Below are 70,863 nucleotides of genomic sequence, written 5' to 3' on the forward strand. Positions count from 1 at the left end.
ATTTAGAAACCTTACGTGAAATTCTATCTTTGGAAATCTTGTGTTCTTATAACCATTCTTTCATCGTAATCGTTGTAAAATACGGAACTTGCTTCGTAAATAAAACTTGTACATTACACTTTTTACCTAGTTAAATCATGTTTTATTTCATATTTCACCTTGTTACAAGTTAGGGGAAACATTGTTGCATATTATTACACAACTTAATTAACAAAATTACTCATTATAATGTTTTAAAAAATAAAAAAATAAAGAAATATGACAGCCCAATTCAGCAAAATTCAGCCCCATATAGTTGGGTTTTGTGGGCTAGTTTCAAGGTGTAACCCCTTCTAAACACTTCCAAAGCCCAACCCATTGAAACCCTAATCCTTCCCCCTATAAATACCATTTATAACCAGCCTCCCTACCACTTTTGCAACCCTAAAAACTCACAAAACATCCACCAAACCGTAGCTGAAAGCAAGGGTTCGAGTAGATTGACACCCCTTCACGAAAATGAGCATAACTCACTCAATTCTTATCCGATTCACTCGATTCTTTTTCCTATTGCTTGTATAATCATGGGGTTCGATTCCTACACTTCTCCTTGGAGAAATCAGACCTGGAAATGCCCCGAAATAGTCCATAAACTTTCTGTTTGTTTTTATGTTCATCAAAAACTTGTTTAAACCTATGCAACTTGTGTCTAACACATCTCATACCTATGTCCTAATGCTTACAACTTATCCCATGGTTGGTTAAGCTTAAAAACAAGGATGAGACATTTAAAATCAGAGGATTAAACCTCATAAACTTGGTGTTTTGTTTAGGGTTTTTAACCCACAAGTCATGTCAAACTTTGTCTTTGATACATGAGTGATTATGGAACAACTTGGGTTGTCCAAACATACAATCCTCACATGATTTGATGATTTCTCTTAGTTAGTGTGTAAATTTCTTTTCTTCATTGTATGTTCATGACCCTCCGTTGTTTTTTTACATCAAGTTGAGTTGAACACATAGAGGTGCCTAAATGGAAGACTGATCTTCCTACCTCCTACATGACTTCTATGACATTTAGAGGTACCAAAATGAAGATTTTAATCTCTACCTCATGCTTGAACTATTGGACATATATTATATAACCTAAATATATTATTCGAATAATCGAATCTTTGATGATGAACTAGTGTTCATATGTCGGGGTACTAGATTACATCATCCTAGACTATGATAACTTGTCACGATTCTAATGGAACCTTGTTCCATGAAAACATCTAAACTCCTTCGAGTTTCCTATGTCAAGAACAAGCATCATATGTACTAAATGATTATTTTCCATGTTATTCTCATATCTTATTTTTATGTTGTTTTAAACACCGAATCTCGACTCTAAACATACTTTGAACCTAACCCTTATACATTCGGACTCTAAATCTCTACTCGTCAACAATTGGATAATCCGGAACATATGCAAACTTTGTGAGTATACTCGTACTTTTCCCCTTTTATTTTACCACTTTTGGGGTGTAACTTTACCTATTGAAACTTACACATGAACTTTTGTCTAACACACGAACATTCCTATAACAATGCTTGTATATGTGATGGCTTGATACTTTAAATTTGGGTGATTCTTATGTGTTGAACTTATCATTAACTTCGTACGAGCCAAACCTTGACATATGTAGCGCTATAGGATTAACGACCCGCCTCTACTGAAACTTTGGTTATGTCATGAGCAAGTTGCGTTTTCTTGGTTTGATATGTTAGACACATGCCATGTTTAAATGTTTATCTTGAATCACATGCTTGCTATGAGGAATTGTTCAAACTTATCTTTGCTATGTACGTATCAAACTTGTATACTCGCCTTTGCTTTTGCATTGAATTATTTTAAACATGTTACAGGTTGATGAGGACGATGCTAAGAAAAGAGATAGCGTTGATGCCTAGATACACATATAGACGTTAGGGTTTAAAATGTTGTATCAAAATTTTGTTATGTTATCATGTTGTTTTGTTAAACTTGTCGTATTTGAATTTCTTGTAATGTTGACTATTTGAAGTTATGAAATGAAATGAAATTTGGATTTCTAAATATTGTCACAAATAGCGTTATGATGTCTCTAGCAATCTTCACACTTCGTCTCATCCCGATGTTTCCGCCATTGGTTGGGGTGTGACAGATTGGTATCAGAGCCATAACTATAGGGAATTAGGAAAAGTACGAATGCTTTAGCCTAGTCTATAGTTTTAGAACCTTATTCGTATGCTTTGCTTGGACTACTACATGATACTTTATTTGTTACTTATTTATGCTCTTTTAAACATGTATGTTACTCATGTGTAATATTCGACATGTTATTCTTACGCATTAATGCTTGTATATTATGTGTTAACACTTGTTTCGTTGTTCGATTCTTTATGTGTTATTCTTGACATATTTCTCTATGTGTAATACTTGTTTTATTTCATTATTTAAGTATCATCCTTGATATGCTTTCTTATGTGTTTATACTTGTTTGTGTATCTCCTTCGACATACACTTCCCTCATGCATTTTACTCGATTATTCTAAATCCGACAACACTCATATTGTACAAATGAGACGAATTCACCAAAATAGGCGTGAAACCCACAATTTGGTGAACGACTCTCAATCTACCTATTCTTTTTTTTTTTACACGAGATATCGCGATTAAGCTAGGAGTGAAATGTAGGTCCAGGTTTCGGGACCGAAACTGTGATTTTATGTTTATGTTCAAAGATGGAAGAGATAAGAGAGATGATAACAAACAAACTTTGTATTAATCCGGTAGTAACATTACAAGTCGGCCCGGTTACATGACAACCGAACTAATACCAAAGAAGTATACATCCGGGGAGAAACCAAGTGGTGATTTCTCCCGGTGAGGTCCCAGACCTCCTCACACTCTCTTGCACACACTTGTGCTCTCACTCTTATGTTGCAAATGACAAAGTGTTGGTATTTATACCAAAACACAGGCTGCAGGTCGAAGGATCAGACTGACTGGTCGAAACATCATCCTTCGATCAGACAGTCTTCGAAAGATACACACATACCTCGAATGATATCCTTCGAGGTCCATCCTTCGATGGGTTATCTTTCGAGCTCATCGAAGGATATTCATAATCCTTCGATGCCTTATCCTTCGACACCAATAACAACACAGCAACTTTGTCTAGCAACACACACACACAGTCAAACCAACAACCCTCTCGTTTGACCACTTCAACGAGCGGGTCTATACACGTTCGTTTGACCGTTTCACTAACTATTACAAATTCAGCATAAAATAAAACTAATCTATTCGACAAGCATCGGACACAAAATCTGCATCAACAAATTCCCCCTTGTCCGTTGCTGTCGAATGCTGAAAATGCAATTGCAATCAATCTTCAGCCAAGTATTCATCTTCTCTGTGTAGACAAATTCCCCCTTGACCGATGATCCAGGTAAGTAGTATCCTGATGCTCATTGTATAAGATTTCCCCCTCAAAGTACGCGTATCCGTGTTGAGTGTTGTGCAATTTCCTCAAAAGGATCAATTGACCGATCTTCGCTGATCTTCCAATACTCCAACCGGCATATGATAAAGGTTCCATTCATAAACAACTGCATCAAGTCTTGATCTTCAAGCGTCTGTGCAAAACATTCCACGCAGAACCGTTTGTAACACCAGAAAATCACAAACTCTACCACCTGTGATTGCGTTTAGAATTTTACCGAAGAAATTCAACAAATGAAAATTTTTATCCCCCCATTTCTTGGCAAAATCTCTAAACCTTAACAGATTCTTTCCACTTCAAAGAAACTGTCGTCAAATATTCACCAATTCCCTCCACCAAGCGGAACTGTTGTGTTTGGCCCATAATAGTCACGTTACCATTTTTCCCATTGCATTGGTAACCGTGACTACCCCACAATTTTTCAAACATCAAGTTTTCATCATCTCTTGTGTTCATCATGCTGCATCACCCCGCGTGTTCCCAAAGCCCGTACGAATTTTGATGTTGAAACTTTGAAGCCCGGTTTGAATAATCCTTGCGAAACACCCGACCGACTCCAAGTGAATTAAATGATTAACCCCAACACACTGTCTGAGCTCATAAAATTCCACAACATCTGGATCCTTCGAAACATCTGCATCAAATGAAAGATAAACACCAAGACAGCTTCGAAAGATGATCTTTCGTAAGTCTTTCGAGCGCATGTCACATATCTTTCGAGCATCTTTCGAGCACATGTCACAGATCTTTCGAGCATCTTTCGAGCACATGTCAGATCTTTCGAACACCTTTCGAAGTTGGACATGGCTGATCCTTCGTACACTTCAGAGTTGATCCTTCGAAGTCTTTTTGATCCTTCGAAGAACTGATGATCTTTCGAGCACTCCTGTTCATCTTTCGAATCTACTTGATCGAAGGGATGATCTTTCGAGATCGAAAGTTATCTTTCGATGGTTCTGACACAAGGACAGAAAGTACGACAGGTTGGTGAAAAGTTGATGTGGTAGGTGACCAACTTTCGCAAATTTCGAAGCATGAAAATTTGAACTTTGAATTTTGTTTGATCCTTCGAAAGCTGCTCAATCTTTCGATGGACAAACAGCATCTTTCGAAATTTGAAGCTGTCAAGAACATCAAGAACACGGAGGACTGTTCATCTGCAGATCTGACGAAAACACTTTGTATACAGTTTTTGATGATGGAAACTTGAAGATTTAGGAGAAAACATAAACCCAACACCCGTTTAGCACATGATCTGGATTTCCCCGGGTCCAGATCTGGGTTTTTCTCATTTCACCTTTTTACATCTTGAACAAAAACCCACAAAAATCACAGATCTAGAGCACATGTGACTTAGTAAACGTTAGTTTTTACTAAATCGGGCACCATGGCTCTGATACCAATTGTAGGTCCAGGTTTCGGACCGAAACTGTGATTTTATGTTTATGTTCAAAGATGGAAGAGATAAGAGAGATGATAACAAACAAACTTTGTATTAAATCCGGTAGTAAACATTACAAGTCGGCCCGTTACATGACAAACCGAACTAATACAAAGAAGTATACATCCGGGGAGAAACCAAGTGGTGATTTCTCCCGGTGAGGTCCCAGACTCCTCAGCACTCTCTTAGCACAACTTGTGCTCTCACTCTTATGTTGCAAATGACAAAGTGTTGGTATTTATACCAAAACACAGGCTGCCAGGTCGAAGGATCAGACTGACTGGTCGAAACATCATCCTTCGATCAGACAGTCTTCGAAAGAATACACACATACCTCGAATGATATCCTTCGAGGTCCATCCTTCGATGGGTATCTTTCGAGCTCAATCGAAGGATAATTCATAACCTTCGATGCCTTATCCTTCGACACCAATAACAACACAGCAACTTTGTCTAGCAACACACACACACAGTCAAACCAACAACCCTCTCGTTTGACCACTTCAAACGAGCGGGTCTATACACGTTCGTTTGACCGTTTCACTAACTATTACAAATTCAGCATAAAATAAAACTAATCTATTCGACAAGCATCGGACACAAAATCTGCATCAACATGAAATCCACATCTTAATGGTAAATCTCAATTTCAAGTTCTATGGACCCTCGTCAACACGTCGAAATTAAATTTTGACCCAACGAGTACCAACCACACTTAGATACGAAATCGTCAAGTAGGGGTGAAACCCGCACCTTGTCGACTAGTTCCACTCCTTGGCATTTTTTTCATAAATCCCGCCAAGTCTCGAAATTTCGATTGATTTGGGACATGTAGTAACCGGAAGGGTAAATACCGTTAACCGACTTGTCGGCGAGAGTATTTTACCTATTAGGCCAAAACATGCTCCTCAAATTCAAAAGACTTTTCGACCACTTTGGTTAGTCAAAGTTCCGTTTTGGAACACTCCAAACTTTGGTCAAACATGTGTTTCTATTGTTCATTTTATACGATGCAATCTTTCAACCTCGAGTTTACCTTTGATTTCTCTTTTCACACGCACAACATATCGAACCTTTTCGATACACTTATATACGCATGATTTTCATATAATTTAAATTCATATTCCTTGTAACAACTAGTGGAGATGTATCATCGAGATTGGAGTGACTTCCTTACCTTGACGATTGACTCCACCCCTCTTCCCTTAAAACGACTTCACCAACGAGTTAGGGGTGATTCCCTTACTTAGGTGACCGTTACCCAAAACTTATCTTTCAAAATATTTTATTATGCAAACCCGATCATGTTTTATACCTAAATCATTTATCATTATTCAAAATACCTACTTATACCGATTTCAAAATACATTGTTTATCAAACGTACTTCTTATTCTACCATCCATTTTCACTCAAATCATATACACGAGATTCTTAATCATGTCTTACCGTTTTACTACACGAATTTCCAAACCTTACGAAATGCTACCTATCAATTTAATCGGTCTAATGAATCTCTTGCCCATGAACTTCACATCTGATTTATTAACTGAAACACGTTCACATTATATCATCATACTAGAGACTTCCACTCTTAATCGAAATCAAACTAACCTTTCTCAATTACTTATAAGACCTCATAGATGTTATATGACCGTTTACCAAATACTCTTTCCAACATCAATAAATCCTTTGTTAAAATTATTTTTAAACAATCACTAAGTTCTTTTACTAAATTTCTTTTCTAAGGGTCGACGTTTTCACAAGAACTTTCAAAGTCCAAAATTTTCATGTTTTGATGCAAATGAAACAAACCCGTTATTTAAAAAAAAAAAAAAAACCTTCTCTACAACGCTTAACTCGTCATCCAAATTTCAAAACACGTGGGCTAGAAGACTTCATGGGGACCGACAATTTTCAACATACGTGAACTCCTTTTTTTTAAACAAAAGTAGCATTTCAATCATTACAAAATACGTTAAGCATGACCAATGAGTACTTTATGTTCCTTTACATATACAAACTATATTCTACCTTTCAAACCAAGCTCAATCTAATTTTGATTCGACAAACTCAACGTTTTGTTTAAACAACTATACATGCACATCATCATACACATTTTAGTCGATATCTCGCGATAACATCATTTATATCGTTCGTATCTACATACTTAACCTTTTTTTTTCTACAATGTCTCAACGTACGCAATATTTATTTTTCATACCTACACCTATGTTCATACGTTTTATGCTTGTACTCATACACATACTACTTATACGTTTTACGCTTCTGCTTGTACACATACTACTTACACGTTTTATGTTTATGCTCATACATACATGCGTATTCATACTTAAACTTATGCTCATACTTTCATCCTTACTCATGATTCGTACATTCGTACCTATACGCGAGCGTAATCCGAGGGATTCGCTTACGTGGGTCCCATACATGCTTAAACATAAACATGCTTACATACGACATTCTTCTACGTACACATTCTTATTTTCAAATTCATGTATACCTTGATTCATACATAACTAGTACAAGCTATGTGGATCATGCGACAATCAGTATAATCGCGGGTGCACACGGGATTATAGTGATAGGCGTATGAGAACCATAGAGTGTACTACTGTGTATGGTAAGACACGGAACGTAACATGACCCCAAGTAACGAAACGGACGTAATGTGGTTAAACATGGTGGATACGCCGCTGGTACTTCCTATATATAAGTGTTTTCACCATGTTACCAAACTTTCGTAAAACGTGCCATGAGAAATTCAGTGTGTTGCAGACCTTTTGGACCTAATACAACTTCACGCAACTCACAAACGCATTATATCCGATTATTCATGACGAGACTTCATCCTTAACACACTACGTTCATCTATCCAACACTTATGCTATTCACATACTTGTACTCTTTAAGAGTCATTCGTTCATTCTATACTCGTATTATTTTATACAAAACTCGTTCGCAATCCAGCTTGTTTAAACATTTGAGTCCTAACTTACCTCGTTACCTATAAAATAGCCTCCCTATTCTTGATTCTTGTGAAACTATACTTAGTATACCTCTATTGCTTTATTTAAAGTAACAAACCTTTTCGTTCCTCTCAATAAACAGGTTTTACGAAAGTATGATTTTTTTATACTATCCTTAAAAACTTCCCCTTGCAAATCTACCTTGACGTTCTCCAAAATTTGGTACTTTTCAAAACTTTCAAACTTCCCAAGTTTCAATTCTTAATGATCACCTTTATGCCAAAAACTCTTTCAAGCCTTCCTCTTGAATAAATTTCGGGACGAAATTTCCTAAAGGAGGGGAGACTGTAACGCCCTGCGTTTTCAAACATCCTACATTTAGAAACCTTACGTGAAATTCTATCTTTGGAAATCTTGTGTTCTTATAACCATTCTTTCATCGTAATCGTTGTAAAATACGGAACTTGCTTCGTAAATAAAACTTGTACATTACACTTTTTACCTAGTTAAATCATGTTTTATTTCATATTTCACCTTGTTACAAGTTAGGGGAAACATTGTTGCATATTATTACACAACTTAATTAACAAAATTACTCATTATAATGTTTTAAAAAATAAAAAAAATAAAGAAATATGGCAGCCCAATTCAGCAAAATTCAGCCCCATATAGTTGGGTTTTGTGGGCTAGTTTCAAGGTGTAACCCCTTCTAAACACTTCCAAAGCCCAACCCATTGAAACCCTAATCCTTCCCCCTATAAATACCACTTATAACCAGCCTCCCTACCACTTTTGCAACCCTAAAAACTCACAAAACATCCACCAAACCGTAGCTGAAAGCAAGGGTTCGAGTAGATTGACACCCCTTCACGAAAATGAGCATAACTCACTCAATTCTTATCCGATTCACTCGATTCTTTTTCCTACTTGCTTGTATAATCATGGGGTTCGATTCCTAGACTTCTCCTTGGAGAAATCAGACCTGGAAATGCCCCGAAATAGTCCATAAACTTTCTGTTTGTTTTTATGTTCATCAAAAACTTGTTTAAACCTATGCAACTTGTGTCTAACACATCTCATACCTATGTCCTAATGCTTACAACTTATCCCATGGTTGGTTAAGCTTAAAAACAAGGTTGAGACATTTAAAATCAGAGGATTAAACCTCATAAACTTGGTGTTTTGTTTAGGGTTTTTAACCCACAAGTCATGTCAAACTTTGTCTTTGATACATGAGTGATTATGGAACAACTTGGGTTGTCCAAACATACAATCCTCACATGATTTGATGATTTCTCTTAGTTAGTGTGTATATTTCTTATTCTTTATTGTATGTTCATGACCCTCCTTGGTTGTTTTTTTTACATCAAGTGTAGTGGTGAACACATAGAGGTGCCTAAATGGAAGACTTGATCTTCCTACCTCCTACATGACTTCTATGACATTTAGAGGTACCAAAATGAAGATTTTAATCTTCTACCTCATGCTTGAACTATTGGACATATATTATATAACCTAAATATATTATTCGAATAATCGAATCTTTGATGATGAACTAGTGTTCATATGTCGGGGTACTAGATTACATCATCCTAGACTATGATAACTTGTCACGATTCTAATGGAACCTTGTTCCATGAAAACATCTAAACTCCTTCGAGTTTCCTAGTGTCAAGAACAAGCATCATATGTACTAAATGATTATTTTCCATGTTATTTCATATCTTTTTTATGTTGTTTTAAACCAGAATCTCGACTCTAAACATACTTGAACCTTAACCCTTATACATTCGGACTCTAAATCTCTACTCGTCAACAATTGGATAATCGGGAAACATATGCAACTTTGTGAGTATACTCGTACTTTTCCCCTTTTTACTTTTACCACTTTTGGGGTGTAACATGTGTTACCTATTGAAACTTAACATGAACTTTGTCTAAAACACGAACATTCCTAACAATGCTTGTATATGTGATGGCTTGATACTTTAAATTTGGGTGATTCTTATGTGTTGAACTTATCATTAACTTCGTACGAGCCAAACCTTGACATATGTAGCGCTATAGGATTAACGACCCGCCTCTACTGAAACTTTGGTTATGTCATGAGCAAGTTGCGTTTTCTTGGTTTGATATGTTAGACACATGCCATGTTTAAAGTTTTATCTTGAATCACATGCTTGCTATGAGGAATTGTTCAAACTTATCTTTTGCTATGTACGTATCAAACTTGTATACTCGCCTTTGCTTTTGCATTGAATTATTTTAAACATGTTACAGGTTGATGAGGACGATGCTAAGAAAAGAGATAGCGTTGATGCCTAGATACACATATAGACGTTAGGGTTTAAAATGTTGTATCAAAATTTTGTTATGTTATCATGTTGTTTTGTTAAACTTGTCGTATTTGAATTTCTTGTAATGTTGACTATTTGAAGTTATGAAATGAAATGAAATTTGGATTTTCTAAATATTGTCACAAATAGCGTTATGATGTCTCTAGCAATCTTCACACTTCGTCTCATCCCGATGTTTCCGCCATTGGTTGGGTGTGACATTATGTGACACGGAAAAATGTAACATGCATTTTTTTCTTGAACAAACTTTACACAAAAATTTGATAAATCAAGAAATTAAAAACATTCATCTTCTTGATAAAAACAAAAAAAAAAACAACATATCCCAGAAAAAAGTTGCATGTAACAACACACTTTATTTTTACAATAATCTAAAAAAGTGTAACAATGCACTTTATTTTATGTAACGTACATTATTTATGTGACACGGAAAAATGTAACATACATTTTTTCTTGAACAAATTTTACACAAAAAATTGATAAATCAAGAAATTAAAAACATTCATGTTCTTGAACAGAAAACAAAAAATAAAAAACAACATATCATAAAAAAGTTGCAAAATCTACAAAATACACAAAAAATGAAGAACTACAAACGCAAAAAAAAATTGAGCAAAATCTGAAAAAAAAAACTGAAACAAACATACTTATGGACCTGGAGGATTTTCTAGATCTGGAACATCATGTTTAAACATCGGAACATCTTTTGGGTCATCTTCAACATCGAACCACCATCACATCATCTTCAACATCGGTCATCTTCAACCGGATCTGGAGGAGGATCTTCTAGATTTGTAATATCATGTTCAAACATCGAACATCTGGATGATGATCTTCTAGATCTGGAGCATCTGGATGATGATCTTTTCAAACTGGATCATCTTTTGGATTCAGATCACTTTTAGATCTTGATAAAAGATCTTTAAGAACTGGAAAATGAATTAGAAGATAAAGATATAAAGAGAGAGAGAGAGAGAGAGAGAACAGTCATAAATAACACATTTTACCACATTTTATACCGTTAAATGCCTGATTCAACTAAAACACTTACAAAACATGTGTAATTTGTAGATTAAAAAAAAACATAAAGAGAATTTAAAAAAAGTAACAAGATCCATATCTGATTCATCGTCATCTTCATATCTTATTCATCATCATCATCTTTATATTTATATTCATATGCGGTTTTCTTCAAGATGTTGAATCTGGATCTTGTGAAGAGAGAGAGAGAGAGAGAGAGAGAAAGAGAGAGAGAGAAAGACATCGTGGATCTGATCTTTCTCTAATTTCTGGTTGGAATAAAATGATATGTGAGATATGAAGATGGATATGTAATAAAGAAGATATGTGAAAGAGGAGAGAGATTATACAAGTACAAGTATTAAATGGGAGAAAGTTGAAAAGAAGAAAAAGTCTGCACATGCAGACTTACACATCTCATCCTCTAAAAAGTTTAAAACAAATGGACGATTATGCCCTTCTCTCTTCTCAAACAAATATCAAACGTGGATCAATCCTAGCCACATGTGAGAGTTTTCTGGGTTTTCTCAACTGGAATGGGTTTTCTCATTATAATTAGCCTATATATAATATATATATATATATATATATATATTATATATATATAGTGTTATAATACACTTCTCACACTTTGAGCACTTTTTACAGGATCCTCTACCGATATATATATATATATATATATATATATATATATATATATATATATATATATATATATATATATATATATATAATATATATATATATTATGGGAATGTTCAAATGAAAAACCACTAGTTATTGGTGAAAACTAGAAAACTAACTAAAAACCCACTAAAAAGGAGGGGGGGGGGGGGAAGACTTTAATGAAGGAGGGGTAAAATTGGAACAAAAAAATATATAACTTTTCAAACATTTTCCATTTCTCCATACGTATCATTTTAAAAACAAAAAATGGCACCATAAAGATCACAAATTTTCTTATCTTTCATTCAAGTATATTTCGAGCATATTTTTTATGACATAAAAAAAGATTATGGTGTCGTCTTGTTTTCAATACTATTATTATAGTAGTGCACATGTGCAATATAACATGTACTATAATGTGCATTACATGCTTAAAATTAGTTTTTTGAGTCTAGTTTAGCTTTTAGGGTTAGTTTTTTTGGAGGTTTAGGATTAGGATTAGGTTTTTTGGGTGTGGGGGGGGGGGGAGGGGGGTTTAGGTTTTTGGGGGTGGGGCGGGGGGTTAGGTTTTTTCGGATTATGTTTAGGGTTTAGTTTAGGTTTTCGGGAGGGTGGGGGGTGGGGGGGTTTAGTTTTGGGGGGGGGTAGGCTTTTGGTGGGAGGTGAATTTAGGTTTTTGGGGGTGGGGTTTAGGTTTTTGGGGGGGTGTCGGGTGGGGGTGGGTTAAGGTTTAGGCTTTCCGTATTAGTGCACATGTGCAGTACAACCAAAATTTTTTTTTTTTTGAAATTTTTTTCCATATATAAAAAGTAGCGATTTTTCTAAAAAAATTGTAAAAAAAAAAAAATTTGTATGTTTTTTAGGTTTTTTAGGCTTTTTTAGTTAGTTTTCGAGTTTTCACAATAAAAGTGGTTTTTCATTTGAACCATCCCCTATATATATATATATATATATATATATAGGGTGGAGTTATTGTAAAAAAGACCAAAAGTGTGAGAAAGGTAAGAAAGAATCTCAACCATTAGATCTAAATTAATTGAAAGGGTATGATTGTAAATGCACTAACAAATTCAAATATGGTAATCCTTGATTTAAGGATTTGGAGAGAGAAAATCCTTGATTTAAGGAATTATAAGTTTATAACCGTCCATAACATCATTCATTTTAATTCTTTTTGCATCATTCACAGAATCAGAGCATGTTCATGACATGGTGTTTTAAAAAAATTCATAGTTCAATTCATGGTGTTTACAAAAATAATATAACACCATTCAGTAAACAAAAAACACCATTCAGAAATAAAATAACACCATTCAGAAAAAAAAACACCATCCAGTAAACAAAAAATAACATCATTCATTAAACAAAATAACACCATTCAGTAAATAATATAACACCATTCAGTACAAGAATATAACACCATTCAGTAAATAAATATAATACCATTCAAAAAAAAAAGAAAAAAACACCATTCAGAAACAAAATAACACCATTCAGAAAAGAATAACACCATTCAGTAAAAAATAACACCATTCAGTAAAAAATAATACCATTCAGTAAAAAATAACACCATTCAGTAAAAAATAACACCATTCAATAATCCTTACATCTCTGTATCATCTTCTTCTCCGATTCCGGCACCACCACTGCCGGTTCGCCACCGCCGTCGTCGAACACAACCACCCGACAGTAAAATCTCATGGTTCCCAACCGCCGCCATCGTCTAACCCAACCACCCGCCGTCGAACCAACCAACCTGCGGTCCGCCATCGCCGTCGTCGACCACCACTGCCGGTCCGCTTCCGATTGATGTTGATCTTCCCGATTGATGTTTGATCTTCGTATTGATGTTTGATCTTCAGATTCGTGATGTTTGCAGGGATTATGTTCTGAATATGGAAAAGAAAGAGAGAGAAAGAGAGAAATTAGGAACATGATAGAGAGAGAACGAAATTGTAGGGATTTGGATTGAATTGATTTACAAAATGAAGATAAAAAGACACAATTGTCCCTAGATATTCAATTCAATCCAAATTAATATAAAATTTTACATTTGGTCCCATTGATCTGAACCATTAGATCAAAAGATCTAATGGCTGATATTTCTTTCTTACATTCTCCACATTTAGGCCTTTTTATGGGATCTAACTCTAATATAATATATATATATAATATATTAATATAAATATATATATTATATATATTATAAGGGAGGCCGCAGAATGAGAACCACCCTCGAGTTGTAAGAACGCGAGAACTACCACCCCACGGAGCGCCGTTCGCCGCGATTTTTTTTTACAAGTAGATGTGTGCATTATAAACACGGCCGTAAAAAATCACGGCGAACGGCGCTCCGTGGGTGTACTTTTTTACACCTCAAGTTGTGGTGAAAAAAAAAGAAAAAAGAAAAAAAATTAAAAAACACCAAACTTGAGGTGTAAAAAAAGTACACCCACGGAGCGCCGTTCGCCGTGATTTTTTACGCCGTGTTTATAATGCACACATCTACTTGTAAAAAAAAATTGCGGCGAACGGCGCTCCGTGGGGTGTAGTTCTCGCGGTTTTACAACTCGGGTGGTTCTCATTCTAGCAGCCCCCTATATTATATATATATATATATATATATATATATAATATATATATATATATATATATATAGGGAGCCGCTAGAATGAAAACCACCTCGAGTTGTAAGAACCGCGAGAACTACCCCACGGAGCGCCATTCGCCATGATTTTTTTACAAGTAGATGTGTATATTATAAACACAGCCGTAAAAAAATCATGGCGAATGGCGCTCCGTGGGGTGTAGTTTTATACACCACAAGTTGGTGAAAAAAAGAAAAAGAAAAAAAATTAAAAAACACCAAACTTGTGGTGTAAAAAACTACACCTCACGGAGCGCCGTTCGCCATGATTTTTTACGGATGTGTTTATAATACACACATCTACTTTTAAAAAAAAATCATGGCGAACGCGCTCCGTGGGGTGTAGTTTCTCGCGGTTCTTACAACTCGGGGTGGTTTTCATTCTAGCAGCCCCTATATATATATATATATATATATATATATATATATATATATATTATATATATATATATATATATACATGTAAATATTTACATGTAAGAATTAGAGTCGGGGAGAGCATGTTTTGAGCTAGGTTTTAGAAAGCGTGAGGCCCTGAACTCCCAAATGTCTAGATGTGAGGCGAGATCATGATCACATACGTGTGGCGTCATGTATTTATATAACTAGCCTAAGATCCGCGAGTTTCGCGGGTGGCTTACCACAAACATATAATATCTACTGGCATTTTCCAACAAAGAGGTCATTTTCAACAAAATACAGCAGTTCTCAGAGGTATGATAAAACGAAGCTCGGATTCAATTGAGTCGCCAGTTTTCCCTTCAAAATAGCATTGTCATTAGCCATTACTTTACATTATCCGGGTTGTAATGCATCGGGACGTGTTATGAAAACATCCAATCTAGAGAGAGCCTCTGTAAAATGGCAAAAGAATGCTATATTAATGTTTCAAAATAGCGCAAAAAATGCACCATTAATGTAAAAATCTTTCGCTTAATGTTCAAAATAGTGAAAAAAACCCTACCACCAACATATGCAGCGGCGGAGCTTGGCCAAAAATGTTCAAAATAGTGAAAAAAAACCCTACCACCAGTAATGACATTTGACCCCTTAAATGTAGATGGTTGGTATTACCCTTCTCATTATCAAAACACATGGCCGTCAAAAGAACTCTGCAAACTCGATAACATCCTCTGGTCGTTAAAGTCGATGTAGGCTCGGAATAGGACTGACACTTCAGACTGCAAAACATGTTCAATTGAATTTGTTAGAAGAATATGCATAAAAGAGACGCTTTCAAGAAACAATGGCACATTTGGAAAGAGTTCCACATTCTGAAGCAGGTAGAACTGTTACAATGGTAGCAAGATTTTAAGTGACAAAAGATTCTTCCCTGATACAGGATTCGAGTTGATTATTTATTCTAATAGATGTTGTGGTCCTTTGGGCTCCAAAACAAATCCGATATATATACTAAATGTCTGGGTCAAGATACACCCATAAATATAGTCCATGATGTTTTATGTTGTTTTCTGCATATATTCTAAGACCACTTTATGATATAAGGGTGTGTTTGGTTTAGGAATTTAGAATGAAAGTGATAGTATTTGTTTGCTTTGCTTGCTGTGATAAGTTATACAATTCGATTTCAAAACCATAAAGTATGGGTATTTTGGTCACTTTAGATGAATTATTAGACCACCTCTCATCCTCCTCTCTTTTTGCCTCCTGATCTTCATTTTGAATAATAATCAGTTAAATTTTTAATTCGAGTTTGCCAGTTTTGACCAAGTCTTGTTTTGACCCACTTCCAGTTTTGCATAACTCAACTGAAGTGTTGTTTCTGAATCGGTGTCATCGGATCCATAGTAGCATACGGTATCCGGCAAAACCCGTCATGCTTCGAGTGGGCAGCACTGCTATTGGAACAACAACATGAGTGTATTCTAGGAAACCAAGTTGACCAGGTTGTCGAGTCAACTGTATGAAGCACTTTAAGTTTTCCATCTGCAGCATACACTTCAGATTGTTAAAGATTAAATAAACATTTAGCAAAAAAAAAACTTAATAGAATTTGATGCTGTAACGCGATTACCTCTCCTTGAAGAACATCGTTTCATAAGCAAGTTCTCGTTCCTTTGCGATTTGAATGTTCAATCTCCTCAAACAGCATAGCATCATGAACACAAGATTCACAAACTAAAAATTTATTAAATTCCCATTAATTTAAAGATAGATCAAAACCTTATTTTCTTTGATTAAAACTAAGCCATCAGTTAGTTGTTTCTCTAGTTGGTGCAGTTGCTGAACGCTTGCACCGCCAAGGTTGTGGCCCATAAGCCGCCTACACCATAAACACAAAAACTATAAGAAAAATCACATATATACCCAAAGACTGCATTACATAACATAACGAATAAAAACAAAGATGAAATTTGTGAAAAAGACTAACGCAACAGCAAAAATTAAGGCTGACAACAATGAGCTGCTGTTGATCTGATGCGGCCGATGATGATTGACCAAACAACAGCCTGGAAGCTACTGTTGTTGATCGACTATTGCTGTTGCTGCTCTTACATGTAATGGATATCTAACAGTATCAACAACTATGCATAAAGAGTATTTTTTAAGATGCGATTCTAGGCATACCCTTATTGTTTAACATAGATATATAATATGAAAAGTTATTTGGCTTAAAGAAACTCAGATAACCGTAATATCTATGATATTCGTAACTTTTTCTTTTCATAATCGACACTAAATAAGAATTCCTATGGTTTAAGATATTATTACTGTTAGATATCCATTACAAACAGCTGATACTGGTTTGAAAAGTAGATGTGTATGCCCTTACGCCACTATCACTTTCCAGTTTGTATAATAGAATGTCCGTGTAAATATTGAAGTTGTGTATGCTGACGTACCTGATGCTCTATTGACTGAGGCGAAAAGCCAACATTCGCAACAAACCAAACCAAAAAATCAAAGAAATAGGAGAAGAGCATCGCGCATACCCGACAACCTCTGATCACCACCATTATCGGGTTCGCAGCAGAACCCTAGCCGCCGCAGGACCAACGTTTCTCCGTCATCAGGTGAACCGAACGCTAAACCGCTGTAGAAAATCAAACTGTATTGGTTAAAGATTGCAATAATTAAAATCCACTGAGCTTTACGTAAACCCTATGTTAGAAACGATAAACCCAACTCCGATTGATAAAAATAGGTTGAACAATAAAGAACAAACCCAAGAAGGGTAAATCAAGAAAGCTCACATGGATATAATAATCTTCTTGGCGTCCTTTGTGACGGACCATTGGAACTCCATAACACCCATTAAGGGTACTTCAAACAAAAATATTAAGAAATTAATTACCATTTGAGAATGCATTATATGTTTTATAAAACAAATTAGAAAAACGCTAAAATGTAGACTTGCCACTTATATGGAGAACAATAACCACATCCCTTGCCATTTCTATGCTCCAATTTCAAAGCAACCTGCATCCCAATATGTTGATAAAATAAACCCTTGAAATACATATACAATAATAACTGTTAAACTGTTGTACCTCAACAGGGCCTGTGTTTCCCAAACTACCAATCACCTTTCTTCCTACATAAACTTGACCAAAGCCTCCTTTACCAAGTTTTCTTTCTAACCTGTATGTATGTAGGAGAATTGCCAACTTTAACCTGAAACAATAAACCAAAATCTTGAAAATCATGAAAAATCTGAATTTCGTAATTAAAAAAATATAAATACTTTCAGCGTTTATGATACTAACAAAAAAAAAAACAAAATATATCGTGATTTCCAGTTGATTAACAAAGGTATCGGATCCTACCATTACACATAAACATACATATGGGTAGGGTTCAATATATTAACAAAATAAGCTGAAACAAAAACACTTTTATTAATATGTATAGATACAGATATTGTCTCACCAGCATATGCATAAACGTTGTCTTCCCAATGCCATTATCACCAACATTTACTACGATTCAGACTTGGTCCCCACCGTAATACAATTCAACTTTTGTGAGCAAATCAATAGGCCAACCGCGAGTTTCGACAATCGCGGCTGCTTCCAAACTTGGCATTAACGGTCGCATAGACATTAATGGCTTGCAACATCAGAAACTTGACCACTTGACCTGCTATAGACATGATGATGCTAGTTAAACTCAAACTCATGTAAAATAATTCAAAATCAAAAGTTTACACATACTGTGCTATGTACCATTGCTGATAACTCATGTTGATTCAACAACTTTTAAGAAACAGAATTCACACTCCCAGCAAGTCATTGGAGCGGCAATCACCAGCATATTACCAACTCCGTTGCCGAAGAATACTCTATGCATATCTATAAAATCACCCAAAAATCATTTAAAAATATTTGAAATGAAAAAATAATATGCATTGTCAGTAAGAGACTAACTCACATCGTCAAATGTTCTAAGAGATCAGCGTCAGCGTTGATTATTAGCGATTGGTGTCAGACATTTACATGCTTCTTTTGTTCTTTTTGCAACTCGGGTGTCTCCAAAAAATTAAGAATACGTGGTTAGTGCCACCCTTGCTTCTATTAACACGATGCAGTATCAGCAATAAGATGAATTGGCTCTGAATGATCTGAATCGTTGCGAGAAACGTGAATGCATTGGTGGCATCAAGCGGAATTCCAATGTAAATAACATGTATAAGATGTCACAACACGCTACAATCGTAGGAGACAACCCAAAACAACATCAAGTAGACTCCTCTTTGCGATATAATTGCCGATAACCACACTTGAGGCTTCGCGTCTTTGTCCTTGCATATCTATAAAATCACCCAAAATCATTTAAAAATATTTGAAATAAAAAAAAATAATATGCGTAATCAGTAAGAGCCTAACTCGCATCCGCCGAATGTTCTAAGAACCAGCGTCAGCGTTGATTATTAGGGATTGGTGTCCGACAAACTGATAACTATTGTTATAGTCAATAAAAAAGAAAACACAAACATGTTTCAAAGTAAGAGAAGCAAAGAGGACAGTGAGTTAAGCTAAAGGGTCAATACGGTCTTTTCAAAAAGCATCAATTTGGTATGGGTCAAAGTAGGTTCCGAAAAAATAGGCAACGACCACATTGACAAAAGTGATGACTTGTAGGTGGTGGCATTGGGATGGTGCTAGCCCATATGGATCTATTCTAAATAGGCATATGCCATGATAGCACACCTCTGGAATTGTGCTAAAAAAACTAAAGCAACCATCAACCAAATGAATAATAAAAACCCACACGCTTTAAGTAATAGCATATTTATATAATTATAAATAGATACAATCAGTACCAAAACAACAATCCAAACATCCTAACAGTAGAAGCAACTGACAAATCCAACTGACAAATCTTCGTATGAGATGTTTAAGGTTACAATAGACCTTCAAATTGCAACGTATTCTCTTATGAGATGATTGTACCTGATGCTTGAATGTTTAGATTTAAGAGGCTTCAACCAGAAGTAAGATGCATGCGATATCTAGGGCTTCAAAAACAACCCTACACAGTTCATACAAAGGAAAAAAACATCAAACTAATATAATTGTAAATAATAAATTGTCATCAATGATGGATGATTGTGTACCGCAAAACCCTAATCGCACCCTAAATTAATCAAATTAAAAACATTACAATGAAGAATCATAATACAATGAAAGTATAAATTTCACAAAGGAAAACAACAAAATGTAGGCAAAGATAGATTACAAAGAAATTACCTGATTAATTAACATTCTAGAAAAGAAAGGGACCGTTCTTGGACCATACCAAACCCTAGCCACCAGTGAAAAGCTTTTTAGACATCAAAACGGCTGAAATAAAAGAGAACACATAAAGATATCTTCAGATTGCATAGGGTTTATGAGATTTGAAATGGGATTGCGATGAGGAAATGGAAACCCTATCTAACATATTCACAAACACAGAAATACCAATCACCAGCAACGGGATGTGAGGTCTAGCGAGAAAAGGAAACGGCTGTAATGGAATTGGCGCTCAATCTCTTTGAGGGAGTGGTTTTTGATACCAATCCTCCTTGCAGCAACCGACTCAAGAGAGAAGTAAAACCCTAATCGTCAGGACATCAATGAGTAGGATTACGCATTACATATATCAAAATAAGGAAAAAAATCGATGAAGAAACAGAGGAATACATAATTATTAATAGATCTATGGTTCTTGATACCAATCCTCCTTCATCGATTTGATTGCTAGTATTCAATTGAAGATGGTGATGGATTGGAGGATGGAGCATTGTTTTGAAAACGGATGTACAATAAAGCCAATAAAAGCCAATAAAGCCAAAGGCGGTACAATCAAAGAGAATCATGGGAAGTGATCGATGTATATTGCCGCCCAAAGAAGAATTCTGTGGAATATTAAGTTGACAGGTTGGCAAAAAGAGGTTTAAGCAAATGCCAGTGCCAAAATTGTTTTGTTTTAATATAAGTAATAGATATTTATAGATTATTTCAGTAATGTTCACATTGAACTTTAATCACGACTTTCACGAAAGTAGGATAAGAAACTTTTTAATAACTCTCTATATACTACAAAAACAGGTTCAATATACAAGCAGTAAAGCTGTATGTACAATTAATTAAATAACTTAATAAAGAAAAAGAATAATAAACAAATTAGAAAAATAGAAAAAAACAGTAAAAAAGCAAAGAAAAAAAAACAAAAAAGTTCAGCCCCAACGTGACAACGTGTATATAGTGGAAAAGATTCTAAACATAACTCAATTAAAAAAGAAAAAAAATACAAAAATATAAAGAGCGCTATGCATGTAGCCCAATCGAGCCGCTGTTCATACACTAGTAAAAAAAAGTCAGTTGCTATTCACCAAGACAAAGGCTAACGACCAAATATCAATAGGCCCATTCTATTCATAACATGCTAGTACGCTACTTCGACCACTTCATAGAACAATTACGCCTCACTCATATGAGGCATTTTCCCAAACTTGCTTGACCACCTCACCGCCTGAGATGTGCCTCATGAAAATGGGGAGGGGGGGGGGGGGGTATATATGAGATCTAGAAAGAAAATAATTAGGTTAAAGTATTAGAGAGTTTGATTGAGTTGGTTCCATGAAGAAAATCAATAATCAGTTGGGGGATTGGGACCCTTAACTTGTACGGGTGAAACCTCTTTTAGAAAGGCCAGCTGGGCCAAAAATCTAATGGGTTTGTCTAATGTGGGTTGATTTGGGTGCAACGAGCCAACACGTGATTTCGGAAAAAAAAAAAAAAAAAAAGAAAATTCAAGGTTAGCATCTTCTTCTTTCATCTATAAGTAGATTGTTGCCATGGCCGCAGTGGTGAAGTTTGAGATTTCCGACCGGGAGATCGAAAACCTATATACCAAAATATTTCTATAAAACAAGGGCGGACCTAAGGCTATATCAGGGTGGGCGGGCGCACCCCCGGGAAAAAAAAATTTTTAGTGCTAAGTTCCGTCGAAAATCCCGTTCGCACCCCTTGGAATTTTTCATCCGCACCCCATGGAATTTTCTGTCCGCACCTCTTGGACTTTTTCGTCCGCACCCCTTAGGTAAAAAGCGTTTTCAATTTATATTTTAAAAATATTCTTTAGTAAACTCCTATTTTATAAAACATGCTACCTAAATTATTTTACTTTTAATACCTAAATAACTAAACCTAAATACCCAATACATTTAACTAGCTCACTACTAAGTCTTAGCCCAATAAACAAACCCAACAAATCATCAATATTTCAAACTAAAATAAAATAAACAAGCCCAAAACCGTTACATATTCTATCCTGCTCTCTTTATCGTCCTTGCACGCCAGCGATCAGAACATCAACAGCGACAACAGTGAACAGTCAGCAGCCGCATACCACCGTAATCAGCCACGGGTAAGTTTCTTTGTTAGTTTTGATGATTTTTGGCTGGTTTTTGGTTGATATCATCCACCTCCAGCGGCCTATTATAGCCGCATACTAACCATAGTAGACATGTGCTTCGTTTTGTTTTCATTATGTTATGGTGGGTTATATAAATTAAGTTCTTTTGTTTTACATGACCCGACTTGACCCGAACCGACCCGATACGAACCGATTTTTTTTTATATACCTTGGGGCCTAAAATTTTTAAAAATGTTACGCACCCCCATGGAAAAATTTCTGGGTCCGCCACTGCTATAAAACCAGGGGTCAAAAACGTATATACCCAAAATTTCTATATGAAAACTGCATACTCCCCACTACTGAATGAAAAGTTCGAGGGGTCGGCCGCCCTCCGCCCCTATTATCCTACGCCCATGCATGGTCGCGCGTTGCGGTAAAGACACATTAATTGTTCAAGGTTGGTGCCTTGGAGGCATGTTATGTGAAGCGTTAATCATATAAAAACGTGTGTTTCAACCTATTCGATCTAAAGCATTGTTGTTACAAAAGAAACGGAATCGAACCCGAGTTGTTTTGTTTAGTGAGTGTTTCACGTAAACTACTACACCACCCTTATCTTTGAATCAAGACTTAGCAACGTCAGAACGTACAACTCGAATTTATATCGTTGAAGGAAAATGCATTATATTTGACCCGACTCGTTTTCGAACATTGTTTACGTCAAAACATAGACTACCCGAAAATGTATGCAAAAATAAGTATGAAAACATATTCTATTTGACCAGACTTTTTTCGAAAAAAAAAAACTATGTCGAAACGTGAATTTATATTGATTATGTTGAAACATGAGTATATATTGACACGTACACTAAAACATCAAGACGCAGGCCAACTGAAAATGTGCATAAAAATAAGCCATGAAACATGAATTTACACGACCCGTACATAAAAATAATTACGTGCAAAAATTGTACATAAAAATAAGCCATGAAACGTGAATCTACACCGACACGCATATAAAAATAATTACGTGCAAAAATAGTTTTTTTTTTCTTTTAAGCTAAAGAATGAAAATACGTGGGAAAATTTAAAATCTTAGAATTCAAGGGGTGAAAATGTCAATTTCAAAAGTTTAAGTGTTGTTTTGTGAAGTTCTAAAGTTTATTGGTTGTTTTGTCTTTTTGAAAGGGACTTCTTATGACAAGTTGCAAACTTGAGGATGTTAGTTTGTCGTTGGGGAAACCCCAGCGACCTTTGTTTCTAAGTTATAGATAAAAATAAGCCATGAAACGTGGATTTACACCGACATGTACATAAAAATAATTATGTGCGAAAATAGTTTTTTTTTTCTTTTAAGCTAAAGAATGAAAATACGTGGGTAAATTTAAAAAGTTAGAATTCAAGAGGTGAAAACGTCAATTTCAAAAGTTTAAGTGTTGTTTTGTGAAGTTCTAAAGTTTATTGGTTGTTTTGTCTTTTTGAAAAAGACTTCTTATGTCAAGTTCCAAACTTCAGGGTGTTAGTTTGTCGGTGGGAACCCCACCGACTTTTGTTTTTAAGTTATAGATAAAAATAAGCCATTAAATGTGAATTTACACCGACACGTATGAAAATAATTACGTGCGGAAATTGTATATAAAAATAAGCCATGAAACGTGAATTTACACCGGCATGTACATGAAAATAATTACGTGCGAAAATAGTTTTTTTTTCTTTTAAGTTAAAGAATGAAAAATACGTGGGTAAATTTAAAAGTTAGAATTCGAGGGTAAAAATGTCATTTCAAAAGTTTAAGTGTTGTTTTGTGAAGTTCTAAAGTTTATTGGTTATTTTGTCTTTTTGAAAGGGATTTATTATGCCAAGTTCTAAATCTGAGGGTGTTAGTTTGTCGGTGAGGAAACCCCACCGACGTTTGTTTTTAAGTTATAGATAATAGGTTTAGAAGAGATGTTTTGACTTTTGAGCATTCCCACAACCACTATACTTGTGATACCCAAAAACCCTTCAAGTCACTTTCATTGAATTTGCGAGTCACACACAACACACAGAGAAGACATTATAAAACCACTAAATACTAAATCTAACCGTCTAACAAGAGAGCGGCATAAACAAAGAAATTAAATGGGCAAAGGGAATTTTTTGGTTACTCACATCTAAATAGAATAGAATGAATCATTCCTTTATACAGTTTGACATATAAAAATAGACAAAGTAACGAAACACAATTTATTAAAAAAAGTAAGAATATAATTGTCTCGATAATAATAATACTAACAACAACAACAATAATATATTAATGGTAAAAAATAATATAATAATAATAATAATATATTTCATTTTATTTCCTTGAATGAATGAAAAAAAAACATCTCCTTATAAAGGAATGATTTATATTCTTTGTTGAATGCTCCATTCCATTACTACATGATAACCAAACATGTTTTTTTTTCAATTCATCTGAATGATCAATTCCATTCCATCTTCTGTTCAATCATATCAAACGCTACCTAAAACTTTATTAAATACAACATTAATAAAAAGTTCTATGCCAATATGGGTAGTTCACTTGGTAGAGACTCGTTTCTTTTTAGAAAGGAGATCCTAGGTTCAAACCTAGAAAATGAGAGTTTATTTTAGAGTTAAATGCCATTTTAGTTCCTGTGGTTTGGGTCATTTTCCAGTTTAGTCCAAAGGTTTCATTTTTAACCTGTGGGTCCAAAAAGGTTTCACAGTTGCCATTTTAGTCCACTAGGTTAACTTTATCCATTTTTTCTGTTAACGAGAAGGCCAATTGGTCATTTTATATGGCTGAATTGCCCTTTTAGTTAACAGAATTACATACAAAATGATTAAATTTGCCTTCTCGTTAACAGAAAAAATGGATGAAGTTAACCAAGTGGACTAAAATGGCAACTATGAAACCTTTTTGGACCCACAAGTTAAGAATGAAACATTTGAACTAAACTAGCAAAATGACCCAAACCACAGGGACTAAAATGGAATTTAACTCTTTATTTTATTAATAGGTATAATATCAGATACGAGTAAGATTTGTCATAAAAAAGAAAAACAAATAAAAAGTTCTATTGATAGGGTGTCTATTTTCCTTGTCAAATATCCCTAATTGCCACACCACCAATCACTAAGACATTTTGAAAGATGTACTAAAAACAGGCTCGCTTACGCAAATGAATCCATATAAAGATCTTTACAACAATTTCCATGAGCAATGTAAGACTTATAATTGTTTCCAAATCTATTATATATAATAAATCAAAGTTATTTGGGCCACGTGCCACTTAATTAGGGCATCCTCAGTTCTTTTTTTCCGCCCAACAGTATCACTGCCCTTTTCCTTATATAATCTCTCTTCTCACTTCTCCTCTTTCTTTACAAATGCGTAGGGTTCCTTCTCTCTCTCTACTCCGGCGATTCAAATTCAAATTTCACAAACCCTGCAAACCTTAATCTGCTTGCAGACGCCACCATAAAATCTTCTTTTGTTCATCGATTACTTCATCAAAAGGTTTGTTCTTCTTTTTTTTTAGTTGAAATAGTTTTATGATTTCCTCTTATTTATACTAATCCTTTGTGTTTTGTGTCTTTTCATGTAATCATTGCTAGGGTTATGATATAGAGTACAACATCTGTTGATTATTGATCTGTGAATGTGTTCACTGCTTATTCTTTTTGAAATTAGGGTTTCGTTTGCTTGAGATTTGAATCTTCCGATTTTTTGGTTAATTTTTGTTGATATGTGGTTTTCCATAATCATTGTATGTGTTTTTGTTTTTGATTTTTACTAAAGTTTTGTTATCAGAGTTGTGACTAAATGATGATTGTCAATGATCTGTTACAGATGATAATGATGATGATTGTTCTACTGTTGTTTTCCAGTATCATTGTTTCCAACATCGTTTAAAGTAAGTGTTTTTTTTGGCTACTCCGATTTTCAAATTTTGAGTTTTTAATTATGAACTGATATACTCTAATTCTCGCTTTATATTTCAGTCTAATGACAGTTGTTTGAAGTTTCATACAATATGTTGCGGGTTATTATAGGTTTGTATTCAAAGAAGTATAAAGTTTAATTAAACACAAAGAAAGATTATTAATTTACAGTTAAAATAGTTTTTTCTTATGAGTAAATGATGATTATAATTGACTTGTGCAGAAGATGATGATGACTTGTCCAAGAAAGGATCTCTACTGTTGTAAGATAAGATTTTATCTTACTAGAGTAATGGTCTTTCCTGCCTTTTTGTATTAAAAGAAGCATAAAGTTTGGTTTTAAAGCAGCTCTTTATAAACAAAGTTAAGGATTAAGTATATGAGGACAGGGCTACTCTTCAGCAGCTGAAGAAGTGTTTTCATGCTGCATCTTCGTCTGTTCACTAGAGATCAGCTTTCTATAAATCCTGATGTTTATGCATTGAGTCCTTCCATGGAGTTCATGGCGATTGTTGGAGATATAAATTGATTGACTTATGTAACTAGAGTTTGATTAACCAAAGGAAAACGACTGTTTAGTATCAGCAGTGGTTCGGCATCTACAACGGATTCAAATTTAGTATTTAATTATCAGTGGTTCTTGTGTAACTTTAGTATTTGATGTAGTACAACAGTTGTTTGATCTGTATTATTAAATACAACAGTTCTTTGATCTTTATACTACTAAATAAAAATGTAGTACACTTGGATGTTAAATAAGTTCCTCATTATGATTATTTGGATATAATGTTTTTGAAATTCGTTTTTTTTTTTTTTTTTTTTTTGCAAATAGATGTTTATGGACAACTTCTCTTTAAGGTCAAACATTTGTTTAACCTCAAATATGTTTTTATGTTAAAACATCTGTTTAAGGTGAAATATCTGTTTAACTCCAAACAACTGATATTGAAGGTCAAATATCTGTTTAAGGTCAAAGATATTTTTCATTAATCCTTAAAAGTCTGTTGGAACTACTGTTTTGGTTCAAACATCTAATTGTTAAATGTTATCCACTGCTGAGAGACAACCTCTTCTTCATTCTTTATGTTGACCACTGACTGTCCAAACGTCAGTGTTTCAATCACTGTTAGCTATCTACTGATATTTAAAAATTAAAGTTAACATAAAAAATCCAAATAACTGTTGATGAGATTATGTTCCATATAAAATTAGTAATTAATGGTAATTTTTTGAGCTTTGGACATCTTAAATATGGAAAATGGAAATTTCAAATTGACAGATATTTTTTTCTTAATTAAAGTTAAAATAAAAATTAGAAATGTCATGATGACAATGGATTTTCAAATTAAATCAGTAATTATTGACAATACGTTAACTTTTCAAATTCAAAATATGCAAAATGGTAATTTAAATCACTGTTGGTTATCCGCTGATAGTTAAAAAATTGTCACTGGTCACATTTTTATTCTTCATATCCACTGATATTGACCTTTATTACATTTACTAAAAAATATCCACTGCTCACATTTTTATAATTGATGCGGTTAATTAATTATAAAATGAAATTATCAAATGAAAACTAAAATTGCAATAAAATTACCGTTTAACCTAATTGTTACATTCCAATAAGATAAGAGTTCCTCCAATATTGTTTTGATGATAAAAATTAAAGTTAACATAAAATATCAAAATAACTGTTTTTGAATTTCGTTTTTTTTTGGCAAATAGATGTTTATGGGTAAACTTCTCTTAAGGTCAAACATTTGTTTAACCTCAAATATGTTTTTATGTTCAAATATCTGTTTAAGGTCAAATATCTGTTTAATTCCAAACAACTGATATTGAAGGTCAAATATCTGTTTAAGGTCAAAGATATTTAAAATAGTAAAAAATGAAAGTTTTCATTAATCCTTAAAAGTCTGTTGGAACCACTGTTTTGGTTGAAACATCTGATTGTTAAATGTTATCCACCGCTGAGAGACAACCTCTTCTTCATTCTTTATGTTGACCACTGAATGTCCAAACATCGTGTTTCAATCACTGTTAGCTATCTACTGATATTTAAAAATTAAAGTTAACATAAAAAATCCAAATAACTGTTGATGAAATTATGTTCCATATAAAATTAAAAGTTAGTTGTAATTTTTTGAGCTTTGGACATCTTAAATATGGAAAATTGGAATTTCAAATTGACCTTAAACAGATATTTTTTCTTAATTAAAGTTAAAATAAAAATTAGAAATGTCATGATGACAATGGCTTTCAAATCAAATCAGTAATTATTGACAATATCGTTATCTTTTCAAATTCAAAATATGTAAAATGGTAACTTAAATCACTGTTGGCAATACACTAATAGTTAAAAAATTGTCACTGCTCACATTTTTATTGTTGATATCCACTGATATTGACCATCATTGGTTTTCCTAAAAAACATCCACTGCTCATATTTTTATAATTGATGTGGTTAATTAATTAAAGAATGAAATTATCTAATGAAGAATTACAATGAAATTACAGTTTAACCTAATCGTTACATTCCAATGAGATAAGAGTTCCTCCAGTATTGTTTTCTTGATAAAAGTTAAAGTTAACATAAAAAATAAAAAACTGTCAATTACATTTTGTTGCATATCAAATCAGTAATTAATGTTAATTTCTTGAGCTTTGGACATTGAAAATATGCAAACTAGGAATTTGAAATTGACGGTGTTTTTCTTTTAATAAAAGTTAAAATAAAAATTAGAAATGTCATCATGGTTGCTTTCAAATCAAATCAGTAATTACTGACAATATCCATAACTTTTAAAATTCAAAATATTCAAAATGGTAATTTAAAATTGACATTCTCTCTCTCTTTTTTTTTCCTAGAAGCGCAACATAGATTCATAGGATTAAAATTTATTCATTTATTTATGACCTTGAAAGTCCAATTATTACATAAAGAACATACTGAACCAATAAACTTTTAAATCTAACAATAACCGTGAGAATTAAGAAATGACAGCTTCAACTCCATCGATTTCTGAACTTCTTGATGAATGTCCTTCAGCATCGCCATGAACTCAACGTCTCTATTACCGCACTCTATATTGCTGGCAACACAAAGGTCACGAACTGCAGTTGAAGGCATTCGCATAAGATTTCTGGAAACCTGCTCTCTCGTGAACAGGCCAACTTGCAATCCATCAAAACATCTCTTTAGCTCTTGAAGAGTTGTCCTATCTTCATACACCTGTTCCTCTATATGCTTGACAAAACGCTGCTTACATCATCTGATTTACAGTAGTGAATGACGTCATATCAACAATAAACTATATTAGTCCACTTTTATGAAAATATGAATCTTGTTAGGAATTTGTGATGAAAAAACAGGTGAAGTGGTCATGAGTTTATATACTTAATCAATCTAAACGTGTAGATTTAATATAAACCGATTAATGTATATTTCAAAACAACAGTCTTTTAATGCAAAATCCTTTCCAAACCCCAATTTTTGTGGGAAAATTTTAAAATTAAATATCAAGAAACCCAAGGGACAAATTTCGAAGTTCAAAGAACAAAAAGCATATTATCATAATTACCATTACCATTACTATTCATTTACCATGTACACACACGTGTTTTTAAACTCTATAAAAGATCGATAATTACTTTTCATTCAAAATATCAACAAACTGTGTTACTAATCATTGTCTGTGAAAGATTTTCCACATCAGAAAATTCAACAATAATCTACATGGCAAACTTCAGCTTCTACCACTGGTCAGACACCAGCGATGTTAAAACCCAATTCTTGATGTGGTCACTTAAAGAAAAAAGAACAGACGAAGAACTAAACATGAAAGTCGACATAATCAATGACACAAATTACAAGAAAACCTGGAACAACATAGCATTGCTTGATGAACTCCTCCACTCTCCTCCATCAGATTTCCAGAAAAATGCAGAAGAGTTTGTTACCTAACTTCTAAAAACAGGATCAGATAATCTGCAACATGTTAACTGATCTGAAAAACAAAAGAGGGCATGAAATGACATGGAGAAAGGCCAGAGTTTATGAAATCCTAACAAGTGTTAACTCTAGCGTGTAATAGTTTATAAATATTTCATTAAATTTTATTTTTCTGTGTAATACTTTATTTTAACAATCTCAATGTGAATAAAAATTCTCAACATGATTCAAACGTCTCCTATCAACTGTTGTATCATGTTGAGAGTTTCACGATTTTCATTCAAAGTTTTATGATACTTCAGTGTTTATTCGTTCATAGTGTTTAATCTATCATGGGTTTCCAAACATCTGTTGACCAAACGTCAAACATCTGTTCATTAAAAGTTAAATTGAGGTTCACCAATAGTCAAATACATCTTGACCTTAAACAGATGTTTGGTTTAAGACCATTTGTTTAAGGCTAAACATCTATTTATGGCCAAATATCTGTTTATTGCAAATATTTGTTTAAGGTTAAACATTTATTTAACTCCAAATATCAGTGTTTCAATTACCATTGGCTATCCACTGTTAGATAAAAAACAACTACTGCTCACATTTTGTTAGTTGACATCCACTGAATAAAAATGAACTACACTTGGATTATTATTAAGCTCCTCATTTTGATTGTTTGGGTATGTATTCTTGAAATTGGTCTTTTCTTGCAAACAGTTGTTTATGGGCCAACTTCTTTTTAATGTCAAACATTTGTTTAAGCGCAAACATGTGATTGTTAAATGTTATCCACTGCTGAAGGCCAGCCTCTGTTTCTTCGTTCTTCATGTTGACCACTGACTAACCAAACATCTGTGTTACATTTTGTTGGGTATCCACTGATAGTTAAAAAATAGTCACTGCTCCCCTTTTTATTGTTGACATGCACTGAAATTTACAATCACTGGGTTTTTTCATCAGCGGTTGACACGTGGTCAGTTTTTAGCCTTCAGATCTTTGTAACCGCTGCCACATCAGCACTTACTTTTTCCCTAAATAAAAGCCTGATTAAAACCCTCAAACAGTGTTTCACACTGTCGAATTGAATTCTAAAAATTCTCTTCTCAAAGCAGTTTCCAGCCTTCCATTTCGAACCATTCTTCGTCTTCTTCATCAAAATGACGAAATCTAAATCAAAGTCAAAATCATCATCATCTTCCAAAGAGGTCGCTCAAACGGCAGCTGAACCCATTGAAATCCCTTACAAATCCCGTCACAATTACTTGGGTCTACTCACAAAACCCACCATCAATGTCACACCCCAACCAATGGCGGAAACATCGGATGAGACGAAGTGTGAAGATTGCTAGAGACATCATAACGCTATTTGTGACAATATTTAGAAAATCCCAATTTCATTTCATAACTTCAAATAGTCAACAATACAAGAAATTCAAATACAACAAGTTTAACAAAAATAACATGATAACATAACAAAATTGATACAACATATTAAACCCTAACGTCTATATGTGTATCTAGGCATCAACGCTACTTCTTTTCTTAGCATCTTCCTCATCAACCTGTAACATGTTTAAAATAATTCAATGCAAATGCAAAGGCGAGTATACAAGTTTGATACGTACATAGCAAAAGATAAGTCTTGAACAATTCCTCATAGCAAGCATGTGATTCAAGATAAACATTTAAACATGGCATGTGTCTAACATATCAAACCAAGGAAACGCAATATGCTCATGACATTACCGATGATAAAGGGCGGGTCGTTAATCCTATAGCGCTACATATGTCACGGTTTGGCTCGTACGAAGTTAATGATAAATTCAACACATAAGTTTCACCCAAGTTTAAAGTATCAAGCCATCATGTATACAAGCATGTTATAGGAATGTTCATGTGTTTAAGCAAAATGTTCATGTGTAAGTTTGTTGATAGATAAACATGTTACACCCCAAAAGTGGTAAAAGTAAAAAGGGGGAATACGAGTATACTCACAAAGTTTGCATATGTTTTCCGACTATCCAATGTGACAAAGTTGACGAGGTTGGAAGGTTGAATGCGTAAAGGTTTAAGTTCAAGCATGTTTAGAGTCGAGATTCGGAATGAAAGTGACATGAAAATATTATATCAAAATATTCATCTTCACACATAACACTTGTATGACACTTGGTAACCACAAGGGTTATAATGATTTCATGAGTTGAACACCCATAAGAATCATAACAAGGTTTAGGTCCTTAGATGATAACCTACTACTTTGACAAATGAATATGATTTCAACATCAATGATTCGAGTGTACATAGATAGTATTTAGGTTGTATAATATACACATATTATTAAGTCCAAATGTTCAAGTATTCAAGTAAGAGGTAGAAGATTACATCTTCATTTAGGTACCTCAAGTTGAGTCATGGGTGTCATGGATGGGGTAGGAAGACAAGGCTTCCATTTAGGTACCCCTTTGATGTTCACCACTACACTTGATGTAAAAACAACCAAGGAGGGTCATGAACTAAGGTCATTACAAGTATGTAAAGTAAACTAACTAGTAGAAATCATCAAATCACGTGAGGATTGTAGGTCTGGGACAACCCAAGTTGTTCCATAATCACTCATGTATCAAAGGCTATGTTTAACATTGATTTGTGGGTTGAAACCCTAGACAAAACACCAAGTTTATGAGGTTTAATCCTCTGATTTCAAATGTCTCAACCTTGTTTTTAAGCTTAACCAACCATGGGATAAGTTGTAAGCATTAGGACATAGGCATGAGATGTGTTAGACACAAGTTGCATAGGTTTAAACAAGTTTTGAAGAACATAAAAATCAAACAGAAAGTTTATGGACTATTTCGGGGCATTTCCAGGTCTGATTTCTCCAAGGAGAAGTCTAGGAATCGAACCCATGATTATCCAAGCAAGTAGGAAAAAGAATCAAGTGAATCGGATAAGAATTGAGTGAGTTATGCTCATTTTCGTGAAGGGTGTCAATCTGCTCGAACCCTTGCTTTCAGCTACGGTTTGGAGGATGTTTTGAGAGTTTTTAGTGTTGCAAAAGTGGTAGGGAGGCTGGTTATAAGTGGTATTTATAGGGGGAAGGATTAGGGTTTCAATGGGTTGGGCTTTGGAAGTGTTTAGAAGGGGTTACACCTTGAAACTAGCCCACAAAACCCAACTATATGGGGCTGAATTTTGCTGAATTGGGGCTGCCATATTTCTTTATTTTTTTTATTTTTTTAAAACATTATAATGAGTAATTTTGTTAATTAAGTTGTGTAATAATATGCAACAATGTTTCCCCTAACTTGTAACAAGGTGAAATATGAAATAAACCATGATTTAACTAGGTAAAAGTGTAATGTACAAGTATGTAACATGTTTGTAAGTGACAAGTATATGTCACATATTAGATGATTAACCGTTGTATAAATAAGCATATTATTAGGGGTTTTTAGGTATCAACAATTTAAGGACAAGCATGGACATGCATCGTGAATAAGTATCGTATAAGTATGAATTACAAATAAGGATTCGTGTACAATGAATCGAACGTATGAACATGTATGAATATGTAGATGGTGAATTTAAAGAAATACGAATTTTATTTATGATCCAAGTCTCGGATTTTACAACGAGAAGACGACTATAATAATACAAGATTTCCAAAAATAACATTACAAGGCGAGCTTTCTAATTATGGAAAGTACGTAGAAGCAGGGCGTTACAATCAACCACACCTTTGATTCCATCATCGACACCATATCTGCATCAAAGTACAAAAACTTTGCTTACAACAGATTCTCCCATTTTCCAACAAACTCAAAGAGAGTTCTGGAAAAATGCTACCCTTGAAAAACAAGGAGACATCGTCATAGCCATCAATTCTTCTATACAGGGAAAAGCAATTCAGATTACTCCACAATCAATCTCAGAAGTCTTTAAACTCGATGATCAGAAAGGTAAAACTTCTTTTTCTAAAACCAAGTTGAAAACTGATTTCTTGCAAAGAGGGTATTTAGAATAACCAAAAAGGGATACCTTAGAAAAGGGTTTCTTCCCTTCTGCAGATAGGTTTTTATTCCACACACTTTTGATGTGTGTTTCAAACAAAACAACTGCTTTTAACGAAATACCATTGAAGATCCAATGTCTGGGTTATGCTATTTTAAATAATGAAAATTATAACTATTCCCAGGAGATCTTTAATGACTTAGTAAAGAATGTTGATACCAAATCATTTTTACTCTTTCCAAGGTTTCTAAGCTACTATTTCAAAGAAAAATTTGGAAAAGAAAATGAAAATTTACTCAAACAAGGTGCATCTTTTAAAATAAGTGGTTTGACAACTGAAACATTTTCTAGAATGATGGCACCTATAAAAACAAAAGCAGAGGTGCCTGAGGAAAATTTAGCAGCTACCACTGCTCCTCAGGCATCTACTGTTGAGCCCACTGCTTCAGGTGATCATAGCAGCACAACCACTGCTTTGAAACCCACACCTGCCATTACCAAAAGGACCAAAAAGAAAATATCCAGAAACCCCTCCAAACCCAAAACAAAGGCAACTCTGGAAGATGAGATCCCAGAGCAACTGCCAGTAACAACACAAATGTCACCAAAAACCACTCCTGCTACTTCCTCACAGCAGATGGTAGAAAGATCTCCACCTTTACCTCAAACTCCTCCTGCATCCTCACAAAAGGATCGGGTTGTAAACACAGGGACTCCACATTATGAAGCTCTGGATCCACTCGGATCCATCTTCCACAGTCCTGATCTCAAGGACATGTCTCTTTCAACACCCTTATCCTCACCCCTGATATTACCCCAATGCATGATACCTCTGTTGCATGCAGTTGATATAGCTCAGACACAAACCAATTCCTCTCAATCACCTATCACTGAGAGCATACTCCTACAAGTGACTGGGTCTGATGATTATACCTCTGCTATCCCAGCAACAACTGAGGAGGTTACACCCTTGAGTTACAAGTAAGTCAAGTAACTCTTGGTGGTAGTTCAAGTGGAGCAGCAACTACAAGTGATGGATCAATAGGTCTACATTTGGACAGTTGTTTCATTAGTAAGACTCCCTTGAAGGCAATTTCTTCTATAGCACCTCTGGTAACCACCAGTGAGTTTGTTTTAACCACTGGTACCATCGAAAGGTTATCAAGTTCTGAAGAAAGAAGTCCCCAGTACCAAGAACAAGGGGCATCAATGGATGATTTCTGGGCTTCATGTCCTAAGTCACACATTGGTACAACCACTCCTGGTGGGAAACAGATGATTCCATTAAATTGGATGATGATTCAAAATATCAGGAATTAACGGGCAGAGTTGAAAAACTTGAAACATCAGTTGCTGAAATAAAGGATATGGTGCAACAGCTATTAAAAGCTCAAATAGCACAATCCACTGTTGTTCCAGCTCAAGCACCTGCACAACCTGCACTTGCTGCAAATGAGCTATGGAGTGTATTCCAACCCCTGCTCCAAAAACAAAAATAAGCGACTGATCACCAGCATGCAATACATGTACAAATGCTGACAAACATGGTGGAGTCTAGGTTCAAAGATACTCAAGCAGACATCAAGGCTATAAAGGCCAGTATCCAAAACACCACTAGCAAAGCTCGTTCCACTCTACTATTCTTTGATAACCCCTGCAGATAATGCCAAAAAGGGGGAGATACTGAAGCAGTTGAAGAAGATTGGAATAGAACATGGCCTGTGTGTTGAACCTGAGCAAGAAAAACAGACATCTAAACCACCTCCCAAAGGCTCCAAACCTCAAACCACAAAACTCAAACTTCCATTCAAACTGTTGATATGTCAGTAGTTTCAAAAACTGCTAACCAAACAGCTGCCATCTCTTCAACACACACCACTACAACACACACTACAACCACTGCCCTACCAGAACCTAAAACTACAACACCATCCACCAAATTACCACCTGCTCAAAATCAGAAGACATCTACTGACACGTCAGTAGTTGTAATGACAACAGAGGTTGAAACACCAGTTGTTTCCACAGCTGTTTGCCAGTCATCCACCACTGCTCTCATCAATGTCACATCACCACCATCACCTACTGCGAAAAAGCAGAAGACATCAGATGTTACAACATCTGTTGTAATGGCAACAGTAGTTGAAACACCAGTTGTTTCAACAACTGTTAGTCAGACACCATTCACCACTACCCTCACTTCACTTCAAACCATCTTCACTCCACTCAACAAATTACCCAAAAGCACTCCTTCAGTGAATAAAATTTACTCCAGAAAAAGAAAAATAACTCAGGAAGATGAAGACAAACATGATCCTAATGCTGCAAAATATCCACTGGAACTGGAAGCTGTAAAAAATGAGATGAGACAATTCTACATCAAGGATGATCCTTCAACAAGAAGATTCCCTTCTCTCATCGGCTTCATAGTCCCAGAAGATATGGATGAATATCTCAAGCTCAAAGCAAGACAGGCTAAAATAAGAGCAAAAGTTGAATGTGAAGGTCAAAGTGTCGAAGCCATCTCTGAAAAATTGGAATTTTTGCTCACTAAGGTCAAGCAGATGGAAGACTATGCAGAAGATCTAAACAAAGAAAAGACAGATCAACGAAATAAAATGAGAAAAGAATATCTTGTGTATATCATGAAAGAAAAATTCTATCCCGCTGAAGAAAAACAATTTGAAGGATGGCCAATAGTTGCTTTAAAGCATGAGGCAAACAGGATTGAAAGAATTAAAAACGATTCAAAAAAGAAGAAGACAGCTCTAAATTGGAACAAATTCAAAAAGCTCATTGCTGACCTTACATTTGAGTATAAAAGAAAGAAGCAAGAGCTGGTAGATGCTAAGGTGGATACTGCTGAAGCCATAGCAAAATGGACAAAGCAGGTATACCGACGAGGCTTATGAAAGGCTTAAGAAAAGAAGGATAACAGTCTCAGACACTTCTAAGAAGCCTGATTACAAAAAGCTAGAACAGTAGATTGATGCTCTTAAAACACGGATCACATCAGCGGATAACCCTATGATTGTTGAAAACAAAGAAAAAGGAAAACTGCTGACCAGTGAAGAAGAAAAAGAAAAGGAAGCTGAGTATTTCACAGAAGCCATCAAGAAAATGGATCTAAAAGAAGACAAATCAGAAAAGCTTCAAGACCTTGCCAAAAAGATATTAACCAAACCTGCATCACCAAACACTTCAGACATGACAGACATTGAACTAGATCAAAAGAAGAGGCAAGAGCAGATTGAAAGAGAGACTGCAGAAGATATAGCTGCATCAAATAATGTCATCGAAATGGCCTTCAAACAAATGTCTGAAAGTTTACAACTTTTCACAAGACCAATTTCTTCAAACTCATCAGAAAATAAATCTCTCCCAAGAAACCCATTGGGTTCAAAAGTACTAAAGTGGATGTCTGATCAAAAGACCCACGTATTGACCTTGGTCAGATCCAATGGGGAAGTGAAGTACATATCAAGGAAAGAAGCACTAAGTCTTGGTGTTGAAGATTTGCAGGATCTCCTTGAACTTTCACTGTGCAGGGATGAGGGTGACTCAAGTTCCAAAGACTTTGAAGAAGAATTTAAAAGACAAGCTAGGGAACTTCTGATGAGAAATAAAAATCCAGAATAATGAAGGGTTTTGGCATTATCTGTTCCAGGGGGAAATTGTTGGGATTGAACCCTAACAGAGGAACATATAATGAAAGCCAAAACTGGTGGCTCTCTATCCACTGTCCGTATACAACTGCTGCTACCCTTTAAGCTTCTGACAAAGCCCTGAAGAAGTAAACACTGCTGGTTCTATCTACTGATGACAAAGCACTGCCCACTCAAGGACTCATCAACTTTGAGGAACGCACTGATGGAAGAGGATAGCAGTACTTTAGTATATTACTTGTTTTATGTAGAATCAGTGGTTAATAAATGCAGTATTTATATAAGAACGGTTGTTACAGGTTGTTAGGCTGTTAGACGTCGCTTTCATGGTGACTTCAGCTGAGATGCCTCAGTTGTTTGGATTGTCTATAAATGCAGCAGTACTCTCAGTTGTGCAACCAACCATGGAGTAACAGGCTGAGGGGGAGTTTAGTTTGTAAGCATACTTGTAAAGTTTTGCTTTGATTTGTAATCTTTCAACTTAATGAAAAGCAAATGTTTATCAAAACTATCTCCCTCTTTGATTGTGTTTACAAATTCATTTCCGCTACACTTAAACTCTGTTCATTTCTATTTGATTTGTTCAAATTATACAAACAAACACAATCACGAAACCCTCCGATCCTAACAAGGTTAGCTAACGGACTAACTACCGGTGTTTCTGTTAGTGTGTTTTTCGTGTTCCGCAGCATCGCGCGGGTTTCCTTACTATAATAACATGGTAACTAATAACATTAATAAGGATTGACGGAGTGGTCCTTTGGACAACCCTTAAGTATGTTAAAACATGAAATAATCCTCCATTTAGCCGTGTAATTATCTTGGAATTAGATAACTACGATGCTTATGTTTCAGGTGCGAATTAGGAGATAAGAGATGGATAAAAGGCAGCTTATGGATGCTTTGGTGGAAAACGGGTCGAGAGAAGAACACAAGACAAAACAAAGGAGACAGGCTGCTGAGTACCGTAAATTACGGTCTACCGTAATTTACGGTAGACATGATTTTTTTTCTTGCACCGTAAATCAGGCTTGACTCACCGTAACACTTTGATGACCACCGTAAATTACGGTGGAGCCGTAATTTACGGTGGTGCCTGAACGTGAAAAGTGTAACTGCCACAATATACTCGTTTTTTGTGTCTTTTGGTATTATCTCATCATTGACGGTTCTTGGAGACTTTGGGAGCGAATTTGGAGTATTGCTTGCTTTGTGAACATTCTAAACATTCGGTTTGTGTTTTTAATTCGTATGAACACTAGATTATGTTGATGATGATTCACCGAGCCATGTCCGGCTAAACTCTTCGGTGATCATCCTAGGTGAATGTTTCTAAGACTTTTGTGTGTTAATTTCTGCATTTCTAGAATGATATTTGCGTTGCTTGAATGTCATGGTGTATGTTTGATTGTTTGTAGCGTGTTAATCTATATTACAATTTCTAGTCTTGATCGTACGTTCTTGGTGCCGTTGGCAACCGAGATATCACGGGAAGGGTTAGGGTTGGTTATTGGTTAATAGGTCATCGGGAAACAACCTCGCATTATCTAATCCGAGTACTTTGTTCCCTTTTATCACTTCAATCACACATACACGAGTTATGTCTATGTAACTCTTTCTAGTGAAATTGCACACAACTGTTTAAGAAACTGAAACCTAGGGTGATCATTGTTCTCTCCTAATTGTTTACAACCTACTTTGATTTGAATTAGTTCTTAATTTAGTTTTCAAAACAACAATCCACAATCTTGAATTTTAATTTTCTGCAATTTAGTTTAATTTTAGTATAAATACAAAGCTACACAATCAACACATTTTCCACATACTCCCTGAGTTCGATACCCTACTACCGCTAACTACAGTTGTTTAGGGATTAAATTTGCGTGACCCACGACATCACGTCAAATTTTGGCGCCGTTGCCGGGGAGTAGTGCGCAACGTGTGTTAGTTTAATAGTTTTGTTTGTTATTTTCGGGTTTACGCTGGTTGTGTTTAGTGTGCAGGTACTTCAGGTGTATGCATACTAGAGGCTCTCACAGGTCATCACCGCTATCGTTTGATCCGGAAATTGAAAGAACGCTACGACAAAACCGAGTTTTAGTGCGAGAAAACAAAATCATTGGTTCACCTACTTCACCCATTACACCGAGAAACATCATGGCTGATTCTCAGATACCACTACAACCAGTCAAACAACCTCATCCTTTATACCTACTTCCACCCAACCATCACCAAACACTACATTACCTAATACCACCGCTGGATTTACACCAACCAATTCCACTCAACCAATCACCACTCAAAATGAGCCTACCATCACTTACGATCCATCCACCACAATCCCACCATTATCTCACTTCTTTCCCCCAACTACGGGTCAATCATCATCTACCTTCACAATTGCACCCAATTCAACTATTGTGCATACTACCCATCCTTTAGACCACAACAATCGGGTTTTCAGTATTCAAACATTCCATTTGGGCAAACTCGGGAATGCAAGGGGGTGATTATGATGAGGGATTTGAAGACTTTGAGGGGTATGAAGATGATGGGTATGGTTATGGAGATTATGGTGATCAAGGGATTTTGGGTATGTTCAGTCAATCTCAAGGGATGGCGAGTGTTGGTGGAATGCAACATCAACAACTTATACCACAACATATTCGGCCAAGACCACAAGGGCCACCAATGCCACAACACGATTCCATTGCAACAGGTCCGGCCACAACATGTACACCAACAACCATTTCAAAGACCGCCTCAGCGCCCACCGATGCGACCACAACAGTTTCAACAACCGATCGCACCACAAGGGCAAGTACCAAGACCGAATGGGCCGATTATTCCGAGAGGTAGGTATGGTGTGCCACGAAGACATCTTAGAGAACAAGCAAGGGGAATAGAGGCACATTTCAGGCCAATCATTACTCAAAACCCTCACCGGTGGTTATCCCTCACAACAACCAAGGGAGAACTTTTGAAGTAAGAACAACTCGTTGCAAAGTTTACCGAAGTATAAAGGGTTAGCAACGGAGGAGCCGTATTTCCATCTAGAGGCCTATGACTCAATTTGCAACACTTTTGGGAGTCAAGGTTTTTCGGCCGATGAAGTCAAGTTAGTCTTATTTCAGTTTTTTGGAGAAAGCAAAGAAATGGTTCTACATTACCTTCGCATCAATATACATGGGGGGAGATGCAACAAACCTTTTTGGATGAATTCTACACCGCCCAAAAGACTAATGATGCGCGGAAGGGGTTGAGAAGCTTTCAACAACAACACGGTGAGATGTTCCATGAGGCGTTTGAGCGTTTTAACATGATGATTAAAAACTGCCCTCATCATGGGATTGAGTTATGGGAGTTAATGAACGCTTTTCATGAGGGGTTAAGTGCCGAAGATGCACGGGATTTAATGTCTATCACCGGAGGGACATTTGGAACGAATTATGAGAATGAAGATTGGGAGTTTTTGGAGAGTATGGCAACTACATCAAAAAGGAAAGCCCAAGCTTCGAGGAGAGCCCGACCGACAACTAACCGACCACAAGTGCATGCCATAGATGAAGGTAATGTTCAAACTACTAATCAAATTTATGATGTGTGTGCTTTGTGTAATGAAATAGGTCACGCGGCTGAAAATTGCCAAGGAATGTTGGAAGGGCAATATGAGGAAGTTCATGCGGTCCAAGGTCAAGGCCAAGGAGGAGGTGGTAGGAACTACAACAACATGAATTCTAATACCTACCACCCCGGGTTGAGGAATCACCCGAACTTTAGATATGGGAACCCGTCAAATCAAGCGAACCCAAATTTTCAAGGTAGCCAAGGTAATTTTGGTTCACGGCCATCTTATAATAACCAAGGTGGGTACCGGGCGGAAATAACCAAGGGTATCAAAAACAATACCAAACGGGTCAAGATCAAAGGGGATCTTCGGGTGGAAATGAGGTGATGGAGATGCTTAAAAGCATGCAATTGGAAATGCAAAAGCGAAATCAACTTGATGAAGTGCGGATGCAAAAAGATGAGGTTCGCGATAAAAGCATCCAGTCACTAACGACTCAAATGGGGCAATTAGCAACCGATGTGGCGGAACTAAAGAAAGGTAAGGGTCAACTTCCAAGCGACACAAAGGTAACCCTTCACATGGTTCGTTCACGAGGTAATGTTAATATTAACCATGTTAGTGTGTTAAGAAGTTGGTAAAGAGTTTAAGGCCAATTTGTCACCCGAATTGGTCGAGGGGGTGGTGAGGACATCACGGGAATGGAAAGTGATGATGAACTTGCACCGGTTAAACCAAAAGAAACAACTATTAAAAAACCGGGTTGGGTGAAAGTGAAAAAAGTAAAAATGAAAGAATGAAAAATAGGAGGGTGAACCGAGTCAAGTTCCATTCCCATCGCTTTACTTGACCCGGGAAAGAAAAATGTTATTGTACAAGGGGTCATCAAAAGAGGAAATGTGGGATAGTTCAAACAAGTTAAATAAATCTCCCACTTCTTGATGCAATAAAACAAGTTCCCGCTTATGCAAAATTTTTTAAAAGAATTATGCACACAAAAGAGGCAAAACAAGAAAAAATGCCTAAGCGGGTAGATTTGACCGGGCAGTGGAGTGCGGTGTTGAATGGGGAGCTTCCTCCTAAGCTCAAGATCCAGGCACGCCATTGATTAATGTACAAGTTGGTAATTTCAAATGGCTAAGGCATTGCTAGATCTTGGAGCCGGAGTTAGCATTTTACCGGGGGGATTATACGACCAATATGACTTTGGTCCATTAGCAAGGGTGGAGACGACGGTTGTTTTGGCCGATTTGTCTCATAAGTTGCCCCGGGGTATGGTTCAAAATGTTATTGTTAAATTGATGAGTTTTACTACCCGGTGGACTTCTTAGGTTTTGGACTACTCATCGGCGGACCCTAAACAACAACAAAACATTAATTTTGGGTCGGCCATTTTTAAGCACCGCACATGCTATTATCGATTGTAGATTTGGTACGGTTGATATGGCATTCGGAAATCGAAAAATGCGTTTGAATGTTTTCACTAACAATTCTAATGCTAACGGTGTTGATGAGTGTTTTATGGCAGACATAGTAGATGGATGCAACCCGCATGAGTATGAGGAGGATGGTTTGGATATTTGCTGTGTGATTTTCTGAACAGGTACATGCTTATGCATTACGGGTTGAAGAGGAGCACAAGATGTGATGGCGATGAAAGAAGGTAGACACCATGGACCATCAATTCGAGGGTCTACCGGTGGAAAATCGATTCGGGTACAAAAACCATCGTGGAGGAACCACCAAAGTTTAGAGCTCAGGACTTGCCGGGCCACTTGAAGTATGTATTTTTAGGGGATATGACACTTTGCCGGTCATTATTGCCTCTATTTGGAAGTGGCACAAGAGCAAGCCTTGATGGAGGTGTTAAAAGCGAACAAGGGTGCTATTGGAATGGACGATTGCCGATCCTAAAGAATTAGTCCATCATCGTCATGCACAAATTATCACAACCGAAGATGCCAAACCGACCACGAGAAGCTCAAAGGCGGTTGAACCCGAACCTAAGGGAGGTAGTAAAAAAGGAGGTAATTAATGGTTGGATGCGGGAATCATCTATCCGATTTCGGATAGTGCTTGGGTGAGTCCACCCCAAGTTGTGCCTAAGAAGGCCGGGCATTCAAGTAGTCAAGGACGAAAGTGGTGAACAAATTGCCACCCGACCGGTTACCGGATGGCGGGTGTGTATTGACTACAGAAAACTGAATGCCGCCACTTCTAAGGACCATTTTCCGCTACCTTTTATTGACCAAAATTTATTGAAAAATTGTCGGGTCAAAATATTATTGCTTCTTAGATGGGTATTCGGGTTATAATCAAATTGCCATACACCCGGATGACCAACACAAGACCACCTTCACATGCCCATACGGCACTTTTGCCTTTAGGCGAATGCCGTTTGGGTTGTGTAATGCTCCGGCAACTTTTCAACGATGGTATGATGAGTATTTTCTCGGACATGGTTGGAGAGTCGCTCGAAGTGTTCATGGATGATTTTTCCATTTTTGGCACTACTTTTGATGCTTGTCTCAACGAATTGGAAAAGGTTTTAAAAGGTGCGTTGAGAAAAAATTTGGTGCTAAGTTGGGAGAAAAGTCACTTCATGGTGCAAGAGGGCATTGTGTTGGACACGTGATTTCGGAAAGGGGGATGGAGGTGGATAAGGCAAAGATACGGGTAATTCATCATTGCCACTCCTAAAAATGTTAAGGGTGTACGGTCATTCTTGGGACACGCGGGTTTTTATCGACGTTCATTAAGGTTTTAGTGTTATTACCAAACCCTTATGCATTTGTTATTAAAAGATGTCCCGTTTGACTTTACTAATGAATGTATGCAAGCGTTTACTGTTTTGAAGGAACATTTGGTCAAGGCGCCTATCTTGCAACCACCTGATTGGTCAAAGCCGTTCGAGATAATGTGTGATGCAAGCGATACCACTATTGGTGCAGTTTTGGGTCAACGGGTTGACAAGAAGCCGGTGGTTATTTACTATGCAAGCAAAACTTTATCCGAAGCGCAACTTAATTACACCACAACCGAGAAGGAGTTACTAGCGGTGGTGTATGCTTTGGATAAGTTTCGCTCGTATATTTGGGGAAGCAAGGTAGTGGTTTACTCGGATCATAGTGCGGTTCGGTACTTGATGGAGAAAAAGGATGCAAAGCCGCGGTTGATTCGGTGGGTCTTATTGTTACAAGAGTTTGATCTTGAGATCCGAGACAAAAAGGGATGTGAGAATGTTGTCGCGGATCATTTGTCCCGAATCCCGTTGGAAGGTGTAGATGATGCAAGTGAAATCAATGAACGGTTCCCCGATGAACAATTGTTGGCCGTTTCTACTTATGTTGCCCCTTGGTATGCTCATTATGTTAACTATTTGGCCAAGGGTGCGATTCCAAATCATTGGACTAAGAAGAGACGACAACAGTTTTCTAGTCAAGTGAAGCAATATATATGGGACGAACCCGACTTGTTCAAAATCGGGGCTGATCAAGTGATAAGAAGATGTGTTCCCGAAACTGAAGTTTTAGAGATATTGACCCATGCTCATTCATCCGCATGTGGGGGCCATTTTAGTGGGAATAAGACAGGCTATCGGGTGTTATCGAGTGGGTTTTATTGGCCCACGATTTTCAAGGATGCTCGTGAGTATGCCCGAAATTGCATCAATTGTCAAAGAATGGGAAGCATTTCGAAACGTGATGAAATGCCGTTGCAACCAATTTTGGTAGTGGAGGTATTTGATGTTTGGGGAATAGACTTCATGGGTCCTTTCCCAAACTCAAATGGGTTTTTATACATATTGGTTGCGGTTGATTATGTGTCGAAATGGATTGAAGCTATTGCCACAAGGACCAACGATCATTCCGTTGTATGTAAGTTTGTGCAATCCAACATTTTTTCTCGTTTCGGTGTACCTCGGGTGATAATAAGTGATGGTGGTTCACATTTTAAAAATTTCAATTTTGGAAAGTTGTTGAAGAGATATAGTGTGAATCACCGTGTGGCTACACCGTACCACCCACAAACAAGTGGTCAAGTGGAGGTATCTAACCGGCAAATCAAAGAAATTCTAATGAAAACGGTTAGAACGGATAGGAAAGATTGGTCAAGCAAGCTTGATGATGCATTGTGGGCATATCGCACGGCTTTCAAAACCCCACTTGATACCACTCCGTATCGAATGGTTTACGGGAAAGGATGTCATTTGCCTATGGAGTTGGCACATAGGGCATATTGGGCAATTAAAACAGTGAATGCGGACTATGATGAAGCGGGTCGGGCGAGGAAGCTTCAACTGAATGAAATTGAAGAGATAAGGGACCAAGCGTATGAGTGTGCATCCGCATACAAAGACAAACTGAAAAAGGTTCATGATGCGAAGATAAAGAAGAAGAACTTTGAAGTGGGTCAAAAAGTGTGGTTATACAATTCAAGGTTGAAAATGTTCGCGGGGAAACTAAAGAGCAAGTGGATGGGCCCTTATGTTGTCCGACGAGTGGGAAGGTTCGGAGATGTTGACATTCAAGACGAGCGAACATTGAAACAACAAACGGTGAACGGTCACCGGTTAAAGCCGTATTTGGATGGCAATGACATCAACAACTTGGAGCTTGACAAAGCGGGCTACATCCTACGCCCGGTTGAGGAGGAACAATCGTAAGAGGCCCAGGTTTGGTGATAGTGTACATAGTAGTTTTGTTTTGTTTTGTTTGTATAGTTGCATAATTGCCATAGTTCCTCGAAGTCCGTGTTCGAAACAAGTGTGGGGAAGTTCGGGTCGCGAATTGCTCTTACATCGTGTTGAGGACAACACGGGATTTTTGAGGGGGTAGGGTGATTTTTCCAAGTTTTTGAAATAATTAAAAAACATAAAAAAATCGAAAAATTTTAAAAATCTAAAAAAAATTGGTCACATAAACTTCAAGTTTTACCAAAATGCACATGCCCAGTGTCCACCGTAAATTACGGTGGAGCCGTAATTTACGGTGGTTGTTAAAAATTTTTTGAGTTTTATGGTGAAAACCCTCTGTGTTACGGTGAAAATTGAGGCCTGCAGGTTACCGTAAATTACGGTATTGCCGTAATTTACGGTGGTGAAAAAATGGTTGGGGTTTACGGTGGAAACAGCCTGAATTACGGTGAATATTTGACATCCAGGTCTCACCGTAATTTACGGTGAGACCGTAAATTACGGTACGGTGAAAATGTTGTCGGTCGCTAGGATTCCGTATGGATATAAAAAAAAAAAAAAAAAAAAAAAACAATAAAAGCGAAAATAAACAGCCTTTCACGTGCATTAAACCCCATCCATCATTTTCTCTCACTTTTCACCAACCTCTTCTTCTCCAAGAACCTTCATTCTTCTTCTTCTCCACCTTCTTTTCTTCATAAAATCCTCAATCTTTGTCCAAATCAAGTGAGGTTTTGGTCTAAATCGACTAATTTTTCCCAAGCTTCGTGATTGTGAGGAGGAATTCCAGAGAAAACGCGGTTTTGGGGTCGAAGTTTGAAACCCTAGGTTGAGATAATTTGGGGGTTTTGGGATTTTTAGTTTCACAAGCATCCTCTCATCTTGAAACAAGGTATGAACACTTATTTTACTATATTATGGAGATGCATTGTGAAAAACAAGGTGATTTAGGTTATATGTTCTTGCCCACTTGCTTGTTGCTAGGATATGAGTATGGAATTGTTATTGAACATGGTTGATGGTTGTAGATGTAGGAATTATGGTTAAAGTAGTGAACTTGTGGGATGCTCTACATGGTAGAGACACCATGCCCAATTTTTGAAAAATCCTTGATACACTTTGGGTTCACTAACATCTACAACCATGGCAACAAGCAAGTGTGGGGATGATTTGTGAAGAGAATGTTAATTTTTGTGTTGTTTTGTTGTTTCTTCATGTGTGTAGGAAATGGCAAAGACAAAGGAAAAGCCGGGGTCAAGTTCATCCTCATCAAGAGGCAAGGGCAAGGAGAAGGAGCAGCCATCGAAGAAGAGGCAATATCTGGGTAGGGTTAGTGAAAGCGAAAGCGAGGAAGAAGAAGAGATGCAGTTAGACCCAAGAGATAAACCGGTGTGGAATTCGGGGTCGTTGGATGACCAACCCGAAATTTGGCAGCCAACTTTGTATAACGATTGCATGAACAAGTTAAAGAATAAAGCGGCCGCATTCATCTGTGAAAGAGATGTTGATGAGCCTCAGTTGGGCCAGTTCGGGGTGTATGACAAGTTCCGTGCTTTGGGTTGGGAAGGAGCACTCAAGTGTTGGGATAAGGATAAGAGCAATTTGTTTTTGACTGAGATTCAGGAGTGGATGGCAACGCTTAAATGTCACAACTTCCACAGGCCATCACAAATGAAGTTGGTTGGGACGGTACATGGGGTACCAGTTGAAATGTCATTCGATACGTTGAAGAAGTTGGGAAAATATGATAGCCTTCCAACTAGGGAGTACATGATTCCCACGCTTGATGATTTATTGCTCAAACCCGAGAAGCATGTGACATGGAACAGTATGTTGGCGGATTTGTTTTTGCCCGGTAGGTATGGTGGCGTGTTATACCGAAAAAATCTGAAGATAGAAGCCAAGCTCTTGCATACGATCTGTTTACTTAATGTCATCCCAAGGAGAGGGGATAAAGAGCAGGTGAGGTTTCCAGAGATACCTGTTCTGTATTCATTGATGCATGGCTCCCCACGCTTTCCAATTCGCTACCTGATTATGCACCATTTGTGGATATGCCGGAACAAATACGGGAGAGACATTGTCCCGTACTGCGCATCATAACGGCTTAATGAAACAGCAGAAGGCACTCACATCTGAAGACCGTGGTTTAACGAAAAGGCACTTGCCTTTTACTTTGGATAGGTTGGGAAACGTTTGGACATACACTTCGTCTGAACGTTATCACAAGCTGAAATCGGAGGGTCAACGGTGGAGGGCGTTGAAATTAGGTGCAAGGGAGTTGTTACCGGGAGAACCGGATGAACCTGAAAGCGATGAAGAGTTAATTCCGAGTGGGGATGATGATTACGCAGATGAGCCAACGGGTGGTGCAAATGTTGGTTTGGGGCTTTTCATGGTGGTCATGGTGGCACATTTTACGACTATGCGCAGCAACCATATGAGCCGGGGTGGGCTTATAGTGGTTCAATGCAGGAGGTGATCGAGAGCCAACGCCCGCCGGCGGCCATCTTTGATACTTGGTCGGGTTCGGAGAGGTCGTTATTTGATCAAGGCACGCGGAATAGCGCTAGTATTGAGCGGGCGCTTAAACATAGCTTCGACCGCAATGAATTATGGCACCGGACCCACGCATATTCGCAGGAGGTGGAAATGAATAACCGATATCACGATGATCAGATGAGGCGGATGCATGCGGATTGGCATGCCGGAAGGCCGGTGGTTGAGGATCCACAACATGTGGATTATGCCTCATTGCCACCGTATGATGGCAGCGTTTCGTATCCGACTCCACAACTCCACCATTCTCAGTGGCTTGATCCAAGACGGCAAGAGGGACCACAACAACAAGAGGGAAGCAGTAGCGGCTCGTTCGGGTTTGGAGAATGGAGCGATATGATGTCGTCCATTTTTGGGCCCCAGGACCGCGTTATTATTGATCAGGTGGTATTCTCTCTCTTGTATAGTTTGTATATATTTGTTGGTTTATGTTGATTATGGTGGGAGGATGGGTGGTGATTGATCATATGATTGATTGTTGGGTTTGGTTGGTTGGTGGTGTTGTGTTTAAAATGAAAAACATAAAAAAAAATATAAAATGAAAAAAATACAAAAAAAAAAGAAATTTGGGGTTTGAGATGAGAAGCTTCTTGTGGATGTTGATTGAAGTAGTGATCAAAACCTCCCAAGCCATACATTGGGGACAATGTATCCCAAGTGTGGGGATGGGGGGAATTTTTTGAAGATTTTTGAAAAAATTTTAAGCCGAGCAAAACAATGTGAAATCTTGTCGCCCCAATTTATCCCCAAGTCAATACACCGGCAACCCTTATTACCCTTTTCATTCTTGGTAAGAGTTGTAGCCACACGTGTATATAAATAATCTTTGATGAGAGTGGCTACGGGTGGGGGTCGTTAGAACTTGTGCTTGAATGCAATTTGAATCTTTGTTAGACATGAATGTAGAAAGGATAAGGGCATTAGGTAGCCTCGTCGGTTGTGTGAGTGAGTGTGGGATTTGGGGGGTTGGACCTCATAAGTTATATATATGAGCATGGAGTGAGAGGGGCGGGGGTTTGGTCATTTAGTTGCCCAATTTTGTGCCTAAAGCCTATCATTTGTTTCCCCTAGCTACTTACTTGAAAATGTACCCAAATTTGACCCGGTCTTATAGCATTAGTGATATAATTAGTAGTTTATGAGTTTGAAATAGTCATGGTTAGTGTATTATCGTATTGTGTGATTGAAAAAAAAAATGAAAAGAAAAAAAAAATGAAGAAAAAAAAAAGAAAAAAAAAAAAGGTTTCATTGTCTTGTATATAGTAGTATGCATTGTTAGTTGTTTTTGGTAGTTGTAATAAAAAGACCGGGTCGAATTTTCGCTACTCATATATATTCCATTTCCTACCCATACACCTAGCCACGTTACAACCTTTAAGCCCCTTTGATTTGCATTCATGTTTGACCCATTATAGGAGAAGATTGATTCAGGTACAAGCTTATGATTGTGCAACCACCCGTTTGCCTAGTGTGTGCCTAGCTTATCTTTGCTAGTTTCCACTTGTAGCCGAGAGGAGAGAATTTGAGGGGTGCATTGCTTGGGCATTAAAAAGGGGTTGGTAAAGAAATTGCATGATTTGTTTGGTTTGATTTGATCACTTGTTTCGAAGCTATGTTGATGAGTTGCTTGGGACAAGCAACGGTTAAGTGTGGGGATGTGACGGGTGGTCCTTTGGACAACCCTTAAGTATGTTAAAACATGAAATAATCCTCCATTTAGCCGTGTAATTATCTTGGATTAGATAACTACGATGCTTATGTTTCAGGTGCGAATTAGGAGATAAGAGATGGATAAAAGGCAGCTCATGAATGCTTTGGTGGAAAACGGGTCGAGAGAAACACAAGACGAAACAAAGGAGACAAGGCTGCTGAGTACCGTAAATTACGGTCCTACCGTAATTTACGGTAGACATGATTTTTGTTGATTCTTGCACCGTAAACCAGGCTTGACTCACCGTAACATTTGATGACCACCGTAAATTACGGTGGAGCCGTAATTTACGGTGGTGCCTGAACGTGAAAAGTGTAACTGCCACAATATACTCGTTTTTGTGTGTCTTTTGGTATTATCTCATCATTGACGGTTCTTGGAGACTTGGGAGGCGAATTTGGAGTATTTGCTTGCTTTGTGAACAATTCTAAACATTCGGTTTGTGTTTTTAATTCGTATGAACACTAGATTAATGTTGACGATGATTCACCGAGCCATGTCCGGCTAAACTCTTCGGTGATCATCTTAGGTGAATGTTTCTAAGACTTTTGTGTGTTAAATTTCTGCATTTCTAGAATGATATCTTGCGTTGCTTGAATGTCATGGTGTATGTTTGATTGATTGTAGCGTGTTAATCTATATTACAATTTCTGGTCTCGATCGTACGTTCTTGGTGCCGTTGGCAACCGAGATATCACGGGAAGGGTTAGGGTTGGTTATTGGTTAATAGGTCATCGGGAAACAACCTCGCATTATCTAATCCGAGTACTTTGTTCCCTTTTATCACTTCAATCACACATACACGAGTTATGTCTATGTAACTCTTTCTAGTGAAATTGCACACAACTGTTCGAAGAAACTGAAACCTAGGGTGATCACTGTTCTCTCCTAATTGTTTACAACCTACTTTGATTTGAATTAGTTCGTAAGTTAGTTTTCCAAAACAACAATCCACAATCTTGAATTTTAAATTTCTGCAATTTAGTTTAATTTTAGTATAAATACAAAGCTACACAATCAACACATTTTCCACATACTCCCTGAGTTCGATACCCTACTACCGCTAACTACAGTTGTTTAGGGATTAAATTTGCGTGACCCACGACATCACGTCACTCATGTAGTTTAAGTGATAGTTTCGCTTATACGGCATGTCGTATAAGCGAAAGCATGAGACTATATATAGTATAGATGAGCGAAACCATATCATATATATATGTGTATGTTGGGAGCGGAACTGTTCATGCTTGTGGTAACGAAACTCTGTCAAAACAGTATCCGAAAGCAATAAAAAGAAGGAATTGAATAGGAAAAGCTGTGTACTTCATGTACGTTGATTCCGCCTTCGTACGTGAAGATGAACGTTCTCAACTGACTGTTTAGGGTCGGAACACGGTCCAACAATATTGTAAGAAACTAAACCTGGTTTCTTCAAAAAAGTTGAAGAACACGTTGATTAGGTGTTTAAATCATTGATTGGTGACAAAAATCGCACTATCTGTAGTGATTATTGAGATAGAAAGTGAAGAAAAGGTTGAAGATGGTGGGTTTTGAATAGGGATCTTTACATTTTTCCCCTTCCTAAGTGCTCTTATTACATATTTACCCCAACCCAAAAATCAATTACATATTTTCCCCCCTTTCATTTGAAATTACCTAGTTTAACCTTGCCCTATTTCTAATATATACAATCAATATGGATAGTCAAACGTGCATTCCCTTAGGCCTTCTCCACGACGCTGCAACACTCTGCCCTTCTTCCCCTTCCCTTGACCATCACTTCCTGCTTCTCTTTCCCCACAATCGACACCCTCTATCATCTCTCCTTGGTATCGTTGAATTCCTACACGGGACGCCAAACCTACACGGCGGCAAACCCTACAATGTTTTTTGTTCAGGTATGTCGATTCAATTCTATTTCAAAAACAACTTTAATCTGTTTGATTCAGGTACCAATCGAAAATATGTAGTTTCTGTTTAGTTCAACTTCTTCACAAATAGTATTTGTAGATTATCATATTGTTATAGATTAGAAAGAGTTGTTAGGGGATGAATATATGAATGATATTTTGTTGCAAATAGTGTTCCTAGATTATGTTATTGTTGCAGATTACAAATTGTTGTGTACAATATGTTGTTGCAGATTATTGATCATGATGGGAGCATGAAAATATGGGTGATATGGAAATCACTCGTTTACACCTTGTATAATCATATTTGTAGAATAAATCACATTATTTCTTTTTATCAAAATTTCAACTCGTTTTGTAGGGTGGTGAATCGGGTGTGTTGTGGAACTGGATCGAACAATGGTGCTCTTACATGTTTATTGTTTGAACTTCCATGCCCAGATAGGAATAAATATTTCTTTTGGGATGCATATCATTCTACAAAAGCTGCAAACAAGATCGCCCTCCAAAAACATATTGCCAACTTCATCAGTTAGATGTTTATCCTTTTGATATTTATCACTTAGTTCAGCTCTAGTCATGATTTTCGTATTAAGTGTTGCAGCCCGACCCCAACCCTAGGGGCAGGTGCCGCGAGAGTAGATTAAGTGGTATCGGTGTTTAATTAATTTGGCAGCGGAATTTATACATCAGGACCGTAGTTAGGAAATATTTATCAGAGTTTAAAACAACCAAATTCTTATAATAATAAATGGGATAAAACCCAAGTTTTCAATTTCAATACATTTATAGGGATAAACCCTAATTATTGAAAGGCATAAACTCCTTTTTATTTAGGTAACTTTTTATAGCCACTTTTCTACGCCTTCAGTGCTCTCCAGCTGGCTTTATTAGCTTCACATTAAGTTAACTGAAAACGCGTTTTAAAAAGGTTTTATCAGCAAGAAATACTGGCGAGTGCATCCAGTTTAATCAAAATAATTTTTATAACTTTACCAGTATTGAGAGCGATTACAATGTTATATCTTCCAATATACTCATTCAGTATTTGTCATTTTACTGTTCCACGGTTCCATGACAATGGTCATGTTACTCATTGGCTAACCCATTGTCCAATTGTAACGGCTTTACAAGTAGTGTATACAAAACCCCACATACCGGCAGCAATTGTAGATTACATAGACTCAATCACTGTTAAGTATAATTAAAAACATTTGAGGTTTTGTAAAAACAGTTTGGTAAGAAAAGAGAATGTACTCACACTGTAGATTTAGGTAATATTATAGCTTCCTGTTGCTTTTCCTGGTTATTATCTATTAAAAATTAAACATATGCACATGTGTTAGTAAGATAATCCAAATCACATTAGCCATACAACACGAGATAGAACATCCAACGACTGAGTTAGACAGAGCCTTGACATGCGTTACGGAGCCCTAGATCAATCGGGTAGGGTAACAATACGTGATCGGGGGGTTATAATTACTTACAACGAGGCAGAGCTTCGCTTTTTAGGGGTATATTTTGGCTGTAAATTTTCGCTTATAAAGAAGTTGAGAGAGAAGAGGGAGTGAGCGAGTTGCAACTGATGCTGAACTGCCCTTTTTATAGTTGTTTTCGAAGTCATTCGCGCCCCGCGACGCCCTAGGGCCAAGCCTGTCGCGGGCCTCCACACACCTGTAGCTAGGTCTAGGGTTGCTGGTTCACGAGTTTTAGACTTGACACGTTGTAACACGTGTCACACTGCAGTATCCGGCAAGTAAAGGCCGTCGTGCCCCACGGACACACCTGAGCCTCATCCGTCGTGGGCCGCGAGACACTGTAAATATTTGTTTTATTTGTTTTATTTTAATATTAATGTTATTCGGGTCCGTTTCTCACCAAGTGCTTCAATCTCTGCCCAACAAACTAGAGTTCGGCACTTTCGTCCATAAAGTGCTTCAAAAGGTGCAGCATTAATGCTAGTGTGATAGCTGTTATTGTAAGGAAAATTCTATTAATGGTAGATGAATCGTCCTAATTTCCTCCAAAATCAATTATATAGGCTCTAAGCATATCTTCCATTGTCTAAATTGTCCTTTCGCTTTGTCCGTCCGTTTGAGGATGATAAGTTGTGCTTAGATTCAACCTGGTTCCCATTGCTTTTTGGAAACTTGTCCAAAAAATGAGAAGTAAAACGGCTATCTCTATCAGATACAATAGATAAATGAATTCCATTTAATGAAACTATTTCATTTACATATAACTTGGCTAAACTGTTCCATACTGAAAGTTTCCTTCATAGGTAAGAAATGAGCAGATTTGGTCAATCAGTCTACAATCACCTAGATTGTATCATTACCTTTTCGTTTCTTGGGTAATTTGGTAACAAAAATCCATTGTTATCATTCCATTTCCATATTGGCATTTCTAATTGTTGCAATAACCCTGAAGGTTTCTGATGTTCAGCTTTAACCTGTGAATAGGTTAGGCATTTAGCAACGTAGTTGACTATATCCATTTTCATTCCTATCCATTATAAATTCTTTCTTAAATCTTGATACATCTTATCACTACCAGTTGTATCGTGTATTTAGACTTATGGGCTTCTTCTAGTATTTGATTTCGCAGGTTCCCTTGAATAGGTATCCATATCCGTTTCTTATGGAATCTCTAAATTCCATCTGTTCATTTCTCTAATTCCTTAATCATACCTTTCAATCCTTCAGCACTCGTCCTTGATTTGCTATTTCTTGTACCTCTCTAATTTGCTCATTTAAATCTATCTGCAAATTTAGTCTGAGAGAGCATACTCGTTTGGCTTTTCATGATACTTTCTTAAAGCATCAGTTACTACATTAGCTTTGCCTACATGATACTGGATATCGCAATCATAATCACTATGAATTTCCATCCAATGTCTCTGTCTCATATTTAGTTCCTTTGCCCAAAAAACATATCTTAAACTTTTATGATCTGTGAAGATAATAATTCTACTACCATAGAGATAGTGTCTCCAAATCATAAGTGCAAAAATTATGGCTCGTAACTCTAGAATCACGGAATGTATAATTCTCTTCATGTTTCTTAAGTTGTCTAAAAGCATAAGCTATAACCTTTTGACGTTGCATTAGCACACATCCGTATCCTAATGTGTATGCATCACAATAGACTATAAAGTCTTCAGTTCCTTTCTGGTAATGCAAGCATCGGTGCGTTGGTTAACCTTTGCTTAAGAATCCTAAAGGCTTCTTCCTGTTTCGGTCCCCATTCAAACTTATTGATTTGCAGGTCAGTTTGGTTAATGGAATGGCTATTCTAGAAAAGTCTTAAATAAAACGTCTATAATATCCTGCCAGTCCAAGAAAACTTCTTACTTCCGTTGGTGACTCAGGGACTTTCCATTTAGTAATCGCCTCGATTTTTGTGGGATCCACATGAATTCCTTCATGATTAACCAGATGTCCAAGGAATTGCAACTTCTTGTAACCAGAATTCACATTTGAGAATTTAGCATAAAGCTTTTCTTTTCTTAACAATGTCAGAAGTATATGCAAATGCTCTGCATGATCCTCTTTACTCTTAGAGTAAATTAGAATATCATCTATAAAGACAATTATGAATTTATCCAGGTATGGCTTACATATCATGTTCATCATGTCCATAAATGCGACTGGGGCATTGGTAAAACCGAATGGCATGACTATAAATTCATAATGACTGTACCTTGTTCTGAAAAGCAGTTTTAGGAATGTCCTTTTCATGTACTTTCAATTGATGATATCCTGAGCGTAAGTCCGATCTTAGGAAAAGAATCGAGCTCTTTGAAGTTGATCGGAACAGGTCCATCGATTCTCGTTAGTGGGTACCGATTTTTAATCGTAACCTTGTTCAATTCCTGGTAATCAATGCATATACGCATTGAACCGTCTTTCTTTTTAACAAATAACACCGGTGCTCCCCATGGCGATGAACTAGGTTGTATGAAACCTTTTCCGAGCAGTTCGTCCAACTGTTTCTTCTGTTCCTGCATTTCCATCGGTGCTAATCGGTATGGTTCTTTGGCAATTAGTGCCGTTCCTGGTATGAGGTGAATTCTAATTCAAACTTCTCCATCTGGCGGTAATCTAGGTAACTCTTCTGGAAACACGTCTGAGAATTTAGATACTATGGTAATATCTTTTTAATTCTTTCCTTTAGTGTTAATGATTACCGAAATCATATACACTATTCCTCCTATCGTGCATAGCTTGCAGGTTTTCATCACAGAGATGAATTTTGGTTGACCTGGTTGGCTTATCTCCTTTAATTGTGATCTTTTCACCCTTTGGTGTACTTACTTGCACTAACTTTTGATCACAATAAAATACTGGCATGATTGGCAACCAACCAATCCATTCCTAATACAACATCGAATCCGGCTAATTTCATGGGGTAAAGGTTAACAGTAAATTTATGGTTTAGAATTCCTATCCTTGCTCCCTGCAAGATTTCACTTATCTTAATGGATTCTCCATTTGTCGTCTCCACCAGACAGTCTTGTTGAAGTTAGTTAATGGTTGGTTGAGAATGTTTGTAGAAAGAAGTATTGATAAAACTTTGGTTTGCACCAAAGTCAAATAATACTTTGGCAAAAATATCATTAACTAAAAACGTTACCGGCAATTGATATACGTTAAATTATACATGTTTTTATACCCAAAAACACTTCCGTTTTAAGAATTTTTAACCGAACCGCGACGTTTAGGTACCAAATCCGGTACTTTTATATTTTCAGGTCTTAACTGAGTACAAAAAGAAAAATCTGATGAAAACAGACAAATTCTGATGCAAATCTGATAAAACGGACAAAATTCTAATGACTGCCAGGTGTCGCAACGATCGTGCGACCTGACGGCACTACCGTGCGGATCGTTCGACCTTGGAAGCACTGCCGCGTGCGACTGCTAGTGCCAACCTTTTCTCGGGCCACAAACTACCGTGCGACCCTCCGCATGACCGTGCAACAGCCAAACCAAGTTTTCTGATCAATTTTCTGATGACATCGCACTACCATGCGATCCATGGCATGACGTGCCAATCTGATGACCAGGCAACTTGTCCACTAGTCCACTTGGCTGACCTCGAATCGGAGAAAATGGCGTCCACCCGACCAACACCTGTCGCACGACCGTGCCGATCATTAAAATGTCCTATAAATAGAGCCATTTCGCTACTGGTTTCAAATGTTGGGTTTTCCTCATGTTCCTAGGCGATTTCTGGGTTCCGAAGCAGTCCCTGATTAGACCCATTTGAAGCCTCAAGATCAAGTGGAAGCATAACCGATCCAACCCATCAATTCCTTGCTTGTTTATGGTTCAATTCCTTGTTCTTGAACAATGTATTCTGATTATTTTGCAAGTATTGAGCTGACGTTAGTTTATGTAATAGTAGTTATAAACTTGTTTCTTGAATAATCTTTGTGTTGTAATCTTGTTTGTATGAATCTTTAGTACTTTTTTATGTCGAATCTTCAATGATTATATAAAGAACGTTTCGTTGATGTTGAGTTTCCTGATTATGTTTGATTATCTTGGATAATGAATCTGTGGTTAGTGGGATGGTAACTATTTCTTGATTAATCACTTGTTTGTAGACTTTGTTTACACCATGAAACCGACCAGGGTATTCGTTTTATACATGATATATCTTATTTTGATTAGGAATGCTTTCTTGCACGTAAGGGTTCTAAACGAATTATTGGTGTTGATTACATGTTCTTGAACCGCTGTTTATGATCCTTGTTTAGTAGTTTTGGTCTGAAATTGCTGACATCGTAGATTTGTGTTCAAGACTTGTAAAGGTGAAATAGTTTGTTATATGATCTCCTTAATTTCTTATCCTAGTGGCTGTATTGTGACCATCGGCATTACTTTCTTTGATAAGTGAGGTTAGGAATCCAGACCCGGTAAATACCTATCTTTAAAGGTTTGCAGAATAAATATCAATAGCTCGCTAATGAATGATTTTAGGTGGTTAACGTGTGACCATCGTGTTAACTTTCCGAAGAATCATAATGCTAGAAATCCAGACCCGGTAACTAGTTTTCTTGCAATTGAAAATTGATTAAGTGCTTTTGTGACATATCTAGATAACATTGTTAGGTTGTTTGTGAAATAAGATATTATTTATTTTTCATATTTTTAGTCTATTATGTTTTAGATATAATTTAGATAACTTAGTTTTAAACAACCATTCACCTATCCTTTTATCTGGTCATCTAAATGACAAAGATTTAGTACTTAATAACGCCCATGTTCCATGGATTGATATCTGGCTCTTACCAATACTTTACTTGCATATATGACGGGATACACTTGTCCTTTGTTGTGTGTGTTCTAAAGTTAAGGTATAAACCATTTTTATAAATATTAAAACCCAATTCGTTGCGTGTGAAAATAATGTAAATAAATGTATAAAATCATGTACGTCAGCAATCACATCTGGAATCAACTTGGCTTCTTCAGCTGTCAAAACGAAAGCTCTGGCATTCTTCTTAGGTCCTTCAATTGCCTTAGCGTTGCTGGTTGTCGCTAGAGCTAGTTTCGAAATAGCCTATTGCTAGTCTTCTCCTACAATCTTCTTCCTTATCCAGACATCTTGCAGAAATTGTAGTATAATGAACACCTTCCTGAGTGCTTCCCATGGTTGGAATTACCGTAGCGAAATTCTTGGGTAAGTGATATACGTTAAATTATACATGTTTTTATACCCAAAAACACTTCCGTTTTAAGCATTTTTGACCGAAAACACAACGTTTAGGTGCAAATCTGGTACTTTTATATTTTCAGGTCTTAAACAGAGCATAAGGAAAATTCTGATGAAAATGGACAAAATTCTGATGCATTTCTGATGAAAAGAACAAAATTCTGATGACTGCCAGGTATGGCACGACTGTGCCATCTGACGGCATGACCGTGCTGATGTTTCGATCTCGGAAGCACTGCCAGTGCGACCAGGAGTGCACAACTTTTCCTCGGGCCGCACTACCATGCGACTCGCCGCATGACCATGCTAAGGCTGACCAAGGTTTCTGAACAAGAATCTGATGACATGGCACTACCGTGCCATCCGCCGCACTATCGTACCGATCTGATGACCCAGGCAACTTATCCACTAGTCCATTTGGCTGACTTGGGATCGGAGAAACTGACGTCACCCGACAACACCTGTCACATGACCGTGCGACTCGTGGCACGACCGTGCCGATCAAGAAATCTCCTATAAATAGCAGCATTCGCTACTGGTTCAAGTGTTTTGGGTTTTCTCCATGTTTCTGGGCGATTTCTGGGTTCCAAAGCGGTCCTGATCAGACCCATTTGAAGCTTAATGATCAAGTGGAAGCATAACCGATCCAACCCATCAATTCCTTGCTTGTTTATGGTTCGATTCCTTGTTCTTTAACATGTATTTCTGATCATTTTTGGCAAGTTATGAGCTGATGTTAGTTTATGTTTAATGTAGTTTATGTAATAGTAGTAATGACTTGTTTCTTGAATAATCTTTATGTTGTAATCTTGTTTGTATGAAACCTAGTACTTTTTCATGTTGAAATCTTCATGATTATATAATGAATGTTTCATTGATGTTGAGTTCCTGATTATGTTTGATTATCTTGGATAATGAATCTGTGGTTAGTGGGATGGTAACTATTTCTTGATTAATCACTTGTTTGTAGACTTTGTTTACACCATGAAACCAGACCAGGGTATTGTTTTATACAAGATATATCTTATTGTGATTAGGAATACTTTCTTGCACATAAGGGTTCTAATGAATTATATGGTGTTGAATGCATGTTCTTAGATACTGTTTATGATCCTTGTTTAGTAGTTCTAGTCTGAAAATGGTAGATTTATGTTCAAGACATGTAAAGTGAAATTGTTTGTTATATGATCTACATAATTGCTTATCCTCGTGGCTATATTGTGACCATCGGTATTGCTTTCTTTGATAAGTAAGGTTAGGAATCCGACCCGGTAAATAACCTATCTTTAAAGGTTCGCATGAATAGATATCAATAGCTCGCTAATGAATGATTTTAGGTGGTTAACATGTGACCATCGCGTTAACTTTCCGAAGAATCATAATTCTAGAAATCCAGACCCGTAACTAGCTGTCTCGAAATTGAAAAAATTTGATTAAGTGCTTTTGTGACATATCTGATAGATAACATGTTTAGGTTGTTTGTGAAACAAGATAGTAGTATATTTATATTTTAGATGTAATTTAAATAACTTAGTTAAACAACCATTCACTTATCCTTTTATCTGATAATCTAATGACAAAGATTTAATACATTATAACGCCCGTGTTCCATGGATCGATATCTAGCTCTTACCAATACTTTGCTGCATATATGATGGGATACACTTTTCCTTTGTTGTGTGTGGTTTTTAATGTTAAGGCATAAACCATTTTTATAAATATAAAACACATTTCGGCTGGGAACGTGAGGATACTGTAATAAATGTATATAACCGCCACGTCAAGTTTTTGGCGCCGTTGCTAGGACCACGGCGAAAATTAATGTAACAATCCGATCATTCTTTACCGGTGTACAAACTATTAATACTTGTTAATACTTGTAAATACTTGTACATCTTGGCATTTATTGTGTTCTTATTACTAACTTGTTAATGTTTAACCATTTGACTAACTTTTCTTTTTCTGTTCTACTAACCAGCTAGCTGCTAACCAACTAACCTTACTAACACTCTAACTTCTTATTTTATTTATTCAACTAACATTTATTTCTTTTATTTTATTTCATTCAGTATGTGTTCGGAATCGAACCATTTACTTCTATTTATTTCATTTCAGTATTTCATTATTTTAATTCAGTTATTTCATTTCTGTTATATTTATATTTATGTTCGGGTTCGCACGTCGAATCGCTTATATATATTATATTTATTTCTTTTCTGCATTTACTTACATTAATTTATTTACATTCAGTTTTTCAGTTATTCATTTCTGTCCATTCAATTGTTTAAATTAACAGCTTATTCATTAATTATTGTACTCATTTGTTTATTTACTCCACAAAAATAAAATATACTTTCTGATAAAGTCATCAGATTTTCTGATGAATTCCAATGAATTTATCCGATTTTCTAATGCATTCTTGATAAACCCATTAGATGTTCTAAAAACAACAGTTTACAATTCAGATGAATTTAACTGATTTTCTGGTAATTCTGATGGATTTTATCAGAAATTCTAATGGAACGAAAACTTTCATCAGATTTTTATCAGAATTTTATCAGAACTTATTAGATTTTTCTAATATATAAAAAAAAGTTTTCCTCAGATTTCTGGTTACATCATCAGAAATTCTGATAACAAACAAAAACAGTTATCAGATGTGATAAGTAAGTAAGCCAGTAAATATTTAAAATAGATTTGTTTCATTACTTATTTATGTTTGTATATTATGTATTGTTATTATTATCACTTATTTCTTAATTTTTATTATGTTCTTTATCTGTATAATGCCTTTCTTATTACATGCAGGCTAATGTCCACGTCCCCTGCACCTGCTAACGCTGAGCTAGCCAACAAACCTGAAAATAACCTAAGAAGAAGTAGGCGGCTTCGCGAAAGATCGCTTGTCGTTGCACAAAGGATTGTGGCCGCAATCGGTGAACCAGTGATACTTTCTGACAACGAGAGTTCAGAGGACGACACAGGAAGCATTATGGCAAAGGACGACCAGCCTTTGAATGAAACCGCCGTCCATGAGGAGAGGGCTTGCTACCGAGCATCGCCCCGACCTACGATAGCAGCACCGAGTTTTGAAATTAAATCTAGTATTATTAACATGTTACAAAACTCTGTGCAGTTTGATGGGAAGGGGATCACGAAGATCCAGGTCGGCACATCGCATCATTTCTCGAAGTGTGCTCGACTTTCCAAATTAGAGCGTTTCTGAAGACGCAATTCGTTTGCGACTCTTTCCATTTTCCTTTGCGAGACAAAGCCCGATCTTGGCTTTTGTCACTTCCAGCAGGTTCCATCACGACTTGGAACGAGATGACAGAACTATTTTATGCAAAAATACTTCCCGCCGGAAAAGACAGCTAAGCTTAAAAACCGTTATTATGACATTCAAACAGGACGAAGGCGAATCTCTATTACGCAGCTTGGAGAGGTTCAAAGATCTTTGATTGATGTCATCATCATGGGTTGTCCAAAAGGCAGCTTGTGTTGAACTTCTACCAAGGACTCAACTACGACTCGCAAGAACGTTTAGATGTATATGCAAGAGGCGATCCTGGAACAAAAACACCCAACGAAGCCTATGCTATTATAGAGAAAGTTATAACAACCCTAAATAAAACCGACACCCTCATAAAATTTTCCGACACTCTAATATATTTTAAAATATCTCAATATATCCTAAAATACACCCCATACGTGAAAACGGGCCCCGAATACCTTAAATATTAATAAAAATAATTAAAAATAATGTTTTTGCGTTTGTTCGCGGGCCGCATAAACCTCTTAAGGGTCTTACGCGGGCCGCTAGAGATCAAAAGTGTGGCGCAGGCCCGGTGATGGACATGTGTCCGACTCGTGTTGAACCTATAAGCTGACCCGGATCACCTTTACGCCTTTTGACCGGTTTGACGCAGGCCGCGTAGACCTTTGTTAACACTTATGCGGGCCACGTAAAAGTTGAGATGTGGCACTATAAATAGCAGGCATCGGGTTTCAGCAAAACTCGTTCAAATCTTTCTTTCTAAACGTAATTCTCTCACAATAGGCATTATACACGGGCATAATACCCCCCCTAAATAGCGAGGTTCTGCTCCGATGTAAGTATCATAACCCCTGGAGACGTATTAGATACTCTGACCGATTGATCTAGGGTTCCGTAACGGCTATCGTGGTTCTACCCGACGTAGTCGTTGGAATGCCGTCTCGGGAAGGGCATTACTAATGTTAAAATGGGTTATTATACTAACACGCGTGCATTTGTGTAATTTATAGATTATCAGTAGGAAACCTTAAAGGATAATCTAAGACAGCAATGTGAGTTCATCCGCTTTTTGTAAACCTTTTGTTAACTGTTTTTACAAAACCTCACATGAATAATTATATATTAAGCAGTTATTGAATATTTATAAGAATACAATTATCGTGGGTAAGTTGGGGTTTTGTATACAAAATTTGTTACTGGAGGGGTAACATTTCCACAAGTCAGGTCTGACAGTACCACGGGTGATAATTGATAGAACTTGGAAACAAATGTAATGCGAGGACCGCCCTCAATACTGTACAATTGTTTTTATTAAAACTTGATTAAACTGTGATTCACTCACCAGTATTTCCACTGAAAAATGTTTTAAAAACGCATTCAGGTAACAAAATGTGAAAGCCAAATAGAAGCCAGCTGGACAGCACTGAAGGCTTGGAAAGGTGGCAATAAAGTTACCTAAAAATAATAGATGTTTATTAAATAAAATAGGGTGTATCCCTATGAAAATGTGTGTACTGAAAACTTGGGGTTTTATCCAATGTGTTTACTATTATGGAAGTGTGGTATTTTACTCTGATAAAATATATCCTAACTACGGTCTTGATGAAAATCCGCTACCAAAATAGACAAAAACAAGATACCACCAGAACTGGCCCGGGCCGCCGTTCCCAGGGTTTGTACCAGGGGGACGGGGGTTGCGACATAAGGTGGTATCAAAGCTATGCCACTGATTCAGCCACAGAAGTGTTCTGCTGGCACCAAAATTCAAAGTGTTAAGAAATAAATTACAGAAATACGTGCATGATTGTATTTATTTGTTATGTGTTATTTGACTATTTGTTAGTTTTTAGTATGAGAGACCAAGGACAATCTGACGCGTACCGTCAATTGTCTGGTTCGCCTAGAAGCGAAGGTGCCTCTTCTCTGCCTGCCCTCTCGGGGTACTCCACTGATGCGGAAGAAGGAATATTCGTATTTAAGGCTCAATCTGAAGAGCCATTTCCTCAGAAAAAGAGGGATGGTTCAGTAGGGGAGCACACGAGCGTAGAAAGCGTATTAAAAATTTACAAGACCAGAGAGCACTAGCCGCAGCTAAAAGAGAAACCGATGCTTATGCCCAGGATATGCTTAATAGGGGTATAGCCAATATTCACATCTTAGCAACCACTGTAGCTGACCCAAACCTAGAGCAAATGTTAGCACCCCAACCACAACCACCAATTCCTGACCAACCAATGGAGATAGAAAACCCTGTAAACAAAGTAGAAATGAATGATTTCAACCCGGAGGAAATACCTAGGGTACCTGCACAAAATCCCTTAGACCCAAATTACGACCGATGGTGGGACGACAACAGGGACTATGTGCAACGTTACCCCATCCATGAAGATTTGCCCATGCCAAATCTCGGAGGCCTACCCAGGGTTAGATCCTCTAGATCCCTATTAGATAATGATGTATTCATTAGAGAGATTTTAGAGAATCCTTACCCATACCAGGCCCCATACCAGGAACCCGCAACCCAGATTCTGAACCCAGTCCTAGAACCTGCACCCCCAATGAGTGTAGAAAACGTACAAGAACTTAGGACATTCGGTGAGGAAATTTTAGAAAAGTAGTGAACGGATGAGACAGGTGGGAGAGCGTCTCATATGGAAATACGATGAACGCAATATGGATTTCTAGATGAATCCATATCGATGAATGGGATGGTGAAAATGGTAGTAATCATATAATAATAATATAATAATACATATTAATATGTGTGTTTAGAAAAAAACTACTGATGCCTATTACTAAGTAGTGTAGCTTTAAATTTCAGTCGATATTGTAATTTTAATTTCGGTACTGGTGTGTAATAGATGCATATTATATGAATAGAGTAAAGTCGCAATGATCGACGCTTTTGACCAAAAGTGTGTGACATGTGATTGGCTATATTCAAATATTATTTTGTGATATTAATACGTGGTAAATGTTTAAATTCAGATGGACAACGAAGTGAACCAGGAAAACCAGAGTGATAACCACCCAAATAACGATAATCTGAATAATGAGAATCTGAAACAACAATAACAATGGAAACCAAGTGGATAATAGTGCCCGCCAACATATAGTGGCACAAGGAATCATAGATGTGATGCCATTTATTATAAAAAATGTTAAGGAAGCAGAAAATAAAAGTAAGCATAGTAGTAAGCGACCAACTGAACCTGAAACACAGCGTAAACAATGGACCCGTACTTCAAGTGCCCAATCCCAAAAGAAGAAGAACCATGCCTTATGGTTGTTCTTATAGAGAATTTTGGTCCTGCAAACCAATTAGAATTCTCGTGCAATGAAGGACCCATTGCAGCTCTACGCTGGATGGAAAAGACTGAGGCTGTTTTAAAAATAAGCAAGTGTGCGGAAGAAGATAAGATCATGTTTGCTTCTAATCTGTTAAAGAACTCAGCCTTAGAATGGTGGAACACTATCCTCCAGTCAAGAGAAAGTGATAGAGTATACAACATGGAATGGGAGGAATTTAAAATATGGTAGAAAGGAAATTCTGCCCTCCCGATGAAAAGAACATATAGCGAATAAGTTTCTGACCTTAGGATGACCGGGGTAGATAGTAAGGTTACACTACCACATTCTTTGAATATGCTAGAATAGTACCAACCCTTGCATCACCTGAGCCAGTATTAATCTTCCGTTACATCTGGGGACTAATCGGGAAATGAGACATGTAGTCAAGGCAGCTAGACCCAAACCGTAGAGGAAGCTGTAGAACTAGCAAATACCTTGACTGATGAACTAGTGCGTACTAGAGAAGAAGACCAGAGGAGAAACCTATCCCAAAAGGCTTACTCAAGAATTCCATTCTGGGAATTCCAACCGTAGAAATATAGGTTCTACTTCTGCACCATACTGCAAAGCCTGCAGAAAAAAGCATACAGGAAGATGCTCCACTCACTACAATTTCTGCAAAGCACCAGACACAAGGAAGAAGATTGTAAGAGGAAATCTAGTAATCGACTGTGCTTCAACTGTGGAGAAAAAGGTCACATCAAGCAAATTGTCCGAAACTAACTCCAGCTACAAACAACAAGAACACTAAAAATGCTAGAGCATTTGTTCTGACTGCCGATGAAGCCAAATGATTCCGACGTAATAGCTTGGTACGTTTTTAGTTAATGATGTTTTTGCTAAAGTTATTATTTGACTCTGGTGCAAACCAAAGTTTTATCAATACTTCGTTTTGCAAAATTCTAAAATCAATAATTAACTAAACTCCCACAAGAATGTCTAGTAGAAACCATAAATGGATAAACCGTTAGGATTTCTGAAGTCTTGCAGGGAGCAAGAATAGAGTTTTTAAATCAAAAATTTATTGCAAACCTTTACCCAATGAATCTGGCAGGATTTAATGTTGTGTTAGGAATGGATTAGTTAATAGCCAATAAAGCCAGTATTTTGTGTGATCAAAAGTCAATCCAAGTAAATCACCAATGGGTGAAAAGATCACAATTAAAGGAGATAAACCATTTAGATCCATTAAATTCATCTCTGTGATGAAAACTGCAAGTTGTATAAGAAAAGGATCTATAGTGTATTTGATTTCTATAATCACTAACACTAAAGAAAAAGAACTAAATGACATTCCAGAAGTGTCTCAGTTTTCAGATGTATTTCCAGAAGAATTGCCAGGGCTACCGCCAGACAGAGAAGTTGAATTCAGAATCCACCTGCTACCAGGAACAGCACCGATTGCCAAAGCACCCTATCGTTTGGCACCTACCAAAATGCAGGAACTGAAGAAACAGTTAGACGAATTGTTAGAGAAAGGATTCATATAGCCAAGCTCATCGCCGTGGGGAGCACCGATACTGTTCGTCAAAAAGAAGGACGGATCAATGCGTATGTGCATTGACTACCGTGAATTGAACAAGGTCACGATTAAGAATCGGTACCCATTACCAAGGATCGATGATCTGTTCGATCAACTTCAAGGAGCTCGATTTTTCTCTAAAATCGATTTAAGATCATGATATCATCAACTAAAGGTACAGGAAGATGACATTCCTAAAACCGCTTTTAGAACAAGGTATGGCCATTATGAATTTACTGCCATACCATTTGGTTTAACCAATGCCCCAGCCACATTTATGGACATGATGAACCGAATATGTAAGCCATATTTGGATAAATTCATAATTGTTTTTATTGATGATATTCTCATTTATTCTAAAAGTAAAGGGGATCATGCAAAGCATTTGCACGCACTTTTAAGTTTATTAAGAAAGGAAAAGTTTTATGCTAAGTTTTCAAAGTGCGAGTTTTGGTTAGAACAAGTACAGTTTCTCGGACACTTAGTTAATCATGAAGGAATTCATGTGGATCCAACAAAGATCGAGGCGATTACCAAATGGAAAACCCCTGAGTCACCAACCGAGGTTAGAAGTTTCTTAGGATTGGCCGGTTATTATAGAAGATTTATCCGAGATTTTTTAGAATAGCCATTCCCTTAACCAAGTAACCTGTAAATCCATTAAGTTTGAATGGGGACCAAAACAGGAATAAGCTTTTAGAATCCTTAAGCAAAGACAAACCCATGCACCCATATTAGCGTTACCAGAAGGAACTGAAGACTTTATAGTCTATTGTGACACTTCTAAATTAGGTTATGGATGTGTATTGATGCAATGCCAAAAGGTCATAGCTTACACATCTAGACAACTTAAGAATCATGAAGAGAATTATTCAACCCATGACTTGGAGTTAGGAGCCATAATTTTTGCTCTTAAGATTTGGAGACATTACCTTTATGGTAGTAAGTTTACCATATTCACTGATCATAAAAGTTTAAGGTATGTTTTCAGGCAAAAGGAGTTGAATATGAGGTAAAGACGTTGGATGGAAATGCTTAGTGATTATGATTGTGATATTCAGTATCATGAAGGAAAAGCAAATGTAGTTGCTGATGCTTTAAGCCGAAAGTATCACGAAAAGCCAAAAAGAGTACGTTCTCTTAAATTAAATCTACAAGTAGATTTAAACGATCAGATTAGAAAAGCATAAGAATCAGTAATCAAGGATGATACTGAAAAATTAAAAGGAATGATAAAAGAATTAAAACAAGGAACAGATGGAATTTGGAGATTCCATAAGAAGAGAATGTGGATATCTAAATGGGAATTGATAACAATGGATTTTGTTACCAAATTACCCAAAACAAGAAAAGGTAATGATACAATCTGGGTGATCGTAGACAGGCTAACCAAGTCAGCTCATTTCTTACCAATGAAGGAAACTTTCAGTATGGAACAGTTAGCTAAATTGTATGTAAATGAAATAGTTTCATTACATGGTATACCTTTATCAATTGTTTCTGATAGGGATAGCCGTTTTACCTCTCATTTTTTGGTCAAGTTTCCAAAAAGAAATGGGAACCAATGTCACACCCCGATATTTCCACGTATTACCGGTGGGGAGTATCGTGACGTAGTTGATGTCATCATAGTCAAACAACACAATTTAAATGCACAGCGGAAGCAAAAGATAGATTTATTTCAACCAAATAAAATGTAATATTAAGTATCACAAAGTGGCTGAAACAGATCCACAGGCGGATCAAAATAAAGAGGAAACTTTGTTCAACAGACTTCAGGAATCTAAGCTTGCGAGACTTATATTTGATGCTAGGAGAGACCAGCCTATTACGCGTAGTACCTGCACTTAGTCTTTTTGGGAAAATACGTCAGTTTACACTGGTAAATACAATTTAAATGACTCATTTTGAAAATGTTTTAAAATTGATTTGAATGCACAAGGCTCAAAACTTTTTATAACTTGGGATAATTATTTGTATATAATCTTGTAAAAGAATTACATGTTTGTTATGCGTTCAGTAGCCCGGATCGTGCCGGGTTAAAGATTAATAGACACACCACATAGTATAGTCCCGCGGTGGGAAAACCAGCGGTTATACCTTAATAATTATAAATGCACTGACGGGTGTACGCCTACACCCGCGTGCTAAGGTCGTGGCCATTCTTTGAATGATGCCAAGGATATCCGGGACATGGTCATTAAACCCCCAAAGGCGTTAAACAAACAAAACCAAATTTTTAAACGGGTCATCTTGATAATACTTAACCACTAATCGATTAAGGTCAAATGCCCGACCAAGCGGTATTTTATATACCGTACCCCAAGCCCGTATAAGGGAAAATAAGTTAAAAGTATTTACCTGAGCAAATTTATACAATTTATCCCAGCCGTATACCACCAAGCAAGTACATATAGCTTTTACTGGGCTCCTAAATCTGGAACGAAGGTTTTTAATAACCTATTAGATTCCTAACGGGTCTTTAATTAAGCCTAAGCTTAGACCGGTTAGTTTTAAAAAGGAAGACACGGTTCAAACGCATGATAAAGCGAAGACCGGTTTAGAATGTGATTTTGACCCGACAAGCTTGTATGCTTGTTTAATATGGGTAACTTAAACACATTCTGAATTTTGAGACAAAAAACGATATGGTTTGACCCGTTTCGGCTAATATATGCAAACTAGTTACATACGCCGATCCGAACGCGAAAAGTGCGTAACGAGTAACCAAATGAGTCATATACAAGTTTCCTAAGTTAATATGCCCTAAAAATATTGTGATATCAGTAGGATACCTTCCATTTTGCACAAAACGAGTTTAAGACCACCGTAGGGGTATTTTGATCATTTTAAAGGTTATAAGAGAGTTTAAATATCATTCTGAGTTACAGGTCTGATTAAATCAGTAATTATACTTAATTTAATAATTCATAATAGTAGGGTATCATATATATGTGAAATTTATTAATTATAACCATACTATGCACCGTAGGGGCATTTTGGTAATTCCACATAGGCTTTAAAAAAGGGCACATAGACAATCTGAGTTTAAAACTTATGCTTACTGTTAAAATATAGAAATTTACTGAAAATATCAGTAGGCATCAACCCTTATATATTTAAACTAGTTTCGATACATACTATGCGTTAAAAACGCTTAAGAAGGCGATTTGGAGCCATTTCCGGGTTTTGTATAGAAAGCTGATATTTTTATTATTCCAGAAGGCTCAAAATATTTTATTTATCATATTAGATCAGTAGAAAAAGGTTTGGGGTCAAAAGGATTTGTAAAACTCATTTTATAGCTCAAAAGGGCAAAACCGGCAATTACCGAATCAAGCCTAGAACCCTATGTTATGCTCAGCCTAAAAATAAATAAAAATCTTTAAAAATCCCAAAATATTATTTATATCAGTAGGTAAAAAGTTTGGTATCAAGAATTGGGTTTAGATAGGATATACGCTAAT

At 36.7% G+C, this 70,863-nt stretch overlaps 2 protein-coding genes, 2 long non-coding RNA genes and 1 other non-coding gene across 7 annotated transcripts; 1 reads left to right on the forward strand and 4 right to left on the reverse strand.

The window, feature by feature from the left end:
- Positions 1–16,468: 16,468 nt before the first annotated feature.
- On the reverse strand, positions 16,469–17,656 carry LOC118483933. 3 transcript variants are annotated; one of them, XR_004872448.1, is made up of 4 exons: positions 17,589–17,656; positions 16,819–16,918; positions 16,670–16,732; positions 16,469–16,581 (listed from the first exon to the last, which is right to left on the reverse strand). It is a non-coding gene; the product is annotated as an uncharacterized LOC118483933 (long non-coding RNA). The 3 variants fall into 3 exon arrangements; XR_004872447.1 differs by having other exon boundaries at positions 16,670–16,918; XR_004872449.1 differs by having other exon boundaries at positions 16,670–16,918; positions 17,499–17,647.
- Positions 17,656–18,563, reverse strand: LOC110896804 (casein kinase 1-like protein HD16). The gene is made up of 5 exons (XM_035979740.1): positions 18,526–18,563; positions 18,147–18,270; positions 18,014–18,075; positions 17,850–17,919; positions 17,656–17,689 (listed from the first exon to the last, which is right to left on the reverse strand). The coding sequence occupies exons 1-5, from the start codon at positions 18,558–18,560 to the stop codon at positions 17,666–17,668; spliced, it is 315 nt and encodes a 104-aa protein (XP_035835633.1). The 5' UTR covers positions 18,561–18,563; the 3' UTR covers positions 17,656–17,665.
- A 759-nt stretch (positions 18,564–19,322) lies between these two features.
- LOC118483934 lies at positions 19,323–20,394 on the reverse strand. Its single transcript, XR_004872450.1, has 3 exons — positions 20,346–20,394; positions 20,049–20,127; positions 19,323–19,405 (listed from the first exon to the last, which is right to left on the reverse strand). It is a non-coding gene; the product is annotated as an uncharacterized LOC118483934 (long non-coding RNA).
- A 20,927-nt stretch (positions 20,395–41,321) lies between these two features.
- Positions 41,322–41,427, reverse strand: LOC118484537. Its single transcript, XR_004873647.1, has one exon. It is a non-coding gene; the product is annotated as a small nucleolar RNA R71 (small nucleolar RNA).
- A 5,608-nt stretch (positions 41,428–47,035) lies between these two features.
- On the forward strand, positions 47,036–48,443 carry LOC118484029. The gene is made up of 2 exons (XM_035979912.1): positions 47,036–47,232; positions 47,565–48,443. The coding sequence occupies exon 2, from the start codon at positions 47,568–47,570 to the stop codon at positions 48,441–48,443; it is 876 nt and encodes a 291-aa protein (XP_035835805.1). The 5' UTR covers positions 47,036–47,232; positions 47,565–47,567.
- The last annotated feature ends 22,420 nt before the right edge of the window (positions 48,444–70,863 follow it).

Source organism: Helianthus annuus, chromosome 11 (genome assembly GCF_002127325.2).
Source record: "Helianthus annuus cultivar XRQ/B chromosome 11, HanXRQr2.0-SUNRISE, whole genome shotgun sequence".
Taxonomy (NCBI): domain Eukaryota; kingdom Viridiplantae; phylum Streptophyta; class Magnoliopsida; order Asterales; family Asteraceae; genus Helianthus; species Helianthus annuus.

What these genes read in the sequence shown, in the direction of transcription:
- LOC110896804 (XM_035979740.1), bottom strand. Translation starts at nt 18,560, where the DNA reads ATGGCATTGGGAAGACAACGTTTATGCATATGCTG. An exon ending in GAAACACAGGCCCTGTTGAG is followed by an intron (nt 18,076 to 18,146) that starts GTACAACAGTTT and finishes ATTGGGATGCAG; the next exon opens with GTTGCTTTGAAATTGGAGCA. An exon ending in AAGAAGATTATTATATCCAT is followed by an intron (nt 17,690 to 17,849) that starts GTGAGCTTTCTT and finishes GATTTTCTACAG; the next exon opens with CGGTTTAGCGTTCGGTTCAC.
- LOC118484029 (XM_035979912.1), top strand. Translation starts at nt 47,568, where the DNA reads ATGGCAAAGACAAAGGAAAAGCCGGGGTCAAGTTCATCCTCATCAAGA.